The sequence below is a fragment of the Bufo gargarizans genome, chromosome 4 (assembly GCF_014858855.1).
Source record: "Bufo gargarizans isolate SCDJY-AF-19 chromosome 4, ASM1485885v1, whole genome shotgun sequence".
NCBI classification, from domain to species: Eukaryota; Metazoa; Chordata; class Amphibia; order Anura; family Bufonidae; genus Bufo; species Bufo gargarizans.
In genome coordinates, this window is record NC_058083.1 from 202119355 (window position 1) to 202191443 (window position 72089).

Sequence of the window (72089 nt, forward strand, 5' to 3'; positions counted from 1 at the left end):
TTGCCATATAAGTACATTTTCAGCTACTATACTTCTAATTGGTCACTTTGATACCTAGCATGTAAGGGCGGTGTGCCCCCGGGCTTTGTGCTAAATAAAAAGAGCATCACAGGACACACCCATTGAAGAGGCTGCACTGCATATGTCTGGTATCTGTCTGATCTTTGCCTCTCCCTCTCGTGACAAGGGTCTGTCCCTATCACCAGGGGGAGATACCAGCCAGTAATACTAAAGAATAGGAACTCCACAAGAATATGAAGTTCCCTCAGTTATTGGGGACATAGCAAAACTACTAATAAAAACTAAGAAATGTCTGAGCTCTGTGTCCCAGGAGCTCAGACATTTCCCTCTCCTCCTCCTCACTGTCCTGAGTCTGGCTGTAAAGCTGCACATACACATTCAATAGGTGTCGCCCAGACGCCCCACGTGCTGGGGAACCAGACGCCCCACGTGCTGGGGAACCAGCGGCTCCTTCTGTGATCCACCAGACTTGATAAAGGAGTCATGCACCCCGAAACACGTTGTCTCTGATTAAATCAAATTCTTTCTGACCATTGGTTGTGGATTCGCTCCCTTCACTTTGTCCGTTTTCCTTGGACTTCCTCAGTCCAGCTAACCTACAGCTCTCACACTCACCCGATCGGCGGTTTGGCTCCGACCGAAGGGTGTTTGGACAAGACCAGCGGCACCAACCAATCCCAACGAGTATTCACCCTTCATTGTAGTTGCACCCAATTAGGTGCAACTCTGACAGGTGAGCATATTAACTCCCCTAATCAAGGGAAAACAGTAATTTACTTACTTACCCTATGAGCACCCTCTCTTTTTGTTGTCTAAAAACATCTAAAGGAGAGAGAAGGAGACTCACAGAAGACTGAGCTTCTCCAGACAAGATAAAAAGACTACTATACACATAAACTGTATAAAAGTATACATAATTGGTATTGCTACATCCGTAACTACCTATACTACTAAATTATGGGATTATTTACCTGCATGGTGAAGACTGTTGAAAAGAAAAAAGCCAGAATCACTGTTTTGTTCATCCCACCAACCAAAAAACAGAATAAAAAATGATGGTACCTCAAAATAGTACCACTTGAAATGTGTATTCATCCCACAAAAAGTCCTCACACAGCTCTGTGAGCGCAGCACAAATACTGCAGTATAAACATTGTATTACCCCGACATATGAGGCTATACAAATAATGACATTTGCCTAAATTTGACCTCTATGCATTCTCTGGGCAGCATATAGTAACACACAATCTCTGTGTTCTATACACACAAAACCAGATATGTACCACTATACAACGGCTGTTTTTTACCATGGAGAGTGAACTTGTTCGGACCTGCATAAGTGAGGAGTGACTGAGAGAAATGATTTAGTTTATTCATGAACCTTACATCATTTGGATCATATAGTTTATGGACTACTTTTAACAACATTTGTTTATGCAATTGCATGAAGAATATTTCTAACAGCATTTTCTGGTCTGGTTTTCTACAAATGTCATAATGAACTAGCCAGTGTATTGTTTCAATTTTAATAAAAAAATGTATTCACATATATATTATCTAGAGTTTTTTTATATCTATTTTTTCCATATATTGTGCTTTGAACTATTAAATCACCAAGTAGCTATTTTAGAGTGTTGGTTTCCATTTTCAAAGTGGTGAGTGAGTGCTCAGCTCTTGCCATTACTTTATAATTAGGTGAGGGCCTGCAGGTTGAGCTGACCCTATAAAAGATTTTAGGTGCGGGCCTGCTGGTGAGCTGACCCTGTAAAAGATTGTAGGTGAAGGCCTGCTGGTGAGCTGACCCTGTAAAAGATTTTAGGTGCTGGCGTGCTGGGGAGTTGACCTTGTAAAAGATTTTAGGTGCAGGCCTGCTGGTGAGCTGAGCCTGTAAAAGATTTGAGGTGTGGGCCTGCTGGTGAGCTGACCTTGTAAAAGATTTGAGGTGCGGGCCTGCTGGTGATCTGACCCAGTAAAAGATTGTAGGTGAAGGCCTGCTGGTGAGCTGACCCTCTAAAAAATTATGTGCGAGGGCCTGCTGGTGAGCTGACCCTCTAAAAAATTTGTTGCGAGGGCCTGCATGTGAGCTGACCCTGTAAAACATTATATGCGAAGGGCATATATGTGAGGGCATTATATTTGACGAATAAGCATGTTCATATGATGGAAGAGGAGGAGGATGAGAAAAGGAAGATTCAACCATATACCCTTGTTTGTGGTGGAAGGGGTGCATGGGAATACAGTGTATTCAGTATATTATAAACAACACATTTAAAGGTCCTTTATGTTCAGCCGCTTTCCTCTGGTGGAGTTGAGAAGTCATGGTCAATCCAGGCCTTGTTAATTTTTATAAGAGTCAACCTGTCAGCATTTTCAGTTGACAGGCAGATACACTTCACTACACATCTGTTATAATGCCACCAGCAGCACTAAATACAACGCTGGCGGCAGGGCAGGCCAGCACCTCCAAGGCGTAGAGGCAGTTCGTGCCACGTGTCCAGCTTGGACACCCAGTAGTTGTAAGGCACTGAGGGATCATTGAGGACGCTGATACGGTCTGCTATGTACTCCTTCACCATCTTCTAAAAATTTTCCCTCCTTGTGACACTAGGCCCTGCATCAGTGTGGGGGGGCTGGCGGGGACAGCCCTGAAACTGTCCCAGGCTTTAAAGAATGTTGCCCTGCCTCTGTTGGAATTGCTGTTTGTTCCCCTTGTCTCCCCTCCTCGGTTGGCCAAGGAACTAAGGACTCTGCCGCCAGCGTTGTTAGATGAAAATATTTGGAGCAATTTTTCTACAATGAACTTCTGGTATTTAGTGTATTTTGCTCGTCCTCTCCACCAGAGGAATGAGAGATGAGAAGTTCTCTTTGTAGCGGGGGTCAAGAAGGGTGAACCGTGTTGTCTAAAATGCGTATAACGCGCGAGTAGCGGGAAAGGCAGCCTAACATGAAGTCAGCCATGTGTGCCAGAGTACCAACAGGCAAGACTTCGCTGTCATCATCAGGAGGATCACTCTCAATCTCCTCATCCTCTTCCTCCTATTCTGCCCACCCACGCAGAACAGATGGAATTAAACTTCCATGGGTACTACCCTCTGTAGCGGAGGCAACTGTCTCCTGCTCCTCCTCTTCATCGTCCAATTTGCGCTGAGAAGACGAACTAAGGGTGGTCTGGCTATCACCCTGTGTAATGTTTTCCCCCATTTCCACCTCTTCCACATGCAAAGCGTCGTCCTTAATTGTGAGCAGCGAGCGTTTCGGTAGACACAGAAGTGGGATGGTTACTTACGCTGATAATAGCGTTATTGCCGCTCACCATCTGTGTTGATTCCTCAAAGTTTCTTAAAACCTCACAGAGGTCAGACATCCTTGACCACTCCTCGCTTGTGAAGAGCGGAAGCTGACTGGAAAGGCGACGACCATGTTGCAGCTGGTATTCCACTACTGCCCTCTGCTGCTCACAAAGCCTGGCCAACATGTGGAACGTGTAGTTCCAGCGCGTGCTCACGCCGCACAACAGCCGGTGAGCTGGCAATTTGAAGCGCTGCTGCAGCATGAAGCTGAAGGTGACTTGCGGAAATGCGCACACATGCGGCACACCTTCACCAGTAGCTCAGGCAAATTGGGTTCGGGTTTGAGCAACCGCTAAACCACAAGGTTGAGCATGTGGGCTAGGCATGGAATGTGTGTGAGCTTGCTGAGCTCCAAAGCCGCCACCAAGTTAGGGCCATTATCAGACACAACCATGCCTAGTTCTAGGTTGAGTGGCGAGAGCCACAGCTCAGGCTGGTCTATTATCCCCCTGCCACAGCTCTGCGGCAGTGTGCTGTTTGTCCCCTAAGCTTATCAGCTTCAGCACGGCCTGTTGCCGCTTCCCCACTGCAGTGCTACACTGCTTTCAGCTACCAACTGATGACTGACTGGTGCTGCATGCGGATAATTCGGAGGTGGAAATGGAGGAGGAGGCGAAGGAGGAGGAGGAGAAGTGGGGGTTGGAGCCACTAACCTAGGTGCTGGTGGAAAGTAGAGATACCGGCTCACTGTTTCTGCGGTTGAACTGTATCCGCGTGCTCTGTGCCTGGTTTTTCAACCTCCTTATACAGGTACAGCAACAATTAAAATGATTTATACTCCAGCACTCACTTATTTTGAAGTGTCAAGTTCTCCGTCTTTATTTCGCAAGTTTTTACAGTCAATACAGGACTCAAATTCTCTCTGATGCAGGCTGTTAAACATCAACATCAAAATAAGTGAGTGCTGGAGTCTAAATCATTTTAATTGGTGCTGGTGGAAACCCTGATCGGCTTAGGGCCTGAAATCCTTGGCGTCGGTAGCACCTGTGCCATCCCAGGGTACGACTCGCTCCCGGCCTCCACAACGTTCACCCAGTGTGCCGTCAGGGAAATGTAGCGTCCCTGGCCGAATGCACTTGCCCATGTGTCCGTGGTTAAATGGACCTTCCCAGCAACTGCGTTGGTCAGGGCACGTGTGACGTTACTGGACACATGTTGGTGTAAGGCGGGCATGGCACACCGTGAAAAATAGTGGCGGCTGGGGACTGCGTAATGAGGGACGTCCGCCGACATCAGGCTGCGGAAGGCGTCAGTGTCCATAAGCCTAAATGGCAACATTTCCAGGGCCAGTAATTTGGAAAGTTGTGCATTTAGTGCTATGGCCTGTGGGTGGGTGGCTGGGTATTTGCGCTTGTGGATGTCACTGCTATGGGAGCACTGTGGATTGCATGTCACTATTATGGGGCACTGTGGATGTCACAGTTATGGGGTCACTATGTATGTCACTGTTATGGGGAGCACTGTGGATGTCACTGTTATGGGGAGCACTGTGGATGTCACTGTTATGGGGAGCACTGTGGATGTCACTGTTATGGGGAGCACTGTGGATGTCACTGTTATGGGGAGCACTGTGGATGTCACTGTTATGGGGAGCACTGTGGATGTCACTGTTATGGGGAGCACTGTGGATGTCACTGTTATGGGGAGCACTGTGGATGTCACTGTTATGGGGAGCACTGTGGATGTCACTGTTATGGGGAGCACTGTGGATGTCACTGTTATGGGGAGCACTGTGGATGTCACTGTTATGGGGAGCACTGTGGATGTCACTGTTATGGGGAGCACTGTGGATGTCACTGTTATGGGGAGCACTGTGGATGTCACTGTTATGGGGAGCACTGTGGATGTCACTGTTATGGGGAGCACTGTGGATGTCACGGATATGGGGGGCACTGTGGATGTCACGGATATGGGGGGCACTGTGGATGTCACGGATATGGGGGGCACTGTGGATGTCACGGATATGGTGGGGCTCTGTGGATATGTTAACTACACACACAAACAAAAATATAAATAGACCCATGCGAAGCTAGGTCAGTCTGCTAGAAAAGTATATTGAACAGATAGATACATTTTTATATAATCCTATGATTATGCTTTATTTACACCTGAAAATAATATGAACCTGACAACATTAGTAAGAGACAAAGTATCAGTCTAACTGCAGAATTCTAATCAGAGTGCCTCAACGTTTCCTATGGTGTATTACTCAGGGTATGTGTCTTCTTTCCCCACCTCCAGTGTGAAGAGATGCAGCTACATTACTCCTCCTGCAATGAGAAATAGTACATCATGAAAGCAGGTGACGTGCAGATGTTCAGATGCTACCTTGTGTTTTTCTCTTCTCAACATACTTTCAGCGGACGAGGAACGTGAAGGAACTTCTTAATCCAGATTAAACAATGGCTACTTAGAAACCAGTGACTGGACATAGGATGGGAAAAGAATATTACCACTAAACCGTTTTCTATGTTTGATATTGGATATATGAGTTACAAGAGCTCAAAACCTAAAAGAAATCTTGGATTTTTTCTTTGTTGACATTCTCTATGGACAAGTCTTTTAATCTGAAGTCCGTTTAATTCTCTGTGTCAGAAAACTGAGAACAAAAGCACAGCAGACAAACCACGGTAGACCACAAGCCACCGAGAGACCATCCATTCTACACACCACAAGTTCCTACTTCTGTCATCAGAACGGATTTCTTAATTTTTTTTTTTTACAATTAAGATACACAGGTGTCACCTCAAGTTTACATTCAAGTAGAGCAAGACAGAGGGAAGCCAGACTCCCCCGCTCTCTATGATGAGAATGGAGCATTTGTGTCTTATCGCGCTCGGTATCTGGGTCAGCATTGTTCTGGGACATGTCTCCCCTGGTAAGAATGTGGCTTCACTTTGTATTTTACTGATTACACACACGCATGTATGTCTATATATATATCTGCATATATCTGTATCTATAGAGCTTTTTTATATTTATAGATCTTTAGGCCATTTATAGGAAAAATACGTTTGTAATATACAAAAGGTCAGAACTGATATCTACTCAAATCAATATTATTTTAGTATGAAGGAAATAAGTTTTTAAACAAGATCTACCCAAATCTGTGACTAGATAAGTGGCCCACAATATAGAAGCATGGCCTTTATAACTCATTGCTGTGTGCACTGATATGCTGTAGTTAGATCTTTAGAGATGAGTCCGTGTTAGTCTATTATGGACGTTAAAGTACCACCCTATTCTGTAAAGGTATGTATATCCCTATAAGCAGAACACAGACATGAATCATTTACTTTCATACTTTAGATTTTTTATTCCAAACTATATTACTCAATGCCTTACCCTTCCATATTATACAAAACCTTAACCATAGCATATTATACTTACCATGACATTACATTGTACTTTACCACACCATATTATATAACTTACACTACCATATTATACAATTCCTTATCTAAACCATATTATACCTTACCATATTATACTATATCGTACCATACCATACAATTCCTTATCTAAACCATACTATACAATACCATTTTATACTATATCTTACCATACCATATTATACATACCTTACTATACCGTATTATACCATACCTTACCATATTATACTATATCTCACCATACTATGTTATATAGTACCCAATGAACCACATTATACAATACCTTACCATACCATGCCTTATCATAGCATATTATGCAATACCTTTTCTGAATGGTATTATATGATACCATACTATACTATATCTTATGATAGCATATTATACATTACCTTATCTACACTATATTAGGCTACTTTCACATCAGTGTTCTTGCTGGATCTGTCATGGTTCAGCAAAAACGCTTCCTTTAGGATAATACAACCGGCTGTACCCATTATGAACAGATCAGGTTGTATTATCTCTAAAATGGCCTTGACGGATCCGGCACTAAAACTATTGTAAGTCAATGGGTACCGGATCTGTTTTCTTTTGTGTCCGAGAAAACGGATCGGGCACCATTGACTTACATTGTTGTGTTTCATGCTGGATCCATTTTCGTCCGCATCCCATGATGCACTCAAAAACACTTTTGTGTGCGTCATGGGAACGCAATGAAACAGAATGGACTGCATTCTGTTCCCTTCGGTGGAGTTTTGTCCCCATTGACAATAATTGGGGGAAAAACTGAAGCATTTTCCTCCAGTATTGAAATCCTCTGGCAGATCTCAATAACCGAAAGGAAAAACGCTGATGCGAAAGTAGCCTAAAATCGTATTATAAAATAACCTGCAATAACATTTTACCATTCCACAATACAGCATTAACCAATATCCTTTCCTACTATATTATACAATAGAATACCTTATATAATACAATAACTTGCCATACCATAATATGGTATACCTAACTGCACAATATTATACAATAACATGTTATACTATACTTTCACACCATATTATACATTAGCTAGCTAGCTCTTATACTATCCCTTATCATAACACATTGTTATACCTTAGAATACCATACTATACTATGCCATGCTGTATGGATATGTGTTAATTATTACACCTTGCTTATCATCATAGTTTGAGATAATGACCAAAACCTTTGCATGCTTCATGTGTTTCATGCACGTGAAAGTGGTTTAGAAACACATGTACAGGAAATCTGAGGTAGAAAAAGATACAATGAGATTTAGAAAAAAAATAATAAACGTATAAAAATAGCAAAAGAGAACGTACATCTTATCAGACTACCATAATATAGCTACATGTTAGGACCCTTAGAAATGTTAAAGTAACAATGCTACATATTTTCTCTCTCATACACATAGAATAATATGGAGAACCTCCTGCTTGTCCAGATTTACCTGCCTAGTAAATGGCCCACAATTACTAATGGATTTGTGCCACTGCTGTGGAGTAATTTGCTCCAAAATGCTTTTAGACACATTTATCAAGCATTTGCACCAATAAGATTTCTGACATTCTCAGCCATTTTCCAAAGTGTTGAGACAAAGTGGTGTAGTTTAGAGTAAAGGGGTGTGTGGTGTCAATTGTGTCAAAAAAGTGCACCGAAATTTTGGCACAAATATAATAATAAATAAACAAAAAATAAACATTATTAAATAATAAATAAAATATATAATAATTACTGCAATAATGTAGTAATAACATACAAAAAATAATAATATAGTAATAACATACAAATAAATAATACTAATAATAATAATAATAATGTGGGCCTAAAACACATTTTATTATCAACACGTCAACACTATTTTTCCTATAATCAGAAATTCTTTTAACCGTCAACATCCTTGTATAAGGATTTGAAAATATAAACTTTTTTATATTTTAATGTTTAAAATAATTGAGGTCTGCAGCATGCTGTAAAACCTTTCATGAGATACAGTTTTGCTGAAGCAGTTGTTGATGGATGGAACCGATGTATTTCTGTCCAGGATCTTTATATTGATGGCCTATTCTGAGGATAGGCCATGACTCCCTGATCAGTGGGGTACGACAACCTGCACTGCAGGAAATCAGCTGTTCCTGACTAGCTCTGGCACAAGAAGTTGGCGCCAGAACTACACAGCTGCATCCATTGTGTAGTGGGCAGAGCTGGTTGCTGCAGTGCTTCTCCCATTCACTTCAATGGCAGCAGCAGAAGTACAGTAACCAGCGCCATCCAGTACACAATGGACAGAGCTGTCAATTTCTGGTGCTGACTACCAGCATGGAGCAACCCCCAAACAGCAGGGGTATGGGGTGTTGGACACCCCCCCCTTCCTTCCAGTTAGATAATGGATAGGCCATCAATATAAAAATTCGGGACAACACTTTTAAAATATACCTATATAACTTGCACCATGTAATTTACATTTACACAAAAACTGAATTTTATAAAATTTTGTAAATGTAAAGGGCATGAAAGATCTGTTAATTTGAAAATGTGATCGCTAGCATGTTGATGCCAATTGTATATAGAAATCATGTAGAGAGGTCTGATTCCGCAGAATGAGCGTGAAGTACCCGCTCTGATATACAACCCCACTCACACATCCCAATATCAGCGCAGGTACTTCACTCTCATTCTGTGGAATCAGACCTCTCTACAAGTACACACTTTTAGGTAGCCCGGGCAGCAGTACCCAGCAGCGACTCCAGAGAGATAAGGGGACATAAAGGGACAGTAGCGCAGGTGTGCAGATTTATGTAAATCTGTATATAGAAATCTGGATAAAAATGCATGGCAACCTAACAAGACTCAAAAGTAGTATATCTTTACATTCGCATTGCCATTACTTTAGACCCCTGTTGTAGCTATGCCATGATGTATCATTTACTAGTATCACTGCTATTTATAGTGTTTTATGGCATCACACTTATCAGTACAGATAGTGGGCCACGTGAACAGTACATATGTAACATAGTAACATAGTACATAAGGCCGACAAAAGACATTTTTCCATCCAGTTCAAAATCCTGCAAGTTGATCCAGAGGAAGGCAAAAAAAATTCCTTCCCGACTCCAATCAGGCAATCAGAATAACTCCCTGGATCAACGACCCCTCTCTAGTAGCTATAGCCTGTAATATTATTACACTCCAGAAATACATCCAGGCCCATCTCTAGTAGCTATAGCTATGTAAACTAGGACTTGCTGTAATTTTCATTCATAAATGCAAATTACTGTTTTAACATTAGGTTTTAGTCTGGGTTTAGAGCGTGGTTTTAATTTCTTATATTACTATTTAGTTTCAAGTTTTTTTCTGGGTCTTCATTACTGAAGACCTATCTTGAGGATAGGTGATCAATATCTTATTGGTGGGGGTACAACTTCTGGGACCCCCGCTGTCCAGCTGTTGAAGTGGCTGCGGTGCTGTGTGGCCTCTTCCTGGACCAGTGATGCCATGTTCATTGGTCTCATGGCCTAGTTGCAGCTCAGTCTCATTCAATTGAATAGGTCTGATCTGCAATATGAAGCACAGTAGCTACACAATGTATGGTGCTGTGCGTAATATGCTGCAAGGAGGCAACAGTGCTTACTGAGCACCATGACCTCCTCAGATTTTTGGGGGTGCTGGGTCTCGGACCTATGCTGAGTATAGGTAATCAATATAGAAAGCGCAGAAATCCCCTTTAATATTACCATTGGTAGTATGTAATAAACTGTCTACTGTACACAGTGTAGATGGCACTGACATATCAAGACAGAATATATACCCCATTATTGTTTTTATTCATTGCACCACTTTTGGGTTTCACAGCAATGAACTGTAACTTTAGCCATAACTACATTTATAACAAGTCCTGCAAATAATTAGAAACTAGGCTATTAAGTAACTCCTCGGGAATCTGTGATTTGTATTAATAAGGCTTATGCTAGATTAGAAATGCACAACCATTTCTGGTCCGAGGGCCACATTCAATGGTTGAACAAATTCCAAGGGCTGCAATAAAACTTAAAATGGTATTACCATCTGAAAGTATATGCCATGAATGCCACATGGGTTCTGGATCCATCTTCAGGACTCCCACCTATTGGGAGAATGGGGGTCCACCTCTCCCTTGTTTGCACTCCAGAAAGTGACCCTCTCCATTTTAGTTGAGTTTTTGAAATAGTTGAAAGTTTCACGATTTCCAAAAACTACAATGAATGGCTGCCTCTCCACTTCATCTACTCCTTACTAGATCCTCACACAGGGATCAAAAGACCTCCATTCTGGGTTTTAGGGATGGCAACACATCATGTGTCATTAGTACTTGCCTGTCCCTTTTCCTGCCTTATGGACCACTCCTCTTTGAAATAGAAATTGCCACTAGACACAGACAAACGTGTGTGACCAGATGGTTCGGCGGCTGCACGGAATGTCTTTTATAACCATGTCGGGAACAACTTGTCTAATATTGGGCTCCGACCTTTAGCACTCAAGCTGTGGTGAAACTTAAACTCCCAGCAAACACACTTGCTTGGCTGTTCTCAGAACTCCAATAGAAGTGAACAGAGAATGATGGGGGCTGTAGTTCCACAACAGATAAAGTGCTGGAGGTTGCTGACCCCTACAGTAAACTCGCTATAATGAAATGATATATTAAAAAATATTTAAATTTAAATCATTCATGAAATTTAAAAGATAACATTTATCCATAGGTAGATTACAGGTTTACCAATTAATATACCACATAATAGCGTTATTATGTCTTAGGAAAGCTAGCATTATGAAAATGATTGGCTTGACTGTCCAATATTGAAACAGAAAACTATAAAAAAGAAAGAAAATTCAAACAAAATGATATGGCACACCAGTTACTGTATGTCTATGGTCATATCATATTTTACTCATCCATCCACCGATAATAGAAAGTCTTCTACATCGGCAAGAACACTTTTCACTGTAAGAGTAATGGTGAATTAGCTAAAATTGTTTTATAAGGGTCTGGATGACTTTCTTGAAGGCAATACTGTTACAAGTTATAACTACCAGATTACCGAAGAACAATTTTTGATCCAGGAGGATTTATTCTCATTTCCATATTTGAAGTCAAGAAGGAATTTACCCCCGAGATGAGTAAAATTGGCTTCTGTATAATAAGGGTCTTTGCTTTCTTTTGGGTCAACATTGTAGGAAAATATGGTGAACCTTCCTATGTTACCTGTAATGTTATGTTACACTAGTATTAAAAACTGGAAACATTTCTATAGGTTGTTAATACATAATCATAATGTCTTTCTGAAACGTTGGTTTATAACTGGCTTGAAAAACTATTGTCTAGAATAAATCCTTTTAAGAATTTGAACAATATTGTCATATACTGAACAATAATAGGATGTAAAGAAAAACAGGAGGCAGCACCACATGTGTAGGATCAGTGTAAATAAAGAGAATTAAATGGGTTAGGGTACACTTACCATCCCAGGTTGTGAGGAGTAACAACCACTGTTAACAGCCTTGCTGGTAATTCTTTGCCGACAAGCACAACGGCATGTTCCAGACTGCAACCGCGGCCACTCTGTGGGGCCTCAACCGGTAAGGTATGCACAGGGAAAATTGCAGGAAACCGTAAAAACAGATTTTTGGACCGCTTGTTCTGGCACTTGTCTGGAAGAAATATTCACCAGGATCACTGGTAGGGTGAAGTAGATCGTTTTATTAGCAGGATAGTCAATGCATTTCGAGGGTGAAAAGCCCTCTTCTTCAGGACAATCTGCACTTCACCCTACCAGTGATCCTGGAGAATATTTCCTCCAGACAAGCGCCAGAGCAATCGGCCCAAAAATCTGTTTTTACTGTTTCCTACATACTGAGCCATAAGGAAGTGATATGTACAACATTTACAGATAGGTATCTAGATAAGGAAAATTCTATGTGATCATGATGTAGCTGTACCTTGTACTTCCTCTAGAAATGAGCACTAGATTGTATTTCTGCTCCAGCCAATAATAATACAATTTGATTAACCAGTACATTTCACGAGACTCATTTCCAAACCATCTTATGTTTATTTTCTGCAGAAGGGAAAAATCAGTTTGTCCAATCTCCCCCAAGACTCTGTGTAAAACCTGGAGAAACTGCTACCTTCACTTGCAACATTTCAGTGCTCAGCTACAATCCAGGGGACTTTAACTGGTACAAAATAGAGAATGAACCTGTGAAAATTGCAGATATACAGAATACAACTAAGAATCAAAGACTGCATGTCGTTATTAACTGGAAGCTGCGAGAAGCTAAACTGCATATACTCAATGTTACATTAAATGATAGTGGAAAATATTCTTGTGGTCTTGTAAACGTATCGGCAAAAGAGCAGATCATTGGCAGTACAGAGTCAGAGCTGTTTGTGGATAGTAAGTATGACATTTACTAAAGTTGTCTTATATTTTTATATATTTAATATTGTTAATATAGCGTATACTACTTAGTACCTAGAAATGTTAATAAGAATGTCCATCTTGTTCCACATTTCCATCTGCGCTGACTTTAATCATAAAAATCCCCACTATACTTTTTCCTTGCTTTCTAGATACATTGTATGATCACTATAGGCAGGGCCGGTGCTACCATAAGGCTGGGTTCAGACCTGAGCGTTTTACAGCGCGTTCCTACGCGCTGTAAAACGCTCAACAGGCAAGAACCAATGATTCCCTATGGGAATGGTTCTCACCTGAGCGTTTTACAGCGCGTACGATCGCATGAGCTTCTTTGGGGCATCTTGTCGCGCGTTTCCGTCCATAGACTTTAGCGGGAACGCGCGACAATGGGCGTTCGCTTGTCTCTGTATGCGTGATTGCAAACGCCCGTCCAATCGCGCATACAGAGCGCTCCATCGCGAACGCTCAGGTGTGAACCCAGCGTAAGGCAGACCAAGCGGCTGCCTTAAGGCGCACCCTGGGGGAGGGTGGAAAAATGTGACATGGAGGGGGAGAAATGTGACATGGAGGGCTGATGTGACACGGAGGGCTGATGTGACATAAGGGGGTGATTTGACATGGAGGGGGAGAAATGTGACATGGGGGCATGATGGCTGACATAGGGGCATGATGGCTTACATGGGGGGCTGATGACTGACATGGGGGGCTGATGACTGACATGGCGGCATGATGGCTTACATGGGGGTCTGATCTGAGGTCTGATTAACATTGGGGGTCTGATTGGGGCTGTGAGCTGAGGTCTGATTAACATTGGGGGTCTGATTGGGGCTGTGAGCTGAGGTCTGATTAACATTGGGGGTCTGACTGGGGCTGTGAGCTGTGGTCTGATTAACATTGGGGGTCTGATTGCTGGTCTGACCTGAGGTGGGCGCCCCCCCTGGCAGGTGAGCTGCGAGGGGGGCGCCAAAATGTAGCTTCGCTTGTGTTGGCAAAAATCCTTGCACCGGCCCTGACTATAGGCACATATAAATTTTTTCAGTGTCACAAATGTACATAATATGGATGACAGCTGTAATACCTTTAGATCTCAGCTGTTTGAACCTGTAAATGCTGTGGTCAATGTAGTCAGTATAGACTGGCATCTAAGTGGTTAGAGAGAGGTAGGGGCTCCCTCTGTCACCTCATCGGCACTCCTTGTGATGCAAGGCTGTTTGGCCTGCCATGTCTATATGCCTATTGGGCCCTTCTTAATATGTAACACAATAGTGCTGCAATGTCCTATGCTTATGATAACAATTTTATATTGAAGTCCATAGCATGTTGGTTATATCACATGGTGAACATTGTTTAAAAAAACAAAAAAAAACTAATGAATTATATTTACCTCCAAATGGTGCACTTGTCACAAGATGGTTATGGCAAAATCCCGGCAGGCTCCCTCATAACAGAGAGCTATATTTTATTCTGAAACACTGATTTTTGAGACAAAGCAAATTGTAAAATAGGTCTGGAACAGGGAGAGACCTTTAATTCTAGCCAAGCCAGGCGAGGAGAAGGCTAAGGAACATCATTCCCAATTTCCTATGACTCTTCTCCCTTTGCGCGGTTCATTTGTAAACTATATTTTCTCTGAAATACCACAGCGTTTCAGAGCTTTCTGTAATTAGGGATCCTGTCGGGATTTCATGCTGCTTGTAGTTTGAATCTTTTGACAGGTTCCCTTTAAATATAAAAAACTGTCAGCAGTAAAATAAAAATGTTATGGTTCTCAGAACGCTACAAGGAAAAAAACTAAGCCAAAAAAGTTGCTGCATCCTGAAGGTCTAAAATTGACCACATTCTTGAGGGGTTAAGCAGAAACATTTGACACGTGGAGCACTGTTAAAATTTTTCTTCCATACTAATTATGAGAATCAGTAGCTAATATCTTACACAGCCTACTTTATGCATCGATAACTTGACCCTAGAGAGGAGCAAAACTGCTGAAATTCAATTTGGGTCTGATTTTAAAGAATCAGTTGAATTGTACCTGAATCAAAAGTGCCCTAAAAAGTTGTGTATGATACTTTGACGTCTCCTAGGACTGTATCCAGCTCATTTCAAGCTATTTTGTGACAAGACAGCATTAGTGATGTCAAAGTGACATATATATGGCTTTGGGTATCGGCATGGTAGCCAGTGGTGACCAACATCCTGTTTAATAATATACTATCTGAGTTTTTTTTTAAATTAAAATATGGTCCACAAATTATCCCTTCTATGTGGCAGATGCCTTCTTCTCTGTGTTCAGACCTGTAAAATGGTGGCCACAATTTTGAGAAATTTGTCCAAATTGAACTGCAAAATTCAAAATTGTTGGGAAATTCAAGACAAATTTGATCTGTTTAGAATAGATTTGCACATCTTTGCTTGACACTAGATGCATTAAATACACATGGAGGTTATTGAATTATGAAGACTAGCATTTTTAGTTTGTGGTGGCATGAGATAATGAATTTATTAAGAGGCACACACCTCAGTCATTTTGGTGCCTATCGTCAGGTCTGTGCACCAGAATCTGAAGTCTATTCCAGCTTGGAATTGGCATCGATTTCAGGTGTAACTTGCACCAGAAATCTGGCGTTAATAATCTTAAGTCTGCCGGGCAATGTCCCTCTTGCCCTCATTCCAGCCACCTCGTACAAATTTGTCAAGCCTGGCAGAAAGCACAAAATAAATCACAAACTTTCATGAAAACCAGGCGGCTCAGAGGTTCGTTTAAAGGAATTTTACATATGCAGACTCTTCTCCTGGGATAAGGAGCAGGACCATACAATTCTCTAGATCTGTGTGGGTCCAGCAGCTTATTGACATGAGGATGCCACTAGAATATCACAGTATAAATTATTTTATCTGTGCTTTTTTAGTCAAAAATAGAATGATAACTGAGCTGGGCTATTGAATTTCATGTATACTTTTAAAGTAGGAGACATTAATTGCATCTCTCAATGATGTATCATCATATGTAATCTTCAGGGGGTGGACTGCTATGAACCCTTGCCAATGGCAAGAATTAGCTGGTAGCAGCACTAAGACGGTGGCTTGTCACTTCATTGAGTGTTAGCTCTGCTCAACTTTTTCCAGGCTTTTGTAGAAAGCAATATGCCTGAATTTTTTAGACAACCTCTTTAATCAATTCTCATAATTGACCTCTGACCACTTTTAAATAGTAACACAGAATTGTTTCTTGTTAAATTGTGGTAATAAATCTATGTTTCCTTCTGTCAGGTTCCCCAAGTGCGGTGACTGATAAAACCAATCATGAAGGTTTACCAGAAGGTAACCCAGATTCACAAAAAACTGCCATTATAGCTACCTCTGTCATTTTGGCACTTCTCCTGCTCCTAGCAGTCGGCTCTGCCATCATTTTTATTTGGAACAAGCAAGGTAAGCATTACAATATTTTAGAGCTACAGGTCCTTCTCAAAAAATTAGCATATTGTGATAAAGTTCATTATTTTCTGTAATGTACTGATAAACATTAGACTTTCATATATTTTAGATTCATTACACACCAACTGAAGTAGTTCAAGCCTTTTATTGTTTTAATATTGATGATTTTGGCATACAGCTCATGAAAACCCAAATTTCCTATCTAAAAAAATTAGCATATTTCATCCGACCAATAAAAGAAAAGTGTTTTTAATACAAAAAAAGTCAACCTTCAAATAATTATGTTCAGTTATGCACTCAATACTTGGTCGGGAATCCTTTTGCAGAAATGACTGCTTCAATGCGGCGTGGCATGGAGGCAATCAGCCTGTGGCACTGCTGAGGTGTTATGAAGGCCCAGGATGCTTCAATAGCGGCCTTAAGCTCATCCAGAGTGTTGGGTCTTGCGTCTCTCAACTTTCTCTTCCCAATATCCCACAGATTCTCTATAGGGTTCAGGTCAGGAGAGTTGGCAGGCCAATTGAGCACAGTAATACCATGGTCAGTAAACCATTTACCAGTGGTTTTGGCACTGTGAGCAGGTGCCAGGTCGTGCTGAAAAATGAAATCTTCATCTCCATAAAGCTTTTCAGCAGATGGAAGCATGAAGTGCTCCAAAATCTCCTGATAGCTAGCTGCATTGACCCTGCCCTTGATAAAACACAGTGGACCAACACCAGCAGCTGACATGGCACCCCAGACCATCACTGACTGTGGGTACTTGACACTGGACTTCAGGCATTTTGGCATTTCCCTCTCCCCAGTCTTCCTCCAGACTCTGGCACCTTGATTTCCAAATGACATGCAACAGTCCAGTGCTGCTTCTCTGTAGCCCAGGTCAGGCGCTTCTGCCACTGTTTCTGGTTCAAAAGTGGTTTGACCTGGGGAATGCGGCACCTGTAGCCCATTTCCTGCACACGCCTGTACACAGTGGCTCTGGATGTTTCTACTCCAGACTCAGTCCACTGCTTCCGCAGGTCCCCCAAGGTCTGGAATCGGTCCTTCTCCACAATCTTCCTCAGGGTCCGGTCACCTCTTCTCGTTGTGCAGCGTTTTCTGCCACACTTTTTCCTTCCCACAGACTTCCCACTGAGGTGCCTTGATACAGCACTCTGGGAACAGCCTATTCGTTCAGAAATTTCTTTCTGTGTCTTACCCTCTTGCTTGAGGGTGTCAATGATGGCCTTCTGGACAGCAGTCAGGTCGGCAGTCTTACCCATGATTGCGGTTTTGAGTAATGAACCAGGCTGGGAGTTTTTAAAAGCCTCAGGAATCTTTTGCAGGTGTTTAGAGTTAATTAGTTGATTCAGATGATTAGGTTAATAGCTCGTTTAGAGAACCTTTTCATGATATGCTAATTTTTTGAGATAGGAATTTTGGATTTTCATGAGCTGTATGCCAAAATCATCAATATTAAAACAATAAAAGGCTTGAACTACTTTAGTTGGTGTGTAATGAATCTAAAATATATGAAAGTCTAATGTTTATCAGTACATTACAGAAAATAATGAACTTTATCACAATATGCTAATTTTTTTAGAAGGACCTGTATTTAATAATGTAATATCAATATGTGATTGGTTTGTAAAGTGATGAAGTTTTCAAGTTTGAGTCTGACATTCTAGATTAGTTTCATATATATATATAATGTAATTTGAGACTGGCACTCCTCCATACGAGTTAGCTATCAGTCGTAGCAGTATTCTCTGAATTGTTCACAATATTTAATGTCACATAGAATACAAACATATACTCAAACCAAACTCAATAAAAGACTTAATACTTGCTGCAGCATATCTCAACCATGTTTAAAATAATTTAAAAATAAAAATGCATCTAAAAAGTCCAATAAAATGTATCCAAAAAAAAAAAAGTCCAGAAAAAGGAGGGAACCAAAATTCAACAGTTCTGAATAGATCCCAAAACTATAGTATAGTTTGTCCAGTCAATATACTCCTTCTGTCTATATCTGTCTCATTGACCGTATATTGGGCTTGTTCTCTCATATCTAGTATAACGACAAATCGTTCTCCAGTATTCAGTAAGTGTCAGATGTAAATGTAAAGTGCATCTGGTTTTTACTCATGGTAACTTTGGACATTCCGCGAACCAAATGTTCGGCGTCTCACTTTGCTCGTGCGCAGCTGCTTCCTCTCGATCGCTATACCAAAATCTCGAGTCTGGTCATGTGACCTGGATTTGTACTCGCGAGAAGTGGACTTGTACTGACAGATTTAGGTGGCTGGTCTTCCGAACTTTTGGAGCGCTCCAATTTTTGTATGCGTCGGAGTATTGGCGCACAGGCTTGCAGTGAGGATGTCCTGTTGGGAATGTATTTGGTTTGGTGCTACCAAATACATTCCCAACAGGACATCCTCACTGGAAGCCCGTGCGCCAATACTCCGACACAAGCCCTTGGGGGGTGACAGAAGCCCTTTAACTATTTCCCATTTAGGAATTTTGGTTCCCTCATTTTTCTGGACGTTCTTTTTTTTTTATACATTTTATTGGACTTTTTAGATGTATTATTTATTTTATTTTATTATTTTAAACATTGTTGAGATATGCTGCAGCAATTATTAAGTCTTGGATTGAGTTTGGTTTGAGTATATGTTTGTATTCTATGTGACATATTAAATATTGTGAACAATTCAGAGAATACTGCTACGACTGATATCTAACTCGTACGGAGGAGTGCCAGTCTCAAATTACATTATACATTTTTGTTCGATTTGAGTGAATCAACCGAGACTAGAGCACCCATTCCAGAATTGTCAGAGGGGTGAGCTTTTTGTCTATACTATATTTCCTCAGTTTCATATATATATATATATTTCATGATACTGAGCTCCACATCTCCGGCTTCTCTTCGTGCAGTCCTAATGAAATTTACCTTTTAAGAATACCAAAGACATTATTCAGCACAAAATTTTAAATTTCTCAAATTTTTTCAATTATAATATAATCGTGACTGTGAACTGTTTATAGAAAAATAAATATGACTTTTTTATACTTTAGGAAACAATGTTCCTCAGCAACAGGACCTGGTGAGTAATGTTCAGACTTCTCATATCTCAATGTATTTCCCATTAACCTGTAAAAAAAAGAGAAGTTTAATAAACACTGGATTAAATTATTTTGAATAGGGTATAACTGGTATGTTGGCATGGCATGTTTCATGAATGGCTCCTACCATAATCACTTTTCATCTCTTCTCAGGATAGGTGATAAGTATCTGATCAGTGGAGGTCCAATTCGCTAGAATCTCAACAATCTGAAGAATGGGGTCCATGAGTCCCTGGATTGATTGGTGTGATGTCACACCTGCACACTGACACTCTATTCATCTCTTTGGGCCTGCCAGACAGCATCTAGAGCTGTATTCCACTTCTGTTTGGCAATCCCATAGAGTTGAATAGAGTATCATCACACATCAGTGACCATGGCTCCATTTACTATGAGGACTATGGGATCTAGTTGTTGTGAACAATGGGGGTCACACCAATCGATCAGATCTTATCATCTATTCTGTGGACAGTGGATAAGTTCTTATGGTGGGATGAGAGATAACCCACTTATGCTTTCCTAATTAAGCATATTTTTATGCACTTACAGTACCTTTAAGAACAAGGACTACTTTTTATCTACTTTATTACAGTCCTGTACACACTCTGCAGATAAATAAAACTACTTTCCAGTCCAAACTGAAAATATGACTATACATTGCTAATGTCAACATACTTGGTGCTTCTTGGTGCTTTCTTCTGCTCCCCTGTTGCCTTCACAAAATGGCCACCACAATCTCAGACTATACTATGAATGATGATAGTCTGCTATTCCAACTCCTCTCGATGCTTAGATGGACCAGCGCCAATGTTGTAGCTGCTGTGTATGAGTGCTGGCCCATCGGAGGACGGGGGAGAGTGGAAGAGTTGTCTCAGACTATTCCTGTACTTTTGTGATAATGGTAACAGAATGGAGGAATAAAAGCTGGATAGATCATTAGGATGGTATCAGGTATGTTGGCTATATGTTCACAGTGTCAAATTTTCAGTTTAGACTTTCACTTTAACTTATGTTTCTATCTTTAAAATTCCACAATGCTACAAATGCATTTAGATACACATTTAGATACATTTAGACACTCATAACTAGGGGCAGATTAAGGCCTCTTTCACACGGGCGTCAGTTTTTTTGCCCGGATAAGAAGCGGGTGCGTTGTGGGAAAATGCGCGATTTTTCCACGCGAGTGCAAAACATTGTCATGCGTTGCACTCGCGTGAGAAAAATTGCGCATGTTTGGTACCCAAACTTCTTCACAGAAGTTCGGGCTTGGGATTGATGTTCTGAAGATTGTATTATTTTCCCTTATAACATGGTTATAAGGGAAAATAATAGCATTCTGAATACAGAATGCATAGTAAAACAGCGCTAGAGGGGTTAAAAAAAATAAAATAAATTTTTTTCTCACCTTAGTCCACTTGATCGCGAAGCCCGGCATCTCCTTGTGTCTCCTCTGCTGAACAGGACCTGGGGTGAGCTGCTGCATTAAATAGAGGTTAAGGACCTTTGATGACGTCACTACGGTCATCACATGGTACGTCACATGATCTTTTACCATGGTGATTCACCATGGTAAAAGACCATGTGATGACCGGAGTGACGTCATCAAAGGTCCTTAACCTCTATTTAATGCAGCAGCTCACCCCAGGTCCTGTTCAGCAGAGGAGACACAAGGAGATGCCGGGCTTCGCGATCAAGTGGACTAAGGTGAGTTAAAAAAAATTTATATTTTTTTTAACCCCTCTAGCGCTGTTTTACTATGCATTCTGTATTCAGAATGCTATTATTTTCCCTTATAACCATGTTATAAGGGAAAATAATAATGATTGGGTCTCCATCCCGATTGTCTCCTAGCAACCGTGGCGTGAAAATCGCACCGCATCCGTACTTGCTTGCGGATGCTATGCGATTTTCACGCTTCCCATTCACTTCTACGGGGCCTGCGTCGCGTGAAAATCGGACAATATAGAGCATGCTGCGATTTTCACTCAACGCACAAGTGATGCGTGAAAATCACAGCTCATGTGCACAGCCCCATAGAAATGAATGGGTCAGGATTCAGTGCGGGTGCAATACGTCCACCGCACCCGCACGGAAAACTCGCCTGTGTGAAAGGGGCCTAAGTGTATTATTGGCCTGGAGCTGTTTACCTATCTTGGGCCCCCTCTCTCCATTTGTCCTGACCATCCTGCCTTTTGCATTTTGCTCTATAGTAATTTTTTTCCTCTGTTAAATATGAAAGAAAACTATATAAAATATATAGTATAACAGCCAGCCCCAGCCCCTTATACATTATAACATCCCACAGTATGCAGTATATAGTATAACACGCCACAGTATACAATATATAGTATAACACCCATAGTATATAGTACATAACACCCCACAGTAAACAGTATATAGTATAACACCCACAGTAGATAGTATAAAATCCCACAGTATACAGTATATAGTATAACACCCCACAGTATACAGTGTATAGTATGATACCCTGCAATACACAGTATATAACACCCACAATATATAGTATAGCACCCCACAGTATGCAATATGTAGTTTAACATCCGACAGTATATAGTATAACACCACACAGTATATAGTATAACACCCCACAACATGCAGTCTATAGTATAACATCCCACAGTATATAGTATAACACATCAAAGTATGCAGTATATAGTATAACACCCCACAGTATATAGTATAACACATCACAGTATACAGTATAAAGTGTAGCACCCCACAGTATACAGTATAACAACTCACAATATACAGTATATAGTATAACACTACACAGTATACAGTATATAGTATAACACCCCACAGTACACAGTATATAGTATAACACCCCACAGTACACAGTATATAGTATAACACCCAACATTATGCAGTATGTAGTATAACATCCCACAGTACGTATATAGTATAACACCCCACAGTATATAGCATAACACCACACAGTATACAGCATATAGTATAACATCCACAGTATATAGTATAACACCCCATGGTATGCAGTCTATGGTATAACACCCCACAGTATATAGTATAACACATCACAGTATACAGTATATAGTATAGCACCCCACAGTATATAGTATAACACCCCACAGTATACAATATAACACCCCACATATATAGTATATAGTACAACACCCCACAGTATATTGCATAGTACCCCACAGTATATAGTACATAACACCCCACAGTACAGTATATAGTATAACACCCCACAGTAAACAGTATATAGTAGAACCAACAGCAAAAGAATCACAGGTGGCACTGCTGATGCGTGTTCCCACTGGTGCGTGTCTGCACACGCCTCTCGATACCTCCAAACAAAAACCAGCGAGGTGGTGCACAATCCAAAAGATAAAGTCATTAAATCTTGCAAACTGAGATGAAGAAAAAATAGGCAGCACTCACCAATAGTTCATTTGCTTCAATTTCAAGCAGACAAGTGCTTCATGCGGCAAGGTAGCAGTTAGCCAGATTCACATACCAGTGGCGAAGGCCGTTTCGCGCACGAGTGATCGCGCTTCCTCAGGCCACTACAGGTGCACGCCCATACGTGCTGACCTCTTATACCCTTATGTCAGGTTGCCATGGAAATCCACAACAGACAGGCACCGTGCACACAAGAGATCATTAATCAACATGTTACAACAAAGAGATACAATATTACAAAAACGCATTTAAATCATTGCGGTCATTCAGATCAAGCTGACCTGTTGCTCTTGTACAAATGATCCACTTTGCTTCTTTTTGCAAAAGGGTGCAGGTGTCTGTCTCCTCCCTCCTATAGCACCCCACAGTATATAGTATAACACCCCACAGTATACAGTGCAACACCCCACAGTATACAGTATATAGTATAACACCCCACAGTAAACAGTATAAAGTAGAACACCCACAGTATATAGTATAACACCCAACAGTACACAGTATATAGTATAACACCCCACAGTACACAGTATATAGTATAACACCCACAGTATATAGTATAACACATCACAGTATATAGTATAGCACCCCACAGTATATAGCACATAACACCCCACAGTACAGTATATAGTATAACACCCCACAGTAAACAGTATAAAGTAGAACACCCACAGTATATAGTATAACACCCAACAGTACACAGTATATAGTATAACACCCCACAGTACACAGTATATAGTATAACACCCACAGTATATAGTATAACACATCACAGTATATAGTATAGCACCCCATAATATATAGTATAACACCCAACAGTATGCAGTTTATAGTAATCCACAGTATGCAGCATATAGTATAACACCACACAGTATATAGTATAACATCCACAGTATATATTATAACACCTCACAGTATTCAGTCTATAGTATAACACCCCACAGTATATATTATAACACATCATAGCATACAGTATATAGTATAACACCCCACAGTATATAGTATAAAACCCAGAGTATATAGTATATAACAACCCACAGTATACAGTATATTGTATAACACCCCACAAAATGCAGTTTATAGTAATCCGCAGTATGCAGCATATAGTAGAACACCACACAGTATACAGTATATAGTATAACATCCACAGTCTATAGTATAACACCCCACAGTATATAGTATAACACATCACAGTATGCACTATATAGTATAACACCCCACAGTATATAGTATAACACATCACAGTATGCACTATATAGTATAACACCCCACAGTATATAGTATAACACATCATAGTATACAGTATAACATCCACAGTATGCAGTTTATAGTAATCCACAGTATGCAGCATATAGTATAACACCCAGAGTATATAGTATATAGCACCCCACAGTATCCAGTATATAGTATAACACCCCACAGTATGCAGTTTATAGTAATCCAGAGTATGAAGTATATAGTATAAAACCACACAGTATACAGTATATAGTATAACACCCCACAGTATGCAGTTTATAGTAATCTACAGTATGCAGTATATAGTATAAAACCACACAGTATATAGTATAACACCCCACAGTATGCAGTGCCTCACAGTATGCAGTATATAGTTTAACACCTTCTGTCACCTTTTCCTGAGGTAATCTCAACATAAAGCTTCTCCTGCAGTAAGACTCCTCCTGAATGCTGGTAGGACAAAGGACCTGTGATGACGTTTTCTCCATGTGACCAGTAACATCCATATGTTACTAGTCACATGGCAATGATGTCATCACAGTTATTTTCTCCTTCCCGCATCCAACAACGCAAGTCAAATGAGGCAGCAGTGAATGTGAGCAGACAACCTGAACCCTGGCACTCCTATTCTTCAATTCTTCAACCTCCCTTGTTTGTAATTGCCATTTTTGGCAGAGATGGGCTCCTTAGGTGCGTCAGGGCCACGGCTGTCGCCCCAGATGCCCCTATTATAAGCCATCACTGCTCATGACATCAAACTAGAAAGGTTAACAAATCATTATCGGGACAATGTAATGAAGCACATCATATTCAATGTGCCTTTTTCTTTATTAATAGGAAAAACCTCCTCAGGATCCTTCAGTTTATACTGTAAACTATGGGACTTTAGAATTTGGAGCTAGTCACCCCTACAGGAAATCTACAGAACTGAGCATATCAGAACATGTGGAATATGCAACCATCATGTTCCCACAACAGACCCCATCCATGGGAGAGAAGAGGGGGCGATCAGCATGAATTGACAAAACTGGACTGATAGAAATCTAATTTTGAATGTATATTAAGGAACATTGGCTGCTCTGGTTCTATTGTTGCCATGAAAAAAATTCTCTGCAACTTGACTGGAAAAATTGCTACTTTTGCAGACCGTTGAGTAATAATTTTAGACTATTGTGCATTTACCAATTCTGCAACCTCAAAACCAGGAATATGTTTAAAAAAATACTGTTGGCATGAAATCATGACAGATTATGTACTGAGCGGATGTAAATAATAGCATTTATTTTGTATTTGAAAGGTGCATGTGTACATTTGGGAGAAAATGGGAAGATTGAGTTAACATTTCCTTATCATCCAGTTCTTCAAATACTTAAACTTCCATCATTTTTCTTCACATATTAACAACCTACTGTATATGTGAATATTCTATGTAATATTTTTTTGACATCCAGTATTTTATTACATTTTTTCACTGGACCCTTTGGAATTCTGCCTCATTTTGTGGATTTATTTAAAACTCATGTCTAACATTCATTTGTCCTAGAGGATAGCGTTCACCCACCATAGAGCAGAGATGCTTTCCTCTTATTGTGCTTTTTTTTTTTTTTTTTTTACACAAAAGAAAAAAATTTTGGATGGTTTATTTGGATAGAATTTTGAAGTCACAGTCTTTAACTTTTTCTCTTTCTGGACTTTCAGCGCACCACTTAGGCTGGGTTCACACTGTGTTGTGAACTCCGGCACTGGATCCGGTGTACATCTTGGCTTTCAGCCAGACAAAAAAATGCTACACAGCCAAAAGCTGGTATATATGCCAGAAAGCCACCGGATCACATTACAGTGAATAGGATCCAGCGGTACACTGTGGTATCCGACTATGCCGGATATGATGAACTCCAGCAGTCCGTTCCTCCGCCGGAGTTCACAGAGCAGATGTAAACCCAACCTTAACACTTTTTTGTCAGACCATCAGTCAGACCAGAGAGGATGACTCTTCGAGAGCAGAACCACACCTCCCCTATTCTATCCTAGTGTGGCTTGTCACGACTTCTCAAGTTACTAACTAATGCACTGCTCCTATGTTGGTGCATTTATGTAGGCCTGTGAAAAGAACAATATAGCTGTCATTCTGTCAACCATTCCTGTCCCTCACATACTATTCTAGTGAGACTGCCTGCAGACAAACGGAAATGACTTTGCTCTTTGTTCTCCTATCTTTTTCAGAGTACTGCTTCAGAAGGACAATATTTAGTATTTTTTAATGGCTAAGGCTACTTTCACACTGGCGTTTTGGTTTCCGTATGATCCATTCAGGGATCTCACAAGCGGTCCCAAACTGATCAATTTTGTCCTTAATGCATTCTGAATGGATAAGGATCCGCTCAGAATGCATCAGTTTGCCTCCGTTCCACATCTATTATGCTTTGGAGGCGGACACCAAAACACCGCTTTCAGCGTTTTGGTGTCCGCATGACGAAACTGAGCCAATTGGATCCATCTTGACACACAATGTAAGTCAATGGGGACGGATCCGTTTTCACTGACAAAGTCTGGCACAATAGAAAACGGATCCGTCCTCCATTGACTTTCAATAATGTTCAAGATGGATCCGTATTGGCTATGTTAAAGATAATTCAAACTGATCTGTTCTGAACGGATGCAGACGGTTGTATTATCGGTGCGAATCCGTCCATGACGTATCCGCACCAAACGCAAGTGTGAAAGTAGCCTAAAGCATAAAAAAAATACCAAAACATGTTATCTAGTATCTAGTTGAGTATAAAAACACCCCTTTCTGATGAACGTGTCCTTTTAATGGTCACTTATTAAAAGAAAATGAGCAAAAAGGCACGTGGGGTACATTTAAAATGTGAATATCTGCTCTTAAAGGCAATCAATCAGCGTGATTCTGCACTATTATCTGCAGGTTTAAAAATGAGTAGTATTGCACACATTTGTTATACTATGACTGCCTCCCGCCCATTCCCCATGTTGTCAGCATTCAAAGCTGCACTGAAATCTACAGTCCGGACTGCTGTGCTAGTATAATGGAGAGGACTCATGTAGGCATGCACAGCAGTATAGACAATGTAGTTCAGCGCTGACAGCAGGGGACAGGGGGGCCGCAGGAAAATAATAAAATAGCAGTCTGGACTCCTTATCTTCAGTCCCAGTCATGTATTAGTGCAGATAATAATCCAAGATCATGGTGGCAGAGTGATATCATAGCTTGAAGTTACAGGCTCACGTTCTGAAACCGCACGTCATAATTGCCTCCTAAATACCTAAAGAGTTATTAAATGTCTAATAGGTGAGATTCCCACCTTTTGGAAACCCATCTCTTAATACAAGGGTTTTGCGACCCTGATGTTATGAATAAACCCAACTAAATAGAAGACAGGAGAAACTAGGATCAAATGTGGAGACCAGCCTGCATCTCTCTCCATTCAATAACTTTTTATGGCATATCCTGTGGACACGCTGTAAATGTCTTTGGTTGGGGTACTCATTCAAGGGAAATAGTTTTTTATGCACATGTATCACTGTCCTTTGTATGTTTACTCTTATGTTGTACATGTATATTTATTAAACTATTTGTAGGGTTTACTTTAATATTCTTTTCTGTGTTTAAGTTTTTGAGATAATCACAAACGAAACAGCAAAGGAAACACAACCATGGTCCATAACCATGTGGCAGGGACATAACTACTGTGTAAGGGGTGCAGAAGTAATGGTATAACCTGGACCCTGATGGCCAGCATTGACCATACCAAACTTACCACATAAATGCAGCCAAAGAACCAAGCCTGTACCACCAGCGACCACTGCTTGGAATTTACATTTATATTGCAAGATAGAGATAGTGTGAGCAAACTGGAAATATGATGAAACAATTTTTAAAGGGGTTTTCCAGTGCTTAGATATTAGTGGCCTATCCTCAGGATCAAAATGCCAGATTGGTGGGGGTCCTACACTGTGCATGACTACTGATCAACAGTTTCAAGCAACTTTTGATGCTGGAAACTATACAGTGGAGTGGAGCTGGAAGCAGAAGGCTCCATCCACTGTGTAGTGGTTGTGTATGCAGCTTGACTCCCATTCAAGTGAATGAGAGCTGAGCTGCAGTACACCGGTCACACAAACTGCGCAGTAAAAGGAGCCTTCTGTCCAGTGCATACTTTCCAGAACAGCTGATTGCTCAAGTGGCGGATCCCAACTGATCTGATATTAATGGCCTATCCTGAAGATAGTAGCGTACATTTGTATGTAGAGCAGCACTTCTGTACCTTCTTGTCTTATTTCAGGAGATATGCATCAACCTGCCTTAGATCCCCGATCCACAGTTGCCCACCGATAGACGTTCAGTTAATAGATGACGGTAGCATTTTTCTCCAATAATTCTTTATTAGTTGTTAATCCATGATATAAATACAAAAAGGACCAATAAAAACAGCAACGTTTTGATTACGGTGTAGTCTTTGTCAAGCTCAGTATATAGTGCTTACTCGACATTTATACCATACAGGTCACCCCCTCTGGTTCACACATCACCAATCACAATAGGCATCTATTAACCTGTACGTCGGAGCATATAATCGAGCAATACATTCTGTAAATATATAGATCGCGACCTTCATGCCTGTCTATGTAGACTAGAGCTTCTATAGAAATAGTCAAATCCTACATTTCAGATCGCCAGCCGCATTAGGAGATGCTGAATGTTGTTCACCATTAACCCCTGTAGGAACAAATAAAAGGGAGAAAATTAAAATCAATATAAAGGTAGCAACATACTACAGGTCAATACTAATGAAGATTACTATTATTCCACAGTACTCACATTAAACTCAATATTCAAACCAAACGGCTGGAGTGCTCTTAGTGTGAAGATCCATTTCAGTTCCTTTTTTCTCAGAATCTTATTTCTATCCCCCCCTCTTCTCAGCTTTCCCACGGAATCAATTACTCCGAATCGTAGTGGATTAATTGAGTGGCAAGAGAGCTAGTGGGGGTGGCTATGGCCACGTGAGCAGTGGAGGTGACGCACTGTTGCTGAGACATGCACATTTAATAAATGGAGACACCGAGCAGTGTGTGGACATGGGACGTGAGATGTTCATTGGTGGATAAGGTATCTTGATAATTGAACATAGGTGTACAAGTTTGTTAATTACCTATAGGTATGACCCCATTGGTAGTTGTTTAATAGATGCCCATTGTGATTGGTGATGTGTGAACCAGAGGGGGTGACCTGTATGGAGTAAACACTATATACTGAGCTTGACAAAGACTACACCGTAGTCGAAACGTTGCTGTTTTTATTGGTCCTTTTTGTACTTATATCATGGATTAACAACCAATAAAGAATTAATGGAGAATAATGCTGCCGTCATCTATTAACTTAACGTCTATCCTGAAGATAGGTCATCAATATCTACGTATCGGAAAACCTCTTTAAGTCTATTTGTAGTGTACATGTTGCACACTTTAGCCACTTTTGCAATAAGAGACATACTACACGCGCTTTAGTTGCTGTGGATAACGCTCATGATTTGCCACTGCACCTGGACTTGCCATTGTTTCAGACTTTAAGTCCATTTGCACCCTGGCAATTAGTGGTGAATCTCAAATACGTAAGGAGTAAGATGTGCATTGCCGAGTTTGTCCAGCAGAGGGCGTAAATTACATTTTACCAGCCATGTTTGGGTATGTCTGAAGTATATTGCTGTTCGCAAACTATAACAATGTGGGGTTTCCTGTTTTAAAGAGGTTGTCCAGCTGATTGCCTGGAACTTATTACTACAGTGCATTGCCTGTGGAGAAATTGGTATTCCATGTAAGTATTCTTATTAAGCCCTGCCTGTAGGAAGACGTCACAAGCACCATAAACTGCAATATTAAAGTGTTACAGTATGCAGTATAAGTGATCAAACTATTGCATGCTCATAAATAATAAAAAAAAAGTTAAAAATGTGTCTTTGAAAATGTAAAACAACAACAAAAAAAGTTCCAGTATTACATAAAAAAGTTTTTTTTTTGTCAAATTGGAAACTTTTGATACTATCAAAGCATCTGAAAATGTCTAAACTATTAAAACAGAAAAGTACTGTATGTGAACATTGTGCAGAAAAAAAGAAAATCAAAATGTCCGCAAACAACTTGTATTGCAGAAAAAACAAGTCCTTTTTGAAAAGTCAAAAAAGGCTAAAGCACTTTTAAGATGGGGAAGAAAAAAAATGAAAGGGAAATAATGAGTTAAACTGCGAGTGCCTCCAACCATGGAAATGTCGTAAGTCTGCAGTAAAAGGTTAATAGCACCTGAACGTTGGTCACCACTCTCCCGCCCGCTGCCACCACCACCACTACCACCACAGCCGCTTCACTTGATCCCTCAGAGGAGTTATTTACACATCAGTTGGATGAAATTAGTGATGCGCAACCATTATTGCCAGGGGATGTAGATAACAGGGATATGTCTCAGTCAGGCAGCATTACACACATGGACGTACAGTGTGATGATGATGTTGTACCCGCTGCTGCTTCCTTTGCTGAGGTGTCAGATACAAGTGAAGCGGTTGATGATGACGATGTGTCCGTGGATGCCACGTGGGTGCCTGCTCGAAGAGAAGAAGAAGAAGAGGGGGAAAGTTCAGAAGGGGAGATAGAGAGAAGGAGGAGACGAGTTGGAAGCAGGGGGAGGTCGTCGCAAGGAGCTAGTGGCACAGTCAGACAGCATGTATCGGCACCCGGGGTCAGCCAGACAGCACGCCAATCAACGCATGCTGTTGCCACCACCAGAATGCTGTCATTGCAAAGCTCAGCAGTGTGGCATTTTTTTTTGTGTGTCTGCCTCTGACAACAGCGATGCCATTTGCAACCTGTGCCAAAAGAAACTGAGTCGTGGGAAATCCAACACCCACCTAGGTACAACTGCTTTGCGAAGGCACATGATCGCACATCACAAACGCCTATGGGATCAACACATGATGACGAGTAGAAGCAGCACCCAAGCTCAAAGCCACCATCCTCCTCCTGGTCCAGCATCTTCAGCCACGTCAACCACTGCTGTCCTCCTTGCCCCCTCTCAACCACCCGCCACTCCGCCTCTCACCTTGAGCAGTTCCATCTCATCTGCCCACAGTCAGGTGTCTGTTAAGGAAATGTTTGAGCCTAAGAAGCCAATGTCACAGAGTCACCCCCTTGCCCGACGTCTGACAGCTGGCTTGACGGAACTCTTAGCCCGCCAGCTTTTACCATACCAGCTGGTGGAGTCTGAGGTCTTCAAAAAATTTGTCGCTATTGGGACCACCGTGGAAGGTACCCGGAGGAATTTTTTTTTCTAATAAGGCAATCCCAAACCTCTACTCGGTGATTGAAAAGGAAGTCATGGCATCTCTGGCATACAGTGTTGGGGCAAGGGTCCATCTGACCACTGATACCTGGTCTGCAAAGCACGGTCAGGGCAGGTATATCACCTACACTGCGCATTGGGTCAACCTGCTGACGGCTGCCAAGCATGGAATGCGTGGCTCTGCAGCGGAGTTGGTGACACCGCCACGACTTGCAGGCAGGCCTACTGCCACCTCCTCTACTCCTCCTACTCTATCCTCTTCCATAACCTCCTCGGCTGAGTCCTCTTCTGCTGCGGCGTCTGGCTGCACATCAACTGAACCCCCCCAGCTCCCCAGGGGCTATTCCATATCCCGGATACAGTGTCACGCTGTCTTGGGGTTGACTTGCCTGAAAGCAGAGAGCCACACCGGACCAGCACTCCTGTCCGCCCTGAATGCACAGGTGGATCAGTTGCTGACCCCGCACCAACTGGAGATCGGCAAAGTGGTGTGTGACAATGGAAGCAATTTGTTGGCGGCATTGAACTTGGGCAAGTTGTCACATGTGCCGTGCACATGTGCCGTGTTGAATCTCATCGTACAACGCTTTGTGTCTAAGTACCCAGGCTTACAGGACGTCCTCAAGCAGGCCAGGAAGTTGTGTGGCCATTTCAGGCGTTCCTACACGGCCATGGCCCACTTTGCAGACATTCAGCGCCGAAACAACATGCCAGTGAGGCGCTTGATTTGTGACAGCCCGACACGTTGGAATTCAACACTCATAATGTTCGACCACCTGCTCCAACAAGAAAAAGCCGTCAACGAGTATTTGTATGACTGGGGTGCTAGGACAGCCTCTGCGGAGCTGGGAATTTTTTTGCCACGTTACTGGACGCTCATGCACAATGCCTGTAGGCTCATGTGTCCTTTTGAGGAGGTGACAAACCTAGTCAGTCGCACCGAAGGCACCATCAGCGACCTCATCCCATTTGTTTTCTTCCTGGAGCGTGCCCTGCGAAGAGTGCTGGATCAGGCTGTAGATGAGCGTGAAGAGGAAGAGGAAGAGTTGTGGTCACCATCACCACCAGAAACAGCCTTGTCATCATCGCTTGCCGGACCTGCGGCAACGCTGCAAAAGTAGTAGGAGGAAGAGGAGTCAGAGGAGGAATATGGCTTTGAGGAGGAGGAAGACCAACCACAGCAGGCATCCCAGGGTGCTCATTGTTGTCACCTATCTGGGACCCGTGGTCTTGTACGTGGCTGGGGGGAAGAACAGACCGTCAATGACATCAGTGAGGAGGAGGAACAGGAAATGAGTAGCTCGGCATCCAACCTTGTGCAAATGGGGTCTTTCATGCTGTCATGTCTGTTGAGGGACCCTCGTATAAAAAGGATGAAGGAGAATGACCTGTACTGGGTGGCCATGCTACTACCCCCCGGTATAAGCAGAAAGTGGCAGAAATGTTACCAAATTACCGGAAGTCAGAAAGGATGCAGCAGTTCAAAACCAAACTAAAAAATATGCTTTACACAGCTTATAAGGGGGATGTCACAGCACAACGGGAATCTAACTGGGGAAGAGGTGAAAGTAATCCTCCTCCTACCACGACCACGGCGGCAAAGACAGGACGCTTTACAGATGTGTTGTTGATGGAGGACATGCAGAGCTTTTTCAGTCCTACACATCGCCACAGCCCTTCGGGATCCAGCCTTAGAGAACGACTCAACCGACAGGTGGCAGACTACCTCGCCTTAACTTCAGATATCGACACTCTGAGGAGAGATGAACCCCTTGACTACTGGGTGTGCAGGCTTGACCTGTGGCCTGAGCTATCCCAGTTTGCGATAGAACTTCTGGCCTGCCCCGCTTCAAGTGTCCTGTCCGAAAGGACCTTCAGTGCAGCAGGAGGCATTGTCACTGACAAAAGAAGTGGCCTCGGTAAAAAAAGTGTTGATTACCTCACCTTCATTAAGATGAATGAGGCTTGGATCCCGAAGGGACTGACAGTAGGGGATACGTTTAACTAACAAAAGGCCTGACATGCCTTGGCCTCAAAATGGTCCCCACACTGCTGTATTTAATGTCTGCATACCGGATGACTTTCGTGAATTCTCCGCCACCAACTAGGGTTCGAGCCGCAATGTTTTAGTCACCTTTCTGCCTTGAAAACATAAATTTTTCCGGCCACTGCTACAACAGCGGCTGCAGCAATAACATTGTTTTTCAGGCCATGTGTACATGCCTAATTTTTCTGGCCGCTGGTACTGCACTGTGGCTGCAAAAACAAAACAAAAAAAAGGCACATACAAGTGTCAATTCCCCTTTTGTGATCGTTACCTTGTTGTGGTGAAGGGGCTTGCGTATCACAATGAAGCGATCATCACCTCTATGAGTGTGTTGGCAATGTTGCCACACCCCAGATGATAAGGCCGTTGCTTCATTATGATCAGACCAAAAGCGAATGGGACGGCTGGATGTTTTTTCATAGAAAAAACTTAATTTTTTTTATTTATCTTTTTTTAAGTTGTATGGGTGGGTTTTTAATACATAAAATAAAAAAAATTATAATAAAGTCTCTTAATAGTTTATTAGAAATAATGCAGACAATTAAAAAAAATCAGTCCAGCATAGGAAATTAACCCCTAAAAGTAACAATTTTATTGATACCTTAAAAGGATCCTACTAGGGTCCACTATACATAACAACAAATATATATAAAGACTTAAACGCAACTGATGCTCACATCCAGCATCTGATAGTGAATAGCCTGGGGTAAGGGAATAGTTATCCCTACAAATACCCTTATCCTGTAACCTCAGCCCAGGGAGGACTCTTGATGGTAGAGGCCCCCTGTCCACGTACCTAGACTGCTACCCCTTCCAATTCCCTACAGGAGTACAGAGAGGGGGTGGCACTAGATTACCCCAGGTTAAGGTGAGGATAATTAATACGTCAATAAATATAAAGATCAGCTGGATAGAGTGAAAAAAAGACAATACAGACACAATACATAAAGTATAGACAGATACTGAACATATAGTTGGTCCGGGTTGACTGGATAGTCAAACACCTTGGCTACCAGGTGGTAGACAACCACCTTGGCCACCTCGCTACCTAGTGGTGGACAACCACTTTGGTTTCCTCACAACCACTTTAGTTACCTCGACGCGTTTCCCCCCTAGACCGTGCTAGGGGTTCATCAGGAGGTGTAGTCGAATTATTGGTCTATACAAATAGGATGCAACTAGATAAATACTGGCATACAGCCAGGTCGCATAAGAAAAATACTTTAAAGATAGGTGCCGGAATAAAGCCAGCTCACATATACGCCTTGAGATAGTCACTCTTTAATTTATAAATACAGAGGGATAGAGTCAGGTCAAAGGATGTGCTTACTAGCACCGTTTCAAGCCATTGATATACATATTTAATCACTTGTGCCTGTGTTGGGCTCCTTCAATTAGCAGGTATTGTACTCCACATCAGTTCAGATGTTGGAGAGACTCATCAAGATATTATTTCTGTTGTCCCACTATCATATGGTCTTGATAAGAACCGCAATGTTGGAGTCCTTCCCTTTGCTCCTATTCCCCCTGGTAGGCCTAATATAAATTGTGTTACCTCCTGCAATAGTTGGTATAACATACAGTTTTGGTCACCAGGTGATCAGGTATGGTGGCTAGTTGGGTGGCAATTAAATGGCACTTACAGAATTTTGTGGATATAGGTGTCCACAGGGTATATAGGCTTGGGGTCTGACTGGCCTGGCAATGGCCTAGGTGATGGGTGGCTGTAGTCCCTCACCTGCAGCAATGTCTGTAAAGTTGTGATTTTGCTGATAACCCTGCTGTCTAGACATATTGAGTAGGAGCCCCGACAAGTGCATCCTAACTCCTCTCTGTCTGGAATCAAACTTCTCCTCCTGGCAGAAAGTAGAACCAGCCTATTGCTACTAAGAGGGGAGGAACAAGGTGGCCAGCCCTGCTCCTGTCAACCACCGCCAACCACATCTCATACACTGGAGCACATGGCAAAAACCCAATATAACATTGCAATGCATAACAAAATTGCAGATACCCCCAGGTCTGAACCACCACTCTATTCACACAGGAGACTCAGGAGTAGTGTTCATCTGATCAGTGGGGGTCCAAGCTATCAGACTCCCAGCAATCATGCATTTGTCACCTACTCTGTGGATTGGTGATACATATTATTAATGGCAGGACCCCTTTCATGTACGGTGGCTATGGAACTAAGATAGCATTGTCTTTATAGCACGATGAGTAAGTTGATCAGCCTAAGTCTTGAATACTATAGAATGGAAGAAAACATTTCAGTGCTACCATCACGAAAATTGCAATACAATTAATTATTTTCTGTGTGCTATCTTGATGAAAAAGCAATTTCGATTTGCTTTTTCATATTAGTTTTGTAATGTATTCATTTGCATGGTTTCAAAATGATACCATTATTAATCAACAGCACAGTACATAGTTAACCACATTTTATTAACCAGTGCCCACTGGATGTATGTATAGCCCTATGATAAATACAGTATGTCCCGCTTACAGTGGAAACATTGAAGTGGGGAAACGGCAGCCTCTCACTTCGTATATTACAGGAAAGTGAAAATCTGTGAATTGCTGACGTACTTAAAATTTCATTTTCACTGCACATTCATAATAGGAACACTTAGTGGTGTATTTAGTTGTTGTGGTTTTGTGTCATTTATTTGGTAATTATATTTTTTCCATTCTTTCTGATTATGTAAATATCCTATACTTAATGTCTCTTAACTGAACACATCCAATATTGGTTTCTAAGCAGGCATCCCAAAATATAGCCATACCTTTATATGACAAAAAGAAATTCCGCAGCACATACCTTTATATGAAAATCTGATCCTCTAATCCTGACAAATGTTTCTGTCTATTTCTATGCAAAATGTTTTTGGGTGCACCGTGGGCGGAGTAACTCTATTTAGTGAACCAATAATCCACCAGTAAGGTCCCTTGCAGACGAACGTGTCCGGATTAGGTCTGGATGCATTGCGAATGCATTCAGTGAAAAATGCGCGATTTCGCAGTCAAAGTCATTCAGTTTTGCCTGCAAATGCGTTCAGTTGTTCAGTTTTTATTGCTCTGATGCAATGCGTTTTGATGCGTTTTGCACGCGCATTTTAAAAAACTGAATGTATACAAACAGCATTTCTTAGCAACCATCCGTGAAAAACGCATCGCATCCGCACTTGCTTGCAGATGCAATGCGATTTTCACGCAGCCCTATTCACTTTCATGGGGCCAGCGTTGCGTGAAAACTGCAGAATATAGAACATGCTGCGATTTTCACGCAACGCACAAGTGATGTGTGAAAACCAATGCACATGTACACAGCCCCATTGAAAATAATGGGTCCGGATTCCGTGTGGGTGCAATGTGTTGAATACTTGCTTGTGTGAAAGGGGCCTAATGCTACTCAGCGGGAGACATTTACTACGCATGTTGTGCCAGAATTATGACGTAAGATACACCCAAAAGAATGGAGTTTTGATCTGCGCCAAATATATCAACTCGAAATGTCCTTTTTTTCCATTGCTTTACCTCCCCAAAATATTTAATAAAATTTGATCAAAAGGCTATACATGCTACAAAATGGTATCAATAAAAACTACAGATCACCCTGCAAAAAGGTTTTTATTTTTTAGGCATTAAAACTGAAGAAAAACTACAGTATAAAAATCTGACGACCTGCCAAATGAAGGTTACTGCATAAGGGATGCTATCTGCTACCTGTTACACTGTATGTGTAACACCCTGGAGTGGTGTTACCACTCCTATACCCTGCTACTATCTTTAATGGTCTAACATGAATGCCATCTTATGTATTTCTGCCCAGGTCCTTTACATTGTGCAAATGATATGATTACTATGCAACTGTAATTACATGTAATATGCCTGGTTCACCAGCAGATGGCAGTGCAAATGTCAGAGTTACCATTCCATTCTCCCCCCTTTGGGAAAAAGTGGGCCAGTCCTGCTTCCTGACGGAAGGTGGGGCAGAAGTTTCCAGTTAGTTCTAGTTCTAAGCTGGACAGGAGGAGTGTGAACAGGGGCACACTCAGGCGTACCTATGCCAACCAGAGCACCCTAAGCTCTGCTGGCCACGAAGAAAGATGTCTGGAAGGCATAGGGACAGAGGGGTAGTTATTCAGCAAAAGGAAGAGTTCTTCGGCTGAAGAATAGTTTTACTGAGTGTCAGGAGGGGAATAACAGTCGACGGCACCCCATCCAAGAATACCAGAACAGATCAGGCGTACAGAAACCATACACAATCAGAACTTAGTGCAGCTTAAAGAAGGAAAACAAAGTTATTAAGCAAGCCTGTCAGTACAGCAGAGAAAGAGAGGAACCAAGTCAAAGCTTGCTAATCGTTTGGATAAAAGTTTATTCAAGTAAAGCTGCCATTGAACTTCACAAGTTCTGGACTCAAGTTATTATTCCTTTATCCCTCAATTATTCCCCTTTTGCTACGGATCCAAAGCTTGGGGTCGGGCAGTATCCAGGTAGGAGCACCGTGACACATAAAGAGACATATAGGCTGCATTAGACCACTCGGCATTCCTAGTACACATGGGATGCGACAGGGCTCTGTGGGGCGGCACATTGCATTTTTGGCATCACGAACAGGATTCAAAAGACTTTTGTGCCTTGTCTCATCTGTAAAACCTCCTACAAAAGACTTTATATAATCTATTTCCTGCTGGAGAGTGTAAATCTGCACCAGTTACAGCACTGTGGCAAAATTGGGGTTAATCGGCCATCTTGGATTTGGGCATCGTGTATTGAAAGGAGCAGATCCATCAAGCAGAGGCGAGCGACCCAAACAGCCCGCCTCCACAGAGGAATCATTCTTACAGCAAAAGGAACTTAAATGCTCAGTACAAGTTCCCAGGCGGCAAACCAACTGTACTCCCTACAGGAACTGGAAGTGCCGGCCATCTTGGAAAAGGGAAAATACAGTTCCAGTTTCCGTGGATCCTGAGAAGCAAGTGATTACTGCTGGGGAAACTAACTGTGCTAGAGACTGTTTGGGGTCATAGTCTGCCTGCCAGAGCATCATACTCCCCAAAATTGAACAGTTGCAGCGACTCTTAAAGGAGCCACACACCAATTCTGCTGCTGTTGCCCATAGCAACATGCACTTAAATTGCATTTTAGCTTACACTGACCCCTCTAGTCTGGTACAGGGTATCAAAAGCCATGTCTTACATTGAGGATAACACCCACTTGGGCAGAAGTGATCCATGAGCACAATCAGCATCTGCAGCTACCTGCACCATGCCTCTTACAATGCCATATAATTTTTGGGCCCATTGGTTCCCATGTTATTCAGGAGAAGCCCACCAAGAACATCTGCGGTAGGTCAGTAATCTACTCAAAGAGGAGGATGACACATGACAGAATGACCTTGCTTGATGGAAGGCCCGCAGAGGGAGTCATTACAGGACTTGATAAAGAAAGAGAAAGAAAGGAATAATATAGAGAGGATGCTTAGTGGAGAAGGTGACTTATCAGAAAGAAGAAACAGCATAAAAACATGTAAAGAAATAGTGGAGGAAAAAGAGCACAGAGAAAGGGAACATGAAGCCTACAAAAACGCCCAAACTATCTCTCAGCCGCCTGCTGAAGACAGCACACCTGGTATGACACTGCCAGATACTCCAACCACTATGAAACCACTATGAAAGACCAAGGGTCTATACTTTATTGCTTTCTGGAGAACCTTTCACCTTCCAAGAAAAGGCCAAGGCCTACAGAGGATCCGACAGAAGACGGCGATCCTTCAATTCCAAGTTCTGCCACAGAAGGCCACCGGGAGATCGCAGATGAAGTTCCTGCAGGAGTTATAGCTGCAGAGAGTACTAGAGCTAGCAGTGACAGGGATTTTGCAACCTCAAGTATGGGACCCAGGAGGAAGACTTCCAGCCCCTCCTGTAAATGACCCCGCGCTGTGAGAAAACCATCCATTGGACTATTGGAGTCACGACATGGACTGAGTCTGAAGGGTGAAAGAATTGTTGGTCTTTTCCATTTTGTTGCCCTGTTTTATCTCTTGCCCAGAAGAGCATTGATTGTTAGGACTCCATCCATCTGCAAAAATACTTCCAAGTTGCGCTCAGCAGCGCCAGATTCCCTTTTTTTTCCCTTCTCAGTTTAAGTGGGAACCCCACCTGCCTTATGGGTTCCAATTAAATTAGCTGCTAGTGATAATGTTGTTCTACCTCATGTGGATTACAAATGACCTTTTTCCTCTTTGTACTACGTGCTACAGTTGGCAACGTTACAAGCCAGTCCCCAAGGAAAAAACTCAAACGTGTACCTGAGTCTTTGTGATTCCAACTGTGAGATATTTTGCAGTAATGTTTTACAATTTCAGCAACGTTCAAGCACTTTAGCCCATTGAATGGACACTTGTACAGCACACTTGTACACTATGTACAGCAATGTGATTTCTTATGTACTTTAAATGGACTTTGGACTTTATAATGTTAGCCAGATAGTATCCTTAATTTATTGCTCATATGGACTGCCTCTGAGGATGCTGAATACTAATGGTCCCACTTTGCACTGTATCAGTTTAGAAAGCCTAGGTATCGTATTGTATCATTTGCATATGCCCTTAACCTTTTTCTCTCCACAGACCTGGGAGGGGAAGGAGCCAGTGTGTCCTATGTCTTTGGTACCATGTGCTGTTGCTACACAGGGAGGACCGTGTGGTAAAGTCACAAGCAGTCTTAACATCTTTCAAGGGTAACCCTGCTGCTAAAATGTGAGTTTAGATGGGATTATCCCTCATGGGAGCTATGGAAGGTAGGTGGGTTCCTCCTCCTAGTCCTAGGTGCCTTAAGGTACTGTGCACTACCTTAGGGACAATTTAAAGCTACCAGTTCAGACATAAAGGTGATGAAGTGTACAGTATGATTAGACCTTGGTGCTGGAAGGGATTACAGGATAAAGCCACCCTTCTAATTGCAGGCATTTCATAGTATCATGGAGGGATTACAGTACATGACACCCCCATGCTTCCAGTGGTACTAGCAGGGCCGGTGCAAAGATTTTTGCCAACACAAGCGAAGCTACATTTTGGCGCCCCCCACCTCGCAGCTCACCTGGCCCTGGTCCCGTCTGCAGCAGCTGGCTTCTCCTCTGTGTGGTCCTGGCATCTTCTCTCTGCTTCAGACAATCGCTAGTTTGAGGACCATATTTTTTGCCCTCTAAGACGCACCTAGGTTTTAGAGGAGGATAATAAGAAAAAAATATTTTCCCTTACACCTCAGGTCAGACCAGCAATCAGACCCCCAATGTTAATCAGACCTCAGAGTAGACCCCCAATGCCTCAGATCAGACCCTAATGTCAGCCATCAGCCCCCCATGTCAGCCGATAGCCCCCATGTCAGTCATTAGACCCCCATGTCAGCCACAGCCCCCCATGTCAGCCATCATGCCCCCATGTAAGCCATCAACCCCCCATGTCACATATCTCCCCCTCCATGTCAAATCATCCCCCTATGTCACATCAGCCCTCCATGTCAGATTTCTCCCCCTCCTTTTTACATAATCCCCTCTGTCACATTTCTCCCCCATGTCAGATTTATCCCCCTCCATTTCACGAATTGTCACATTTCACCCCCATAATGTCACATTTCTCCCCCTCAAGGCCTTGATGTCACATTTTTCCCCCACCATGTCAAATCACCTATGTCACATCAACCCTCAATGTCACATTTCTCCCCCTCAATGTCACATTTCTCCCCCTCCAAACCATGTCACATCACCCCCTTCGCGTCACATAATGATCACATCATTACCCCCTATTGTGTCACATTTCAGCCCCCCCATGGCACATGGTAAGTGATTTAAATAAAAATTTAAAACAAGGTTACTTTTTCCGCCCTCCCCCAGGGTGCGCCCTAAGGCAGCCGCTTGGTCTGCCTTATAGTAGCACCGGCCCTGGGTACTAGGGCTCGGTATCCACACAAAATGCGAGTATTTGATAGTCTAGTGCTTTCTCTGGTTTTACTGAGAGGGAAGCAGGAAATAGACACCCTACTAACATGGGCAGAGACCTCTAGGTAGCTGTTGTTAGTTTAACTTATGTGTATGTAACTGTCACAACCAGACAGCTGAGAAGCTCTGACATAAGCCTTTCAGAACCTCCTCCTTGAGTTTTCTTTGTTGTGCTGTTCAGTTCCTCATCTCGTTAGCCTCTCTCAGCTGTCATGTAGTTGGACTGATTGCTTCCCTTTAAATTCCTCCCCATGATGCATTACTGGGCGGCTTATATTTCTTCCTGGAGTGTGTGTGCATGCTGATCCCATTTCCCAGTCTGCTACTAAAGTTAAGTGCTGTACTTTCATCAGTTATTCTGTTTGCTGGATCCCAGGTGACCCTGACTCCCTCCGTGTCTGGTGTAGGGAGCCGGTGGTCGTGTCCCCTCACTATTGTAGGGTGTTCAGGGGTTATATAGTCGAGGTACGTGGATATGCAACCATCCACCTCTGGGATCTTTGCATAGGCTGAGCAGCCAGGGAAAGTGTTAGGTCTTGTGCAGGGGTCTCCCGTTGGTTCCTTAGCTTTGGATCCAGTGAGTCATATATGCATGTTGCTTTGTCTTGTTTCCTGTACACCGTCCGTGACATTATAAGCCGCCAAAACCGTCTCAAGCATGGATCCGGTTTCACTTTTGGCTGAACGCTTCCAGGGTCTTTCATTGGAGGTAGCTGATCTCCGTAAGACTTTTTCTCAGCTTCAAGTGACCGGTTCAGCTTGCGTTCATGGAGTTTGTTCTGAGCCTAAGATCTCGCTCCCGGATACGTTCTCCGGGGGTAGTGAGAATTTTGTGTTTGATGAATGCCCCAGCCGTTTTTCAGCATTTCGTGAACAGCATTTTTTTATCATTTGATGGGAAAATTTGTATTAGTGTATTTGGATGACATTTAGATTTTTTCTCCTGATTTCAAAACTCATAAGGAACATTTACGTCAGGTCTTGCTCATTCTGCGGGAGAATAAATTATATGCGAAACTGGAAAAATGTGTGTTTGCGGTTCCAGAAATTCAATTTCTGGGGTTTCTTCTCTCTGCTTCTGGTTTTCGCATGGACCCCGAGAAGGTCCGCGCTGTGCTTGAGTGGGAGCTTCCTGAGAATCAGAAGGCGCTGATGCGTTTTTTGGGCTTTGCCAATTATTACAGGAAGTTTATTTTGAATTATTCCTCTATTGTTAAACCACTCACTGATATGACCAGAAAGGGGGTAGATTTTTCTTCTTGGTCGGTAGAGGCACGTAAGGCTTTTTCTAATATCAAGGAGAGTTTTGCTTCCGCTCCCATCTTGGTGCAACCTGATATTTCTTTACCCTTCATAGTTGAGGTTGATGCTTCTGAGGTGGGTGTGGGTGCGGTCTTGTCTCAGGGTTCCTCTCCTGCCAAATGGCGACCGTGTGCCTTTTTCTCGAGAAAACTCTCCTCCGCAGAGAGAAATTACGATGTGGGAGATAGGGAATTGTTGGCCATCAAATTAGCTTTTGAGGAATGGCGCCATTGGCTGGAGGGAGCCAGACACCCTATTACCGTGTTTACTGACCATAAAAATCTGGCCTACTTGGAGTCAGCCAAGCGTCTGAACCCGAGACAGGCCAGATGGTCTTTGTTCTTTTCAAGATTTAATTTTGTTGTCACGTTCCGCCCTGGAGTTAAGAATGTGAAGGCAGATGCCCTGTCACGTTGTTTTCCGGGAGGTGGGAATTTTGAAGACCCGGTTCCCATTTTGGCTGAAGGTGTGGTGGTCTCTGCTCTTTTTTCTGAATTGGAGGCAGAGGTGCAGGCAGCCCAGTCAGAGGCTCCTGATCTTTGTCCTCCTGGGAGGTTGTTTGTGCCTCTCGCTTTAAGACACAAGATTTTTAAGGAACACCACGATACGGTCCTTGCTGGGCACCCGGGGGCAAGAGCCACACTGGATCTCATCGCTCGGAGATTCTGGTGGCCTGCGCTTCGTAAGTCGGTTGAGGCTTTTGTGGCAGCCTGCGAGACTTGCGCCCGTGCCAAAGTCCCTCATTCACGGCCATCAGGTCCTCTCCTTCCCTTACCCATTCCTTCCCGTCCTTGGACACATCTGTCCATGGACTTCATAAGGGACCTGCCTCGTTCCTCGGGGAAGACGGTGATTCTGGTGGTGGTGGACCGTTTTAGCAAAATGGTGCATTTCATCCCTTTTCCTGGTTTACCCAATGCTAAGACGCTGACGCAGGCATTTATTGATCACATTGTCAAATTGCACGGTATTCCTTCAGACATAGTCTCTGATAGGGGCACGCAGTTTGTTTCCAGATTCTGGAAGGCTTTCTGTTCTCGCTTAGGGGTTCGGTTGTCATTCTCTTCTGCTTTCCACCCGCAGTCGAATGGCCAGACAGAGCGCGTCAATCAGAATCTGGAAACATATCTGCGCTGTTTTGTGGCGGAGAATCAAGAGGATTGGTGTTCTTTTTTGTCCCTTGCTGAGTTTGCTTTAAATAACCGTCGTCAGGAGTCCTCTGATAAGTCACCATTTTTTGGTGCATATGGGTTTCATCCGCAGTTTGGGACTTTCTCGGGAGAGGGGTCTTCTGGTTTACCTGATGAGGACAGATTCTCCTCGTCTTTGTCATCTATTTGGCAAAAGATTCAGGATAATCTAAAGAGCATGAGTGAGAGATATAAGCGTGTGGCAGATAAGAGACGTGTGCTTGGTCCGGACCTGAATGTTGGTGATCTGGTGTGGTTGTCTACCAAGAATATCAAATTGAAGGTTCCCTCCTGGAAGTTGGGTCCTAAGTTTATTGGGCCTTACAAAATCCTGTCTGTCATCAATCCTGTTGCCTACCGTCTTGATCTTCCTCAGACTTGGAAGATCCATAATGTTTTTCATAAGTCCTTATTGAAACCTTATGTTCAACCCATTGTACCCTCGCCTTTGCCTCCTCCTCCGATTATGGTTGATGGGAATCTTGAATTTCAGGTCTCTAGGATTGTGGATTCTCGTCTTGTCCGCGGTTCTCTTCAGTACCTTGTTCATTGGGAGGGTTATGGTCCTGAGGAGAGGATGTGGGTCCCAGTGACGGACATTAAGGCCTCTCGTCTCATCAGGGCTTTCCATAGGTCCCATCCTGAGAAGGTGGGCTCTGAGTGTCCGGAGTCCACTCGTAGAGGGAGGGGTACTGTCACAACCAGACAGCTGAGAAGCTCTGACAGAAGCCTTTCAGAACCTCCTCCTTGACTTTTCTTTGTTGTGCTGTTCAGTTCCTCATCTCGTTAGCCTCTCTCAGCTGTCATGTAGTTGGACTGATTGCTTCCCTTTAACCACCTCCGGACCGCCTAACGCAGATGTGCGTTCCGGAGGTGGCAGCCCTGCGCTCAGCGACGCATATACGCGTCATCTCGCGAGACGCGAGATATCCTGTGAACGCGCGCACACAGGCGCACGCGCACACAGGAACGGAAGGTAAGCGAGTGGATCTCCAGCCTGCCAGCGGCGATCGCTCGCTGGCAGGCTGGAGATGTGATTTTTTTTAACCCCTAACAGGTATATTAGACGCTGTTTTGATAACAGCGTCTAATATACCTGCTACCTGGTCCTCTGGTGGTCCCTTTTGTTAGGATCGACCACCAGAGGACACAGGTAGCTGTGTAAAGTAACACAAAACACTACACTACACCCCCCCCTGTCACTTATTAACCCTTTATGAACCACTGATCACCCCATATAGACTCCCTAATCACCCCCCTGTCATTGATCACCCCCCTGTCATTGATCACCCCCCTGTAAGGCTCCATTCAGACGTCCGTATGATTTTTACGGATCCACTGATACATGGATCGGATCCGCAAAACACATGCGGACCTCTGAATGGAGCCTTACAGGGGGGTGATCAATGACAGAGGGGTGATCACCCATATAGACTCCCTGATCACCTCCGTCATTGATCACCCCCCTGTAAGGCTCCATTCAGAGGTCCGTATGATTTTTAAGGATCCACTGATACATGGATCGGATCCGCAAAACACATGCGAACGTCTGAATGGAGCCTTACAGGGAAGTGATCAATGACAAGGGGGTGATCACGCATATAGACTTCCTGATCACTTCCCTGTCATTGATCACCCCTCTGTCATTGATCACCCCCCTGTAAGGCTCCATTCAGATGTCAGTATGATTTTTACGGATCCACTGATACATGGATCGGATCCGCAAAACACATGTGGACCTCTGAATGGAGCCTTACAGGGGGGTGATCAATGACTGGGGGGTGATCACCCATATAGACTCCCTGATCACCCCCCTGTCATTGATCACCCCCCTGTAAGGCTCCATTCAGACGTCTGCATGTGTTTTGCAGATCCGATCCATGTATCCGTGGATCCGTAAAAAATCATACGGACGTCTGAATGGAGCCTTACAGGGGGGTGATCAGGGAGTCTATATGGGTGATCACCCCTCTGTCATTGATCACCCCCCTGTAAGGCTCCATTCAGACGTCTGCATGTGTTTTGCAGATCCGATCCATGTATCCGTGGATCCGTAAAAAATCATACGGACGTCTGAATGGAGCCTTACAGGGGGGTGATCAATGACAGGGGGGTGATCAATGACAGGGGGGTGATAACCCCATATAGACTCCCTGATCACCCCCCTGTCATTGATCACCCCCTGTAAGGCTCCATTCAGACATTTTTTTGGGCACAAGTTAGTGGAAATTTTTTGTTTGTTTTTGTTTTTGTTTTTTCTTACTAAGTCTCATATTCCACTAACTTGTGTCAAAAAATAAAATCTCACATGAACTCACCATACCCCTCACGGAATTCAAATGCGTAACATTTTTTAGACATTTATATTCCAGACTTCTTCTCACGCTTTAGGGCCCTAAAATGCCAGGGCAGTATAAATACCCCACATATGACCCCATTTCGGAAAGAAGACACCCCAAGGTATTCCGTGAGGGGCATATTGAGTCCATGAAAGATTGAAATTTTTGTCCCAAGTTAGCGGAAAGGGAGACTTTGTGAGAAAATACAAAAAAAATCAATTTCCGCTAACTTGTGCCCAAAAAAAAAAATTCTAGGAACTCGCCATGCCCCTCACCTTGGGGTGTCTTCTTTCCAAAATGGGGTCACATGTGGGGTATTTATACTGCCCTGGCATGTTAGGGGCCCTAAAGCGTGAGAAGAAGTCTGGGATCCAAATGTCTAAAAATGCCCACCTAAAAGGAATTTGGGCCGCTTTGCGCATCTAGGCTGCAAAAAAGTGTCACACATGTGGTATCGCCGTACTCAGGAGAAGTTGGGGAATGTGTTTTGGGGTGTCATTTTACATATACCCATGCTGGGTGAGATAAATATCTTGGTCAAATGCCAACTTTGTATAAAAAATTTAGAAAAGTTGTCTTTTGCCAAGATATTTCTCTCACCCAGCATGGGTATATGTAAAATGACACCCCAAAACACATTCCCTAACTTCTCCTGAGTACGGCGATACCACATGTGTGACACTTTTTTGCAGCCTAGGTGGGCAAAGGGGCACACATTCCAAAGAGCACCTTTCGGATTTCGCAGGCCATTTTTTACACATTTTGATTGCAAAGTACTTCTCACACATATGGGCCCCTAAATTGCCAGGGCAGTATAACTACGCCACAAGTGACCCCATTTTGGAAATAAGACACCCCAAGGTATTCCATGAGGGGCATGGCGAGTTCTTAGAATTTAAAAATTTTTGTCGCAAGTTAGTGGAATATGAGACTTTGTAATGAAAAAAAATAAAATAAAAAAAATCATCATTTTCCGCTAACTTGTGACAAAAAATAAAAAATTCTAGGAACTCGCCATGCCCCTCACGGAATACCTTGGGGTGTCTTCTTTCCAAAATGGGGTCACTTGTGGCGTAGTTATACTGCCCTGGCAATTTAGGGGCCCATATGTGTGAGAAGTACTTTGCAATCAAAATGTGTAAAAAATGGCCTGCGAAATCCGAAAGGTGCACTTTGGAATATGTGCCCCTTTGCCCACCTTTGCTGCAAAAAAGTGTGACACATCTGGTATCGCCGTACTCAGGAGAAGTTGGGGAATGTGTTTTGGGGTGTCATTTTACATATAACCATGCTGGGTGAGAGAAATATCTTGGTCAAATGCCAACTTTGTATAAAAAAATTGGAAAAGTTGTCTTTTGCCAAGATATTTCTCTCACCCAGCATGGGTATATGTAAAATGACACCCCAAAACACATTCCCCAACTTCTCCTGAGTACGGCGATACCAGATGTGTGACACTTTATTGCAGCCTAGGTGGGCAAAGGGGCACATATTCCAAAGTGCACCTTTCGGATTTCGCAGGCCATTTTTTACACATTTTGATAGCAAAGTACTTCTCACACATATGGGCCCCTAAATTGCCAGGGCAGTATAACTACGCCACAAGTGACCCCATTTTGGAAAGAAGACACCCCAAGGTATTCCGTGAGGGGCATGGCGAGTTCCTAGGATTTTTTTTTTTTTTGTCGCAAGTTAGTGGAATATGAGACTTTGTAAGAAAATAAAAATAAAAATCATCATTTTCCGCTAACTTGTGACAAAAAATAAAAAGTTCTATGAACTCACTATGCCCATCAGCGAATACCTTAGGGTGTCTACTTTCTGAAATGGGGTCATTTGTGGGGTGTTTGTACTGTCTGGGCATTGTAGAACCTCAGGAAACATGACAGGTGCTCAGAAAGTCAGAGCTGCTTCAAAAAAATTCACATTTTTGTACCATAGTTTGTAAACGCTATAACTTTTACCCAAACCATTTTTTTTGCCCAAACATTTTTTTTTATCAAATACATGTAGAACAACAAATTTAGCGAAAAATTTATATATGGATGTCGTTTTTTTTGCTAAATTTTACAGCTGAAAGTGAAAAATTTCATTTTTTTGCAAAAAAAACTTTAAATTTCGATTAATAACAAAAAAAGTAAAAATGTCAGCAGCAATGAAATACCACCAAATGAAAGCTCTATTAGTGAGAAGAAAAGGAGGTAAAATTCATTTGGGTGGTAAGTTGCATGACCGAGCAATAAACGGTGAAAGTAGTGTAGTGCAGAAGTGTAAAAAGTGGCCTGGTCTTGAAGGGGGTTTCAGCTAGCGGGGTTGAAGTGGTTAAATTCCTCCCCATGATGCATTACTAGGCGGCTTATATTTCTTCCTGAAGTGTGTGTGCATGCTGATCCCATTTCCCAGTCTGCTACTAAAGTTAAGTGCTGTACTTTCATCTGTTATTTTCTGTTTGCTGGATCCCAGGTGACCCTGACTCCCTCCCTGTCTGGTGTAGGGAGCCGGTGGTCGTGTCCCCTCACTATTGTAGGGTGTTCAGGGGTTATATAGTCGAGGTACGTGGATATGCAACCATCCACCTCTGGGATCTTTGCATAGGCTGAGCAGCCAGGGAAAGTGTTAGGTCTTGTGCAGGGGTCTCCCCTTGGTTCCTTAGCTTTGGATCCAGTGAGTCATATATGCATGTTGCTTTGTCTTGTTTCCTGTACACCGTCCATGACAGTAACAGAAAATAGTCTGAAGCAGCAATCTTACTTTAAATGGGAGCCCTACAGCATACCCTAAGCACAAGCCAAGGGCGGCTTGGTTTTTAGTAAGGTGGTATGTAACACCCTGCTACTATCTTTAACAGGAATGCCATCTTATGTATTTCTGTCCATGTCCTTTACATTGTGCAATTGATATGATTACTATGCAACTGTTATTACATGTAATATGCCTGGTTCACCAGCAGGTGGCAGTGCAAATGACAGAGCTATAGTTAGAGAGAATGGAACTTACCATTCCATTCTCCCCCCTTTGGGCAGAAGAGGGCCAGTCCTACTTCCTGACGGAAGGGTGGGGCAGAAGTTTCCAGTTAGTTCTAGTTCTAAGCTGGACAGGAGGAGTGTGAGCAAGGGAATGCTCAGGCGTGCCTATGCCAGCCAGAACACCCTAAGCTCTGATGGCCATGAAGAAAGATGTCTGGAAGCCATAGGGGCCAGAGGAATAGTTCTTCGGCCACCATAAGAGAAATCAGCAAGAGGAATAGTTCTTCAGCTGAAGATAAGTTTTACTGAGTGTCAGGAGGTGAATAACAGTCGACGGCACCCCATCCAAGGATGCCAGATCAGATCAGGAGTACAGAAACCAGACCCAAGCAGAATTTAGTGCAGCATAAAGAAAGAAAACAAAGTTATCAAGCAAGCCTGTCAGTACAGCAGAGAAAGAGAGGAAGCAGAGTTATTGAATTTGCCTGCCAGTTTATGCCAAAGCCTGCTGGAACCAAGGCAAAGCTTGCTAATTGTTTGGATGAAAATGTATTCAAGTAAAGCTGCCATTGAACTTCACAAGGTCTGGATTCAAGTTATTATTCCTTTATCCCTCAATTATTCCCCTTTTTAATGCTACGGATCCAAAGCCTGGGGTCCGGCAGTATCCAGGTAGGAGCACCGTGACACATAAAGAGACATATAGGTAGCACTACACCACTCAGCATTCCTACTACACCTGGGACGTGACATGGCCCTGGGAGGGAAGGGGGGCCGCGCGTTGAAAATATAGTGTTAAATGGGGCCATTAGAAAGCACAACTTGTCGCAAAAAAAAAAAACATGCCCTCATACATCTATGTGAACATAAACAAATGAAGAGGAGCAGCAGACAAAAAACGGCTTAATTATAGCATAATTCCAGCTTCCTTTCTAGCTGTGTAATTAGGCACTTTTGCCTTTCAAGATCTTTAGAAAGCTGTGTAACAATAAATGTGGAGAAATGCTCAAGAGAAACCGAACATGAAGCATACCACTATTGCCCTGACACTATATACAGTATATGTCTGTATTCTAAATAGGGGAGCATTGTGTTCTGTATGTACAGAATGTGTGCACCAAGTGCCACCTCTATTACAGTTGTTACCCAGCTTTCCCTCATTGTTGGGTTTCAAATTTGCTAATGCAAAACAGAAGCCTTTAAGAGGCATGACAACAGGACTTTGTTTTCCGTCCTGCATAACAAAAACCCGACAGATTTATGCTTGCCCATAGACTTCTATTAGGAATGCCTCTTAACTCCTTAAGGATCAAGCCATTTTTCACCTTAAGGACCAGGCCATTTTTAGCAAATCTGACATGTGTAACTTTATCTGGTAATAACTTTAAAACACTTTTATTTATCCGGGCCATTTATTTATTTAAAAAAATACCAAATTTACCCAAAATTTTGAAAAATTAGAAAATTTCCAAATTTCAATTTCTCTACTTTTATAATAGATAGTAATAACTCCAAAAATAGTTATTACTTTACATTTCCCATATGTCTACTTCATCTTTGGATCATTTTGTGAATGCCATTTTATTTTTTGTGGGCGTTAGAGAAGGCCTAGACGTTTAGAAGCAAATCTTGAAATTTTATCAGAAGATTTCCAAAACCCACTTTTTAAAGGGGTTGTCTGGGATCAAATAATTTTTTTTTTTTTTAAGTGTACTCACTTTTATAAGGTGATTCTAGGTCCCACCATATGTTTTAAGGTATTTTCGCCATTTCTACACGGCTACGACGGTCCCCCACACACTGCTTACATCTCTGTTTATTTTTGTCTAACTTCCTGCCTCTCTGTACTGTGGGTCCTAGCGCAGCGTGGCATCACGTGCTTTCAGGCGACTCTCATCTCTGCCATAACTCCGAACCCTCATTGTTATTCCGCCTCCTCCTTCACATCGCCACGTCCTCCATGCATCCGCCCCCCTTGAATCATATTCCGCATAGTTCCCTTGCCTCTTTTATTGTGAACAACACACCCTGGCTACGGCTGATGGTGACGTCACCGGGCTTCCTGCGAAACAGAAGAAGCGGCTTCGCTCTGCAGAAGGAACCCGGTACATCACTGAATGTGAGAGAAGACTCACTTCCGGCAGAGAATTTGTGTTATAAATACAGGGCATCAGAAAAGTATGGGAAAGGTAGGACAGTCATGTAGGAGATATTTATGTCCTTGGTATAAATTGTAACCAATGTCCCCAATCCCAGACAACCCCTTTAAGGACCAGTTCAGGTTTGAAGTCACTTTTTGAAGCTTAGGGCTCATGCACACGACCGTATGCCCTCCGAGACATACGGTCTGTGAGCGGGCCATATGTCTCGGAGTGGCATACATGGCGTGTAACACCCTAGAGTTGTATTACTACAGGCCTCTACCCCGCTACTATCTGTTAAGAGCTTTTATACTGTCATCTGATGTGATTGTGCTTATGTCCTCCACAAATGTGCATCTAAAACCATGTTAAATACTATTGTTCTTGTAATTTTCCAGGTTCACCAGCAGGTAGCAGCAACTCCATTGGCAAGGTACTAGTCCCAATTTTGTGAATCTAGGCTGGAATGGATTATTACAGGTTAGCTCCCCCTCTGTAGAGGTGTGGGCTGTGCCCACATCCTGCAGCATGGGTGGAGAAAGAAGTTAGAGTTAGTATAGCCTCCCCCCTGCTGCATAGGGAAGACAGCAAGGATCTTGTCTCGGCTGAGACTTGACCATATTCCCAGTCTGAGCACCTGCAGCTTCAGTTGGATGAGAAAGGAGAAAACCACAGACAACCTTCAGAGTTCAAGGAAGAAAGCATCCCCTGAGAATCTGTGAGTTAAGTCCAGAGACCTAGGAGAAGCCATTCCTCCTCAGCTAGTCTGTCCCCATACAGCAGAAGTTATAGAAAAGTGCAGAAGATTAGTTCCTGCCACAATTACTAAGCTACAAAGCAGATGACTTATCCTGCAAGCTCACATTTAAAGCAGAAGTATTTATTCCTGCCAATGATTGCTAAAACCTGCTGGGCCCAAGAGACCAAGGCTGTATACTGCTTGGATACAAGTTATCTTCAGTAAATAAACTTTTGAACTTCATCTAAAGGTCTGGACATAATTTCTGCTGCAAAATTCCTCTATTACTCCTACTATCACTACACTCAAATTAATTGCAAGTGAGCCAGGAGTCCAGCCATACCCAGGTAGGAGACACCGTTGACACAACAACACGTATCCTGGCCATTGCAGGAGCGCACAGCATCATAGGTTACTATGATACTGTGTGCATCTGGCCGCCAGCGGGGCTGTTGTCCCGCACTCATATGATCATGCTGTGCACTCCCGTGCGTACCATGTCTCGGAGGGCATACGGTTGTGTGCATGAGCCCTTGCTTAATAGAAACCACCCAAAATTGACATTTTAACAACTACACCCCTAAACGTATTCAAAACTGATTTTTACAAACTTTGTTAACCCTTTAGGTGTTCCACAAGAGTGAATAGCAAATGGAGATGAAATTTCAGAATTTCACTTTTTTGGCAGATTTTCCATTTTGATACATTTTTCCCTGCTAACAAAGCAAGGGTTAACAGCCAAACAAAACTCAATATTTATTGCCCTAATTCTTAGTTTACAGAAACACCCCATATGTGACCGTAAACTGCTGTACAGGCACACGGCAGGGTGCAGAAGGGAAGGAACGCCATATGGTTTTTGGAAGGCAGAATTCACTATGACATTTGAAGACGCCCTGATGCACCCCTAGAGTAGAAACTCCAAAAAAATGACCCCATTTTGGAAACTATGGAATAAGGTGGCAGTTTTGTTGGTACTATTTTAGGGTAGATATGATTTTTGGTTGCTCTATATTACACTTTTTGTGAGGCAAGGTAATAAAAAAAAAAATCGCTGTTTAGGCACCGTTTTTATTTTTTGTTATTTACAATGTTCATCTGACAGGTTAGATCAGTGGTACCCAACCTACGGCCCGCGGGCCAAATCCAGCCCGCGAAGCTGTGTCATGCGGCCTGTGCAGTGCCGCCGGCATCAGGCAGCGAACTATGTGTGAGCGCTCATCTCGGCCGGCCATTGCAATTCAGTGAATCAATAACTGAATGGCTTAGGCGGGATGAGCGCAGACAGCAGTGACAGACAGAGGAGGGGAGGTCACGTGGGCAGGGCCTCAGCAGGGGGATCAACCTATGAAGTAGCGTGCGTGCTCTGAGTCAGGAAGTGTGCGCGCACCCATCTCACTCACTTCTGTGCTTGCCGCCGGCCGCAGCTCCCCCTCCTCCAGGTAGGAAAAAACTTTCAATTTTTGCAGCCACTCGCTTGATCCAGCTCCTCTCTAGTCCTCCTGAAAACGGTGTGCCTTGTAGTGTACACTGCAGCCGAGCTGAGCCTGCTGCTGCTTCAGTAAAAAAAAAAAAAGCACCCACTGTGGTGTGTGTGTGTCAGGGCATATTACTGTGAAGGGGGCACAAGAGACATTATTAGTATGGAGGGGGCACAGAGGACATTACTACTGTGGAGGGGGCACAGAGGACAATACTACTGTGAAGGGGGCACAGAGGGCATTACTACTACAAAATGCCCAGATGTGCCCCCTTTTACATTGGTAATGCCCAGATGTGCCCCTTTCACAGTGGTAGTGCCCAGATGTGCCCCCTTTCACAGTGGTAATGCCCAGATGTTCCCCCTTCACAGTGGTAATGCCCAGATGTTCCCCCTTTCACAGTGGTAATGCCCAGATGTGCCCCCTTTCACAGTGGTAGTGCCCAGATGTGCCCACTTTCACAGTTGTAGTGCCCAGATGTGCCCCCTTCTTAGTGGTAATGCCCAGATGTGCTCCCTTTCACAGTGGTAATGCCCAGGTGTGCTCCCTTTAACAGTGGTAATGTCCAGATGTGCTCCCTTTAACAGTGGTAATGCCCAGATGTGCTCCCTCCACAGTGATAATGCCCAGATGTGCTCCCTCCACAGTGATAATGCCCAGATGTGCCCCCTTCACAGTGGTAATGCCCAGATGTGCTCCCTTTCACAGTGGTAATGCCCAGATGTGCTCCCTTTTACAGTGGTGATGCCCAGATGTGCTCCCTTTCACAGTGGTAATGCCCAGATGTGCCCCCTTCACAGTGGTAATGCCCAGATGTGCTCCCTTTCACAGTGGTAATGCCCAGATGTGCCCCCTTCACAGTGGTAATGCCTAGATGTGCTCCCTTTCACAGTGGTAATGCCCAGATGTGCCCCCTTCACAGTGGTCATGCCCAGATGGGACCCCTTTACAGTGGTCATGCCCAGATGGGACCCCTTTACAGTGGTCATGCCCAGATGGGACCCCTTTACAGTGGTCATGCCCAGATGGGACCCCTTTACAGTGGTCATGCCCAGATGGGACCCCTTTACAGTGGTTATGCCCAGATGGGACCCCTTTACAGTGGTTATGCCCAGATGGGACCCCTTTACAGTGGTTATGCCCAGATGGGACCCCTTTACAGTGGTTATGCCCAGATGGGTCCCCTTTACAGTGGTTAATCCCAGATGGGACCCCTTTACAGTGGTTATGCCCAGATGGGACCCCTTTACAGTGGTTATGCCCAGATGGGACCCCTTTCCAGTGGTTATGCCCAGATGGGACCCATTTCACAGTGATAGTGCCCAGATGTGCCCACTTTCACAGTGGTAGTGCCCAGATGTGCCCCCTTCACAGTGGTAATGCCCAGATGTGCTCCCTTTCACAGTGGTAATGCCCAGATGTGCTCCCTTTAACAGTGGTAATGTCCAGATGTGCTCCCTTTAACAGTGGTAATGCCCAGATGTGCCCCCTTCACAGTGGTAATGCCCAGATGTGCTCCCTTTAGTAACATAGTAACATAGTACATAAGGCCGAAAAAAGACATTTGTCCATCCAGTTGGAATGCCCAGATGTGCCCCCTTCACAGTGGTAATGCCCAGATGGGACCCCTTTACAGTGGTCATGCCCAGATGGGACCCCTTTACAGTGGTCATGCCCAGATGGGACCCCTTTACAGTGGTTATGCCCAGATGGGACCCCTTTACAGTGGTTATGCCCAGATGGGACCCCTTTAGAGTGGTTATGCCCAGATGGGACCCCTTTACAGTGGTTATGCCTAGATGGGACCCCTTTACAGTGGTTATGCCCAGATGGGACCCCTTTACAGTGGTTATGCCCAGATGGGACCCCTTTACAGTGGTTATGCCCAGATGGGACCCCTTTACAGTGGTTATGCCCAGATGGGACCCCTTTACAGTGGTTATGCCCAGATGGGACCCCTTTACAGTGGTTATGCCCAGATGGGACTGTGACGAACTGCGACTGCTGCGGCCACAATACATCACGAAACCGTCACAGCGCCCCTAGTGGTCAATCCGCAAACAGGCCTCCCAGCCACTTTCAGCACACCGACAGTCTAACTTGAGTCCGTACAGTCGATAGACTGAAAGCGCAAGGAGTGGACCGCCGATTGACCGCAAGTAAGCGTGTGCGCGACCGGACCGGAACCACACACAGGGTAGTTTAACTGCCACCACCTTGCAATTTATGGGAGCAAGGAACCCACTATCGGGATAACAGAACCGAGTAGCTTTCTCTTCGGAGAGGCTAGGGTACGTTTTTGCAGTGTTTGAAAACAGGCATATGGCTAGAGAATTGACTTGGAGGTCAATTATTATATATCTATATACAATACAAATTATCACGATGCACAGTAATTATTAACACAATAATCAAGGAAAGTATAGTCCAATAAACAAAAGGGAGAAAAGAAAGAAAATACTTATTTTCCGCAGAAGAGATGTCTGTTGGTGAAATAGTCCGTTGCAGGGATAAAGTCCAAGAAACCTTTGTCCAGTGTAATATGCCTACAGCCCACAGGTTCTCTGGCTGAGGCCCTCTTCAGGTGTTGTTAAAAGTGGAGAACTCCTTTAGCAGATTCTAGGCCTTTGTTATAAAGGGTCCCAGAATCAAGGCGGGGAATTGAGAGTCCGCCTGCTGGGCAGGCTGTATTCCTGAGGTGAATGTCAGTTCTGAAATATGGCATGTGCCATATCGCAGGATGTCTCCGATGTACTTGACCATATTCCCTACGGTATTCACCTGAGGGGTTAGGTCATGTGATATTGTTATAGAGCTGGTCGATACGGATGCGGTGATACCTAATATGTCTATTTTTTACAATTTTTTTTCTACTTTTTATTTTGGGAAAAGGACGCTTTTTTCACTTTATTTTTTGTCCCACTCTGGGACTTTTGGGGGTCTGATCTCCTTTACAATGCTTTACAATTCTTCTGTATTGTAAAGAATTGGCTGTGAGTGTATTACTGAATGCAATACAGTTACAGTCTGCTTGCCTGTGAGATCCAGGGGGCTGCCTTCCCTGCCATCGGGTCCCCGTCACAGCAGCGCGGAGACCCGATGTCAGTTCCTTCCCTGCATGGACAATGCACGTGCCGCGGTCATCGCTAACCGCGGCAGATCAAGGGTTAATTCGCCGGCATTGGTGTTTTCACCGATGCCGGCGCATACAGCAGGAGTCCGGCTATCAGTGACTGCTGGACCCCTGCCGTGGATCTGGCGGGTGCAGCATCTTTACTGCCCGATCAGCCCCGCCGTGCATATACGGCGGAATGCGGTCTGGCACTGCTTTCCCCACCATACATGTATGGCAAAATGCGTTAAGGGGTTAAAAGCTTCTGTTTTGCCTTCCTTCTATAAATTGCGTTATATTCCGTTATAAACTAAACCTATAACGGAATACCCTAACTCAAGTGCGAACCCCCCCTTACTGATAAAACCACTATAAAAACTGACCGTTTAGGCTGCTGGGAAATCTGGTGGCAGCATTTAGGAGCTGCATTGTTGAGCACACACTGCTGCCTACATTTTCCTGATGCTTAATATAATAGATTACAGCATGGTGTGTATTTTATAGGGATGAGAGAATTTCATATTTCGAAATTTGTTTTTGCTTCTTGTCGGTGTATTTACTGAATTGTGTTATGGATTCCGTTACCACGGACCATAACGCAATTCCATGACGGAATGTATAACGGAATGCCTTTAGAGGTATTCCGTTATTTATTCCGTCATAATAGAAGTCTATGGTCTGCATAACGGATCCGTCCCGTTTCCGTTATGCTGGAGTCCTCTCAAAGTACATGAAAACAACAAACATACAATCCTCACCCGTCTATGCTGTAATTGTTGCCTTGGAGCTTCTCTGGTCCACTCCTGCAGACCCTTCAGCATTATACAGGCTATTGACTCCATTATAGTCAATGGGGACTAAGCCCTGTCTCCTCTTCTCTGAACTCCATCGAAGATGGTGGAGACAAGGAGAAAAGGGCACCTCTCATCTTGTAAATTTTCAGCAAAACTGCTTGCTTTTGCGGCTTGCTAACATTCTTGCTGGCATATCTAAGAGAGACGGTTTTATACATGCTTTTAATCATTTTTATGCTTTTAGAGGTTTGGTGTCCCTTTAAATGGTAAAATTCATTCTGTCTTCAGCAGCCACAGGCTTCATACAGCTATTCTTGAGTTCAATCTGAGCAGTGAGTTCCCTCTAGTGGCTATGTGAAGGAACGCTAGAGATTTAAAATCCAGAAACAAAAGAGTTCTAACCACAAAGAGGAATGACAGCAGAAAAGACCCTCATCATGGTCCATCTAATCTGCCCTCATATTACTTCTATTTTTATCTTTGAATAGATACATGTTTATACTGCATACATAATTTCCCCTACTGTTGATTTTCCAATCACATCTGCTGGAAATTTGTTCCAAACATCTTCTACAATTTCAGCAATATACAGTAACATTTTCTGTCATTGATTATGATCTTCTCAGATTGTTCCTTCTTGTTCTCACATTCTAGTTTCTAATTACAATATTTCCTAAACCATTAACATATTTTAAAGCTTTAATCATGTTGCCCATTCCCCTTCTTTCCTCAAGGATATACAAATCTCATTATTTATATTCTTTCATGATAAGAATCCGTCTAAATATAACCATGAAAGGATTTGTCTCACCTTAGACAATGGTGGCTCATCACTAGGGTATGCCACCATTATCAGTTAGGTAAGGGTCCTACATCTGGGACCCTTACCTATCTTCAGAACTGGGCCCCCAAAAAGAACAAGCGTGCATCGCCTATGCACAGCTTGCTCTCCACTCACTTCTATGAGAGTTCCGAAAATAGCCAAACAGCTCAGCTATTTTCAGAAGTCTCCTAAAAACGAATGAAGAGTGCACCGCACAAGTGCGGCCACCCCTCTATTAATTTCTTTGGGACTCCTGGAAATAGACCAGCCAGTTCTTGGCTATTTTCGAAGCTCCCATAGAAATGAATGGCAACAAATATGGCAAAAAAAGATGAAAAGGCGCTCATAGGGTAGTATGATTATTGTAAAATATTTAGAAGTAGGACATCAATGTTTGTGCTCACCTTTTGGTGTTGTACATACGCAGGCACAACACTCATGAGGACAAGGGGTCGGTGCAGCCGGTATCTCTCAATCCTCGAAGGTGGAGTAGCCAGTTCTCCAGAGGAATGATATGAAACACAATTTGAGGGTGTGTGTACTGTGTCAGTACGCAAAAGTGATACAAGCTCCAGCACGGACCCCACAGACTTGAAAAAGGAGTATACTGACTCCGAAACGTGTTGTAATTTACCAATAAAAGATCCTATACATATCTACTGAGGTTGTGTCTTTGCGCCAGAAGGTATCACTTTTGTGTACTGACACAGTACACACCCCCTCAAATAGAAATGAATGGAAAGTGGCTGCTCATGTGTGGGGCGCTATCATAAACTTTGGGAGCTCCGTTCTAGAGATAGGTGCTGGTCCCAGAGGTGATATATCCTAGTGATATGCCACCAATGTCTCAGGTGAGACAATCCTTTTAACCACTCAGGGTAGAGGCATAACTTAAATCCCAACAGAGCTCTGCTTATACATGCAAACAGTTATCAAAACGATATGATTAAAATATCTTCAAACAATTGTGACATCATAATAAGTACACATTTAACAAATCATTCACACAGTAAGCTGACATCATGACAATAGAGAGTAGGGTGCAAAGGCACACACACACTATGGTGACATCACAATAGTGTGCACTGAAACCCCTCTTCGAGATGACACTGGAGGCTGGGCAAGAGAGAAGAATAAAGAGAGCATGCAGAGCCAGTTCAGGCCACTGTTCCAGTCTGTCTTCCCAGAAATCCATGGAGTCAGGTTACAGGTCATGTGCCAGAGACTGGCCACAGTGTAGGTGGGCCTGAACCTGGGTGTTGAGGTGGGAGCTGTAGGCTTGCTGACTGGCCTCAGCCTGGTGTGGCACATGGAAAAACTGCTCCATCATGTTGAGGAGACTGGACTGGCTGCTGCAGATTCTGCTGCCTGCGGTGGATGGAGGGGGTGGAGAGGGGCCTCTCGTTCAGATACGCTGGTGGCAGACGTTTGCTTGCCATAAGCTGCGGCAAACTGTGTACACAAGGTTTCCTGGTAATAACGTAATTTCGCCTCCCTTTCATTGGCAGCAAACTATTCCCCCATTTTGCTTTGATAGTGAGGGTATAAAACATGGCTATTCATTAATCACCAGACTGCTTGATGTCACCGATTTGCCTGTCACTGTGTAAGCAAGTGAGTCTACAGGTCGCTATTCTAGCCAGCGTGCCTGAGGAGCCAGTTCTTTTCAACTCCGCCCCCACTGAGATGATTAGGTGTCGTGGTTGGTGTCACCGTCATCATCATCATCCTCTTGCTCCTCCGACTTAGACTCCTCTTCCTTCTCCAGTGGCAGCACCTTCTCCTCCTCCCACATTAAAGTTTTTTTTCACTGTAGGTCCCCAACAGCTACAGCGCGGACAGCAAGATGCGTTAGCTATTCTTCTTCCTCCTTCTCCATCACCACCTGTTGCCTGGGCTTTAGCATCTCTTCAAAAATACATATGAGGGGGATGAGGGACAACTGCAGCATGAACTGCATGAGCTGCCACTGCTCAACACATGCTTCTTGCTGAGGTGGTCTGGTGCATGACAATCGTTCACGGCTTTCCACTGTTCGTACAGATGTGCAGTGTTAGTTTTCAGCTAGTTGGAATGTTACAGATTAAGCGGTGTAGCTGCATACTATTCTGATGCTGCAAGTCCAGGAGAGTGTTCCTCACCACGTGAGAATGGCTGGAAAGAGCGAAGTCTCCTGGACATTGCCAGCACCTTGCGTGAGCCAGCGCATTTATTTAAAAGGGCATGCAGGGAGGATGTGTTATTTCCCCCTGGTTCAGGGTAACCAGGATGTTGCGGCCATTGTTGCTGACCATCTTACCCAGTTGGAGTCGGCGAGGTGAGAGCCAGTGGGATGTTTGCTGCTTGATGCACTTTAGCAGCTGCCCATCTGTGTGGCTACTCTCGTCCAGGTCGATCAGCTCTAACACCACATGGAGAAGTGCAGTGTCCCAGGGGGTCAGTAGTGTGTGCTGGGCCTTGTAGTGCAGATCGACCACTAACCTGGGATCCACTGTCGTCTTCAATTGGGGCAAATGCTGGAACAGGCAGATGATTAACAGTTCGTGACGCCAGTGTCAATTAAACGGTGACACGCCGTGTAAAGTATGGTGGACGAATGAAGCAAGCACAGGATAACCAACAAAAACTGGAACTTTTACTGAATATCAGTCAGGATAATACATGGACACAGGTACAGCACAGTTCCATAAAAGACGGTTGGTTTCTTATAGCAATACAGGTGGTTCTTGGGAGTTACAGAATGGCCGGTCTTAGCAAGGCATTATACAGAGTGTTGATTACAGGAGATGCAGTACAGGCGGATTGCTCAATATTCCTGACTGGTCCTGCTACATGTGACTTTCTTTCCAAGGTCTAATGCCCTTTATCTGGCGTACCCTTGAAGCTGTCCTTATCTAGTACCTCCTCTGTTATCTTGAGTACCTCTTGCTTTATCTGATCGGCTTCTGTGGTATTCTGTGTCTTGGGTGGTGGCTTGTTTATGCTGCTTCAGCTAAACGGATGATGACTCAGGAGGGGAACCTTTTCCTTGGATCCGGAACCCGGTTACAGGGCCTTTACTACCCTCTCCTAGCCGGCAGGCTTCAGGCCTGCTATGCTCTCACAGGCCCATAGCCTTGCTTTCTCTCAGACACAGGATCATTTCTGACCTCTGCTTCCCACTGTCTGTCTCCTCCAACTGCTATTACTTCCTGACTGGGCCTTATATAACCTAGGGTTCCCTAGCTCCCTCTAGTGACTCAGAGCTGGAATGACACCCTAGCCGGCCTGCATAAGCACGTTTCACAGTAACAGGAAAATACATAGCATGACATTACAAGATGTTTTTACCAACCTCCCCTTAAAGGGGGAACGACAACACCCAAGTGACCCTTCTGTAGTGACGGGGTATTACTCTCCCGTACACTACATACCCCGTTGCTTTAAGCTGAGTACGACCTCGTACTCCATCAGGGCCCGCCCAACTGGAATCATGACCTGAAATAGAGAAAGACACATGCATACATACATATATGTCAATTACACTCTTATCAGACCCAATTGGAAATGGCGAAGTCTGGTGACAAGGGGCGTCGTTCTCTTTTTCACAGGATAGTGAGTGGAACGGGGGCGCTGACCTGGCACAGCGGATGTTGAAAGAACCAGGATAGTCCATGACAATAAATAAGTCCATAATAAAATTAACCTCTCAGAGGCTTGCACATAGGAAGTCCATCTCTGGGCACATATACTTGAATAAGAAAACCGGTTATTAAATACTGTCAGCAGCACATGTATAAAATGACAATACAGGACTCTGACAATACCAGGGCCTTGTTATCCTGGCAAGTCCTGCTTACCCTTTAAAATAGTGCTGACATAAAAATGTCTTTTCAACCTGAAAGGGGGGTAAAAGGGGTAAAATTTGTGCAACAACTTCAAGGCACAACCGGGAATTCAGCAGCAAACCGGATGTCCCAAACAAAACAGAGGCGGCTGGAAGCCTTGGTACTCAGTGGCACATTATTTAACTAGGATGCCACCGGCCGTGGGTAACTGGCAGCGAGCTACACCAGCTCTGCCAAACTGGAGGGACAAACGGCCATTAAGGAAAGGAACAAGAGGGCAAAAGTACTCACAGCCGGGTATCGTGCTCTTCCTCAGACGATGAGTCTACATATGGCACCTGCAACAGTTGCTCCGGCAAGGACGGCCACATTTGAAATCCATCTCCTCTCATTATTTTCAGAGGAGGAGGTTTGTCCTTCACGGCCTCCCTCTCGGCCTCCGTCCTCGGGAATGGGAACCACTGTATGCCTCCTGCGATACCGAGGTCCGCCACCCAATACACCTTTTTCTTCAGGGCCTCTAGTTCGGCCTTGGAACAAGTGGTCGGATCCACCGGGGGTCCAGGGGGTCCGGCCGCTGGGGGAGCACTGGCAGCTGCTGCTTGACGCTGGGCCTCGGCTCTCTCCTCGGCTCTCCGGTAACTATCCTGCTTCTCCTGCTCTTCCGCTCGTTTCACTGCAGCCGGAGGGGGGTACCGCTCTTCAAGGCCCTGCAGCACGATCGGTTCCCAGAAGACATCTGGGCTGAGGTAGGCTTGACTGTGAAGATGGGTGGACCGGCCCTTGTCCACGCTTGTGCTGGCTATCTCACCCAGGTCGGCCTTGTCTTTTTCCGGATCCCAATTTTCAGCCGGCGCCCTCGGGCGAGTCACCGCGGTGGCGTAGGGGCCTCTTAAGCTCTCAGCAGGAGTGTACTCCACGATTTCCCCCATGGTGAGATTGTGGAGATGTTCTGGGAGGTAATGCCTTTTCACAGATCGCCGGTTGACATAAAAGTCCCGGCCAGTCCCCAGCTCCTGGATAAATCCATAGCCCTTGTCCTTGTCGAAGGACACCACTATCCCTCGGCGCCTTTCAAGCTGGGGCTTACCCGGGAAGGAGTCTCCCTGGATCGACTTGGCCATCTCCTCGAAGCGCTTCTTCCGGCTGGTATTCTTTGCGGCTACCGCGGCTTTCAGCTCTTCCATGATAGCCGGCCACTCTGCATGCCGGCGGCGGATCGGTGGGGACTCGGGCCGGATAATACTCAGATCCATGGCCTGGGCTCCGGAATTGACCGTCCAGCCTAAAGGATCCCACGGGCCCAACTCCGGAAAGTCCGGTGGAGTGTCGCCCCACGCGCACGTGGTCTCATCATCACTCTCAGCAGCGCACGCCATTTCCTCTCTTTCTGATTGCTGCATCGCTTCTGCCTCCTCCCACGCACTGGGCCAGTCTATTTCCATCGGAGCCCCGCCTCCCAGGCGTAATTCTTCAAAGTAATCAGCCGCCTCGCCACTCCTCAAGGTGGGCGGCGCTCCAGGGCAGTCATCCCCTCCTTCTTCTTGGAAGGTTTCGGCGCCAAATATTCGCGCCACTGCACATCCTGATGGCGCAGTAAAAAGCCTCATGGCGCCGGCGGCCATTTTAAATGTCTTGAAGCCGCAATTCACTGCCAGCAAGCAGGATAATGAAAAGTCCATTAAATCACAGTCCACAAATACGATTTTTCACTCTGGGGGTAGCGCAACACAGTACAGCGTCTCTGATTCCTCCCAGGCGCAATTGTAATCCACAGGTTTAGAAATAAAGGGTGCAGACTTTGTAATACGGTGGTGGAATGGTTAAAGCACACAGTTCACACTTCTCTGCACTGTAGAAGTATGCGGATCCTGTTCGTGACGCCAAAAAGAGCGATGCAGTGTCCCAGGGGGTCAGTAGTGTGTGCTGGGCCTTGTAGTGCAGATCGACCACTAACCTGGGATCCACTGTCGTCTTCAATTGGGGCAAATGCTGGAACAGGCAGATGATTAACAGTTCGTGACGCCAGTGTCAATTAAACGGTGACACGCCGTGTAAAGTATGGTGGACGAATGAAGCAAGCACAGGATAACCAACAAAAACTGGAACTTTTACTGAATATCAGTCAGGATAATACATGGACACAGGTACAGCACAGTTCCATAAAAGACGGTTGGTTTCTTATAGCAATACAGGTGGTTCTTGGGAGTTACAGAATGGCCGGTCTTAGCAAGGCATTATACAGAGTGTTGATTACAGGAGATGCAGTACAGGCGGATTGCTCAATATTCCTGACTGGTCCTGCTACATGTGACTTTCTTTCCAAGGTCTAATGCCCTTTATCTGGCGTACCCTTGAAGCTGTCCTTATCTAGTACCTCCTCTGTTATCTTGAGTACCTCTTGCTTTATCTGATCGGCTTCTGTGGTATTCTGTGTCTTGGGTGGTGGCTTGTTTATGCTGCTTCAGCTAAACGGATGATGACTCAGGAGGGGAACCTTTTCCTTGGATCCGGAACCCGGTTACAGGGCCTTTACTACCCTCTCCTAGCCGGCAGGCTTCAGGCCTGCTATGCTCTCACAGGCCCATAGCCTTGCTTTCTCTCAGACACAGGATCATTTCTGACCTCTGCTTCCCACTGTCTGTCTCCTCCAACTGCTATTACTTCCTGACTGGGCCTTATATAACCTAGGGTTCCCTAGCTCCCTCTAGTGACTCAGAGCTGGAATGACACCCTAGCCGGCCTGCATAAGCACGTTTCACAGTAACAGGAAAATACATAGCATGACATTACAAGATGTTTTTACCAACCTCCCCTTAAAGGGGGAACGACAACACCCAAGTGACCCTTCTGTAGTGACGGGGTATTACTCTCCCGTACACTACAGAAGGAGTGGGAGTAACGCTGTGCCCTGGTGCTGGGATACATGCTTGCTGTTAGAGCCAGCCTGATGATATCGTGGGGGCCAAAGGGACCTGGCCATGTTGCTGGGGTGCTGCTGCAAAAATCATTTACCCAGTGGGCCGTGAAAGACATGTACTGTGCCTATCATGGAATGCAGCTTGCCACACAGCGAGAATCGCAAACTGTGGCCTGCATTCTCCGCCACGTGACACAAGTACCAGGCAATTCTACAATAGTACTGCAGCAACTGCACCACCAGCAATGTGGACAGGTGGGGATTCAGCTTCTAGACAAACTAATTCCTGGTGGAGAAAAGTTTTTCATGCTCAAACATTCCGTTACAGATGTCTCACGATGGAGCAGAGGACAATGAGGAGTCTTAGCTGGAGAAGAAGGTGATAATGATGAATATTGCTTGGGGATGCGGGATGGCTGCCACAAAAAGGACCAGGAGAAGCAGGATAGACTTGTTCTGAATGCTGGTCAGTTGTACTTTCCCAAAGGATCTGGTGATGGCCCTAATATGCTGCAATAGACCTCTGGTACTTATGATTGTGTTTGAACGGCCATGGCTTATTTTAATCTTGCACACGGCTGTGGTTTTGTGTGCCCACCGTGTGGAGAAAGAACGCCATATGTGAGTTGCTCATACAGGGCTACAGGCAGCCGAGCTTGTCTTAGCTCTGGCAGATTTTGGGCCTAACCCACCCACAGTGTCAGCGGCATCACCAGAGCCCGAAGCAGACATAGCCCTGGCTTTTATTTGGGAGGTATGTCACCTATACTCTTTATTGCTGCTGCCACCACCCTTCTTCCCTGATGTTACCTCCTCTTCAGCACCCTAATGCGGCTCACAGGTCCTGTCCAGCACACAATCGTCATCGGAGTCCTCACACTCCCTACAGCTTTTATCAGACTAAGATATCATAGTGGGCTCCTGGACCCCCCTCCCCTGCTCTGCATTTTTCCGATTACCACTGTCGCTGCCCCCACCATACATGCGCTACTATTACCACCACTATCAAGACTACTATGCATGGGGTCCTCAGCCTGCTCCCGAACCTCCTTCTCAGGGCAGCCCAAAGAGTGAAGACTCTCACACAATTCATCAACAGGGAGACTTTCTTGTGTGGTGGAGTTTCCTTGACAATTCTTAGGGAAAAAAGAAGGCACCCCACTAGGAAGGGGCCATAAAGACTGAGATGATTCCAATGAAAGCATTCTCTTGGGCTGCAAGGAGTAGCAGGAGGAATGCTGTGACTCCTGGCTCTATGGCACGGTTTCAGACTCCGAAGTCACCTGCATGTCTTCCTGCTGCGACTGACAGGAAGACTGAGGCATCCAATTCACAATCTCATCCTCTTTCTCTTCAATGAGAATGTTGCACCTTTCCAAAGCCAGGAACAACTGCGGCCTACTACTACTACTACTAGTAGGATCGCTATTGTCCCTGATCCGAAACATGTAGACTGGATTGTAACTGGCTTTTATCTGCACTGAAAAATAAAGGTAACATTTTAATCGAGCTGGACCCTTTTCTCTTTTTACACACTGCTACTACTAGCAGCCATATAGCTGTTGCTGCTATTACCCACATTCTGGCTCTGGGTCATTCATTGGAAACCCTTCCATAGCTATAACATTTTTGGACCTCACAGACAATGGCGTAGCATGGGGGGTTGTTGCCCTGGGTGCCAAATTGTAGGGGTCGCTAGGCAGCAGGCAGTAAAATGATGATGATGGAAGCCTATGGCTCCCGTCCCCTCTGTTATGCTTCATAGGCTTTAGGCCACTAGGCCTGAAGCCTATGAGGCAGTAGAATGGCACAGGAGATCGCGATTACCTCACTGTGACCTCCTGCGTCGGGTCTCGCAAGATGACGTGATGACGCGGTGCAGGAGGGCATAGTGATATGTTTGTGACCGCCCTCGCCGGGATGCCACAAGCGGTGACGGAGAGTGAAAGAAAGGTGAATTTTTTATTTTAATGTATGCTCCCTAAGGCAGGCTGTTCTGAGGGCTCTATGGGGGTGGGGGAGGAGCATTATATATATATATTGCACCGCATGGGTGATTAAAGGAATCATTTGTTCTTAACCTACTGGAGTGCAGCTCATTTTCAGGATTATATATATATATATATATATATATATATATATATATATAAAGTGGGCCATAATGATAGAGAGGGGGTCAATACTTCTAATACAGAGGGGGTCATTATACTATTAATACAGGGGGGAGGGGTCATTATACTTTTAATACAGAGGCGGCCATTATACTTATAATACAGAGGTGGTCATTGTACAATTAAAACAGAGGGGGTCATTATACTACTAATACAGAGGGGGCTATAATGATACAATGGGTGCCATTAAACTTATAATACAGAAGGGGTCATTATACTAATAATACAGAGGGGGTCATTATACTATTGATACAGAGGGGACAATAATGATACAGAGGGGGTCATTATACTATTAATACGAGGGCGGGGTCATTATACTATTAATACAGAGGGTTCATTATACTATTAATACAGAGGGGGCCATTATAATAACAATACAGAGGGGGCTATTATATATAATAATAATAATAATAATAATAATAATACAGAGGCGGCCATTATATATAATAGGGTTCAGATAGCCAAACGGCTAATGGTTTCCCGTTTAAGGTCAAATTATAAAATATAACATTTATTAGATATTCTTTAAAAAATGAACGGGAAGTTAGAAAAGAAAAAGGTATTTAAAATTACAGTGTTCTGGTGCTTTATAACAGTATACACTTATTTTTGTCAATAGGTTTCTGCTTTTATTTTTTATTGCAGTCTTTCCCTTAGTGTATTTAAGTCCTGAGGAGTAAATCCTATTCTATTTCCCTCCTTTCGGTCTAGTGGGATTGTGACGAGATATATGCTCTCTGTCAGCCCTACACCGGGATGAATGGAGTACTTGTAACTCTATCCTTAAATTCCTCTTTAAGGACTAAATAGACTGTTAGGATCGGTTAAACCCAGTGTCTGCAGTGCACCAGGGTCCGATCAACAAAGCACACTACACTGCTCTAAAACCTAAGATTGCAGCTCCCCCGACATGTTTCACCACGGATGTGGCGTCTTCAGGGGCAATGGAGCTACTAACAACACGATCGCTCTGCAAGTCGGCCTTTATATATCATATGGGTGGTTCTTTCGGATCTCTTTTTGCCAATGGGTTGCAGGCGGTCTGTTGATAGTCACATAAAATGGCCAATTGTGATCCATTGTCTGTAATTAGCGGATTCGCCGCTATCTATGACGTGTATATGCCTGGGTATGGGCTTGCAACTTAATTCCGCCTACCTTGTTCGAGTTCCGGTGGGTATCTGATTGAGAAGATTCCTCCGTCCCGATGTTAAGTCCTGACGCATGCGCCTACATCTCCAGGTTACTTTTCTCCAGATACTAAGTCTGGGCGCATGCGCTCCGATCTCCATATCATTCTCTCATGGTTTTACTCTACTGCGCATGCCCACACACTTGGTTAACAGATCCACCGAATTGATTCATCACGGACTCAGTGCGCATGCGATTTCTATTGTATTTTGTATTCAGCAGAGAAAATACACCAGGTCGATTTAGATAGATATACTTACATTGAATTTGATAAGTATATGAGGATCACATTCCCAAAACAGACATGTATAGTCACAGTCCCAGCCAGGCATAATTTAATGTATTTTTTCACATAGATTAATTAATTACTGGCAATACTGTATATGTCAGCAGGCATTGATAACAATTGGCCATTATTCCTTTCTAAAATACTTCCTTTTATTTCTTATATTTTAGTTTATTTAAATACATATATATATATATATATTAACGTATATTAGGTTTCCTTTTTTATATATATGAATTTATGCTAAATGAATGCTGCAAATGAGAAGCCTTCATTCAGTCCATGAGGGCTCATGGTATTTAATCTGTCTATCCACCGGGCTTCAGATTGTAACCAGTGGCGTACCACCCATAGAGGCAGACCACGCCACTGCTATGGGGCCCGCGGCACTGGGGGGCCCGTAGCGCAGATAAGGCCCCGCCCACTGATGACCAGCAGCCGGCTATGCGGCTGCTTTTCTCCCCAGGGCCCCCCCCCCATGTTTAGCTGAATCGCCTCCCAGAGGCGCGGCTAAGTCCTAGACACCCGCCCCCCTCCTCAGCGCTGCGCTCTGAAACACCCGATCCTCCTCTCGTCGGCGTCCCAAATCCCGCGCAGGCGCAGTGCCGGCGATTGCCTGCGCCTGCGCTCTGATAATACGGCTGAGGGCAACAGCTTCAACATCGTCACTGGGCATGCGCCGAGCCCAGTGACGATGTTGAAGCTGTTGCCCTCAGCCGTATTATCAGAGCGCAGGCGCAGGCAATCGCCGGCACTGCGCCTGCGCGGGATTTGGGACGCCGACGAGAGGAGGATCGGGTGTTTCAGAGCGCAGCGCTGAGGAGGGGGGCGGGTGTCTAGGACTTAGCCGCGCCTCTGGGAGGCGATTCAGCTAAATGATGGAGGCGTTAGAGTTTTCATATTTAGGCGGGCACGGCACTAATCAGAGGGGCACCGTGGAGAAAGAAAAACGCCCCTCTGGGCTCCAGTCCGGCTTACAGCAAGAATCGATTTTTAGAAGAAAGGACAAGACTGACATGGAAAAGAAGAACACAGATGGAAAAAAGGTACTTTATTAAACATGGATCCATGAGTACCTTTTTTCCATCTGTCTTGTTCTTTGGATTGTGAGTCTTGTCATTTCTTCAAAAAATTGATTCTTATGATATGTAAATGACGCTGTAAGGAGCCAGAGGGGCGTTATTCTTTCTCCACGGTGCCCAGGAACGCCCCTCTGAAGTGCCGTGCCCGGCTAAATTTGAAAACTAATAACGCCTCCAAGTTCATCTAAATCGCCTCCCAAATCCGATCCTCCTCTCGCTGGCATCCCAAATCCCGCGCAGGCGCAGTGCCGGCGATTGCCTGCGCTATGATAAGATGACTGACGGCACTGCGCCTGCGCGGGATTTGGGATGCCGGCGAGAGGAGGATCGGGGTGTTTGCCGCAGAGCGCGGCACTGAGGAGGGGGGTGTTGAGCACTTAGCCGTGCCTCTGGGAGGCGATTTAGATGAACTTGGAGGCGTTATTAGTTTTCAAACTTAGCCGGGCACGGCACTTCAGAGGGGCGTTCCTGGGCACCGTGGAGAAAGAATAACGCCCCTCTGGGCTCCTTACAGCTTCATTTACATATCATAAGAATCGATTTTTTGAAGACATGACAAGACTCACAATCAAAAGAACAAGACAGATGGAAAACAGGTACTCTGTTAAACATGGATTCATGAAAAAAAAATTGGGGGTAAATTGCTAGTGACAGATTCCCTTTAAGGCTACTTTCACACTTGCGTTCAGAGCGGATCCGTCTGGTGTCTGCACAGACGGATCCGCACCTATAATGCAAACGCTTAGATCCGTTCAGAACGGATCCGTTTGCATTAACATGAACAAAAAAAAAAACAACATTTTTTTTTTTGTTCATGATAGTGCAAACGGATCCGTTTTGACTTTACATTGAAAGTCAATGGGGGACGGATCAGTTTGAAAATTGAGCCATATTGTGTCAACTTCAAACGGATCCGTCCCCATTGACTTACATTGTAAGTCTGGACGGATCCGTTTGCCTCCGCACGGCCAGGCTGCAAGCAGCGTTCAAGTGTCCGCCTGCTGAGCGGAGGACAGACGGAGCCATACTGATGCATTCTGAGCGGATCCGCATCCACTCAGAATGCATTAGGGCTGGACGGATCTGTTCGGTGCCGCTTGTGAGAGCCTTCAAACAGAACTCACAAGCGGAGACCCGAACGCAAGTGTGAAAGTAGCCTAACATGGCACCCCAAATAAGGAGACCTGCAGGCTGCAGCAGATATCCCATGTGACAGGTCACCCCCAGGAAACCCCTAACAGTTTCTGTAGGTCATGTATAAATTTATTTAATGGGGGTGTGGCATGGGAGGAGCAAAGTCAGGAAGTGGGAGGGGCCATGGTGGGTAGTGGGCGGGGTTAAGGGGCCCAATTCAGATTTTTGCTATGGGGCCCAGTGATTCCTATGTACGCCTCTGATTGTAACAGTTTTTTATCTAGATTTCCTCCTCTTGGTCCCATGGATATTTTTTCTATTCCCCAGAATCTTAATATTGAACTCTGGTTCCCATGTATATATTTAACGTGTCTTGCCAAGGGGGTATCTTTATCTGTTTCGATCGTGCTTAGGTGACCCGAGATCCGGCGTCTCAGCTCTTGTATGGTTTTGCCCACATACAGTTTTGGGCATGGGCAGGAAGCTATATAGATAACTCCTTGTGTTCTACATGTTATCAGTTGTCTAATTTCATACTCCTTTTTGTCTCCAGGGTTCGTGAATTTTTTAATGCGAGGTATATATTTACAAAAGGAACAGCTACCACACGGTGATGATCCCTTATATTTTTCTTTTTCCTTTATAGGTTGGATTTTATCTTCTCCTAGGTGACTATGGACCAACTGATCCTTGAGATTTGGACCCCTCCTGTATGTTATAGATGGATATGAGGTAAGAACCA

The 72089-nt window shown here is 44.0% G+C and overlaps 1 protein-coding gene across 1 annotated transcript; it reads left to right on the forward strand.

The window, feature by feature from the left end:
* Nucleotides 1-5692: 5692 nt before the first annotated feature.
* On the forward strand, nt 5693-26739 carry LOC122936009. The gene is made up of 5 exons (XM_044291998.1): nt 5693-6249; nt 12880-13212; nt 16504-16662; nt 19726-19754; nt 25288-26739. The coding sequence occupies exons 1-5, from the start codon at nt 6174-6176 to the stop codon at nt 25465-25467; spliced, it is 777 nt and encodes a 258-aa protein (XP_044147933.1). The 5' UTR covers nt 5693-6173; the 3' UTR covers nt 25468-26739.
* The last annotated feature ends 45350 nt before the right edge of the window (nt 26740-72089 follow it).

Bases quoted from the DNA above. Each gene is read 5' to 3' on its own strand.
- LOC122936009 (XM_044291998.1), top strand. From the start codon at position 6,174: ATGATGAGAATGGAGCATTTGTGTCTTATCGCGCTCGGTATCTGGGTC. The intron at 16,663-19,725 runs GTAAGCATTACA...TTTATACTTTAG, and splicing joins TTTTATTTGGAACAAGCAAG to GAAACAATGTTCCTCAGCAA. The intron at 19,755-25,287 runs GTGAGTAATGTT...CTTTATTAATAG, and splicing joins TTCCTCAGCAACAGGACCTG to GAAAAACCTCCTCAGGATCC.